This window comes from Abramis brama (assembly GCF_963993115.1).
Source record: "Abramis brama genome assembly, chromosome: 8".
NCBI classification, from domain to species: Eukaryota; Metazoa; Chordata; class Actinopteri; order Cypriniformes; family Leuciscidae; genus Abramis; species Abramis brama.
This window is the reverse complement of record NC_139970.1, coordinates 9,065,029-9,137,117: the sequence shown is the minus strand read 5'-3', so window position 1 is coordinate 9,137,117 and position 72,089 is coordinate 9,065,029. Positions and strand designations below refer to the sequence as shown.

General features: G+C 40.5%; 3 protein-coding genes and 1 long non-coding RNA gene across 4 annotated transcripts in view; 1 reads left to right on the top strand and 3 right to left on the bottom strand.

Annotated features, from left to right (window-relative positions):
• Positions 1 to 17,259: 17,259 nt before the first annotated feature.
• Positions 17,260 to 18,525, bottom strand: LOC311088295. Its single transcript, XR_014607480.1, has 4 exons — positions 18,458 to 18,525; positions 18,191 to 18,373; positions 17,875 to 17,936; positions 17,260 to 17,793 (listed from the first exon to the last, which is right to left on the bottom strand). It is a non-coding gene; the product is annotated as an uncharacterized lncRNA (long non-coding RNA).
• An 11,862-nt stretch (positions 18,526 to 30,387) lies between these two features.
• On the top strand, positions 30,388 to 40,600 carry ino80da (INO80 complex subunit Da). The gene is made up of 10 exons (XM_084121838.1): positions 30,388 to 30,664; positions 31,933 to 32,179; positions 32,726 to 33,429; positions 34,590 to 34,689; positions 34,860 to 35,084; positions 35,956 to 36,065; positions 36,198 to 36,331; positions 37,246 to 37,457; positions 39,295 to 39,452; positions 39,674 to 40,600. Exons 2-10 carry the CDS (start codon positions 31,962 to 31,964, stop codon positions 40,579 to 40,581), a joined length of 2,769 nt encoding a protein of 922 aa, XP_083977964.1. The 5' UTR covers positions 30,388 to 30,664; positions 31,933 to 31,961; the 3' UTR covers positions 40,582 to 40,600.
• Positions 40,601 to 48,487: 7,887 nt separating this feature from the next.
• On the bottom strand, positions 48,488 to 60,620 carry stk24a (serine/threonine kinase 24a). The gene is made up of 10 exons (XM_084121839.1): positions 60,396 to 60,620; positions 58,870 to 58,926; positions 54,580 to 54,688; positions 54,281 to 54,438; positions 53,512 to 53,697; positions 51,456 to 51,598; positions 51,234 to 51,357; positions 50,315 to 50,392; positions 50,014 to 50,144; positions 48,488 to 49,935 (listed from the first exon to the last, which is right to left on the bottom strand). The coding sequence occupies exons 2-10, from the start codon at positions 58,903 to 58,905 to the stop codon at positions 49,917 to 49,919; spliced, it is 984 nt and encodes a 327-aa protein (XP_083977965.1). The 5' UTR covers positions 58,906 to 58,926; positions 60,396 to 60,620; the 3' UTR covers positions 48,488 to 49,916.
• Positions 60,621 to 66,868: 6,248 nt separating this feature from the next.
• Positions 66,869 to 72,089, bottom strand: part of slc15a1a (solute carrier family 15 member 1a) — a 16,864-nt gene continuing 11,643 nt past the window's right edge. Inside the window, exons 16-21 of the mRNA XM_084123024.1 lie at positions 71,312 to 71,358; positions 70,691 to 70,789; positions 69,724 to 69,832; positions 69,463 to 69,597; positions 67,523 to 67,630; positions 66,869 to 67,379 (exon numbers count right to left, since the gene is read on the bottom strand). Coding sequence (XP_083979150.1) covers positions 67,158 to 67,379; positions 67,523 to 67,630; positions 69,463 to 69,597; positions 69,724 to 69,832; positions 70,691 to 70,789; positions 71,312 to 71,358 — 720 coding nt within the window. The 3' untranslated portion in view covers positions 66,869 to 67,157. The remainder of the gene's footprint in view (positions 67,380 to 67,522; positions 67,631 to 69,462; positions 69,598 to 69,723; positions 69,833 to 70,690; positions 70,790 to 71,311; positions 71,359 to 72,089) is intronic.

Sequence of the window (72,089 nt, the reverse complement as noted above, 5' to 3'; positions counted from 1 at the left end):
ATTGCATTTAATAAAAAAATACTTTGCCTTGAGAAAAGGACAGTAACACGTAAAGACCTTCCGCGCTGGTCGGATGCCGGCTTTGGGCCGATCGAGCGTGAGCTTACAGTTACAAGGTAGTTTGTGACGTCAGAAACACCAGCGATTTTAAACCGTGTTTTTGAGACTGTCTTTGGTTCACTGCAGTTTTAAGGAGAAAATACTCAGCAATGGTGTCGACTTATGAATTTGCACACGCTTTGTCTAAAGCATATTAAAATCACCACATAGACATATAAACAACATTAAAAGCTGGATTTTCACATGTAAAGACATTGGGCCCTATTTTAAAATCTAAGCGCATGGTCTAAAGCGCAAGTGCACTTGTAACAATCGGCCTAATCAGTTAGATACATGAGCATAACATGGGGTCAGATTAAACTGTGAGAGTTTTTGAAGTGTTTTAAAAGATGAGATGACAACAGAAATAAAGTGAATAAATTAAGTGTATTTACAATTTCTACAAGGAACTTAAAACAACACAATACAACATAGAAGCCTTAGGCTGTTAAAAGCATAGTCCATTGGTCCCATACCATTTATTCATATTTATTATATTTTGCCTTTTTGAATTGCAAATATGCTATAATTTCCTTGATTCATGGAGAGAGAATGTATGCATACTTACAAATAAAATATCATTTGCAAATATTTTATTTAATTATTTCACTAATACAATAAGCCTTTCTTTTTCTTTATTCCCATAAATAACTTTTATAATTAATTAATTAATTAATTAATTAATTAATCCTTTAAATAAAAATACCTAATTTTAGTTTGGGCTAAATCCCCGAATATCCACTGACCTTAGAACCGCCCCTGCAACCTAGTAGTAGTAGTAGTAGTTTATTTCTTCGGTCATTATGAACATTTAAATCTTAGGTCACATGTAATTCAAAGATCCTGTACATAATACAATAAATTAAAAAAAACAAAGAAAGAAAAAACAAAATGTGTACATTAGAAAGATAAATACAAAATGTGTACGTTAGGAATTTAAATGCTAAATAATGCCTGACCGAAGGGGTTTAGGCTGAAGTCAAGACTTATTTTGCCTAACCCCTTTTACAACTAAGACACTATATCCAAAGATGACACAATTATACAGTTTCTCTTATACCAACGATGGTAACATGTAAGCACAGAACTTAAACTTCAACAATCAAAATTATATTATGCATCCACTTTCAACTACTTTTCTAATGTTCTTCATTCAAGTGTTCTATACTTTTCCATAATGTTAAACTTATACATTTTCTTAAATGCATTAATAGTTTTAGAGCCCTTAAGTTGAATAAGAAGACCGTTCCATAGATCAACTCCTTTAACTAATAAATACCTCCTCTTAGTATTACTCTTCGCCATGGGTTTTTGTAACAGATCAGTTCCTCTGAGGCTGTATCTAGATTCTCTGGTTTGAAACATCTCTTGTAAACAGTGAGGAAGCATGAAATTGTGAGCCTTGTACATCACAACTGCTGTGTAAACATCAACAAGATCATGAAATTTTAATATATTTAATTAATAAAAAGTGGATTTGTTGGGGCAAGGTATTCTGCATAGCTAATCACTCTAATTGCTTTCTTCTGCAATAAGAAAATGGGTTGTATATTAGTTTTATAGGTATTCCCCCATATTTCCACACAATAGCTAAGGTATGGAAGGATGAGGGAATTGTACAGTATATATAATGCGCTTTGATTCACAGAGGTTTTTATTTTACACAGTATAGCAATAAGTTTTGAAATTTTAGTCTTTAGTATATTGATATACTTAGTACACCTGATATACTTAGTACATAGTATGCTGATATCGTTGTTGTTGTTTTTTGATTCAGCCTTGTCAAGAACTTCTCTGAAGTAAACAAACTAGAAAATTCACATTCGTGTATGTCACATTCACCGTCTGTCTTCTCTGCACTACATTCCCCAGGATCCTCTTTGGCGCACCTGCACTCACTCTCCCCTGAGTAATTATCATCATCATCTGCACCTCGTCATCATCTCACCCCTTTATATTCAGCACTCACCCTTCAGTCATCATCTGGTCTTGTCTCTACTAAGACTCACAGACTCATCTCGCTACTCACCTTGATACTTACCTGTGTTATCCTCATCGTCAGCTTCAGCCCGTCTTCACCTGCCTTCTTCAGTCCTCCGTCTATCTCCCGTCATCAGCCATCATCTACCTGCATCAGAGAGACTGTATTATCCTTCAGTTAAGTTCCAGTATCCTTCTGCAAGTTATCAACTCACCTGCTTAACACCTGGTTCCGTGCTTCTGTTTATAATAAAGATTATTGTCACTCACATCTCGTCTGAACCTGTTCATTCTGTGACAGAAGACCAGACCACAAATGCAGAACCCCACGGAAGCCACTATGCTCTTCCAGGACGATCGGACTCTGGAGGAGTATGTTGAGTTGTACCTAGTTCTCTTTCAGGACGTAAGTTGGGGTGAAGAGGATCTAAAGCTGGAGTTTTTGAGTGGTTTGGAAGATCCTCTCGCCCAGATACTGATGTTGGACTATATTCACCTGACATTCGTGGAGTTCACTGACCGCACGTTGTGGGTGTGTGGTTCCTCACTCACTGTGGGAATCGTCCAGCCAGATCTTCGCGTCCAGCCAGATCTTCGCGTCCAGCCCGATCTTCACCTCCAGCCCGATCTTCTTATCCAGTTTGATCTCCCGATCACACCTCCCGTCGCCATTCAAGGTTCTAAGGAAAATAATCTAATCGACTTCTTCACTGAGCCTGCACTTCACGCCAGTCCAGCCGAGCCTGAGACTGAGAGCGTCATGCCCGCTGAGACTGAGAGCGTCATGCCCGCTGAGACTGAGAGCGTCATGCCCGCTGAGACTGAGAGCGTCATGCCCGCCGAGCCAGAGCAAAAGCCCTCTTCGCCGTTGGTCCCGCCCAGCTCAAAGCCCTCTTCGCCGCTGGTCCTGCCCAGCTCAAAGCCCTCTTCGCCGCTGGTCCTGCCCAGCTCAAAGCTTCCTTCTCCGCTGGTCTCGTCCAGTCCTGAATCGCCAACGCCGCTGGTCTCGTCCAGCCCTGAATCGCCTTCTCCGCTGACCTCCTTCAACCTAGAGCCAAGACCCCTTAACTATCCCAAGAAATTTTTTTTGGGGGGCAGTACGTACTCTAAGGGGACCATGGAGGTCGTGACGACAGGGTCCCCTGTACCGCCTGGTCCATCTGGGACGTCTGAACAGCCATGGACAGCCATGGCCAAGAGGACAAGAAAGGTTCAGTAGATTATTTGCTCTAAATGAATGGTTAATGTCATGGTGTAATGAACAGAGACTGCTCTTTGTAAATAATTGGAATCTGTTCTGGGAGCGACCTAGGCTCTTCCGTGCTGATGGTCTTCACCCCAGCAGAATCGGAGCGGCTCTTCTGTCGGACAACATCTCCAAGACATTACACACCATATGACTAGTAAGTCAAAGTCCAAATCACACTCTTTGCTGTCCAAACTTAATTGATATAAGTACCAATGTAGAACATTATATTGAAACTGTGTCTATCCCTCGTTTAGTGAGGTCTAACATTAAATCTACTGTAGGATCCAGGAAAAATCTAATTGTGATTAAACCAGGAAATCTCAATATTAGTGAACAAAAACAATTTCTAAAGCTAGGTCTTCTTAACATTAGATTGCTCACACCTAAGGCGGTTATTGTAAATGAAATGGTCACAGATAATAGTTTCGATGTACTTTGCCTTACTGAAACCTGGCTTAAACCTAATGATTATTTTGGTTTAAATGAGTCTACTCCTCCAGGATACTGTTATAAGCATGAGCCCCGTCTGATTGGTCGTGGCGGCGGTGTTGCAACAATCTATAGAGATATTCTTAATGTTACTCAGAAAACAGGTCACAGGTTTAATTCGTTTGAAGTAATTGTGCTAAATGTTACTCTCTTAGATGTAAGAAAGAAATCCCTATTATCTCTAGCCTTGGCTACCGTATATAGACCGCCTGGGCCTTACGCTGATTTCCTAAAAGAGTTTGCAGACTTTCTCTCAGATCTATTGGTCAATGTCGATAAAGCATTAATTGTTGGAGATTTTAACATACACGTCGATAACACAAATGATGCGTTAGGGGCTGCGTTTACAGATTTATTAAACTCCTTTGGGGTCAAGCAAAACGTCACTGGTCCCACTCATCGTCTAAATCATACGCTAGATTTAATTATATCACATGGAACCGATCTAACCGATATAGATATTATACCGCAAAGTGATGAAGTCACTGATCATTACATGGTCACTTGCATACTACGTACTGCTGAAATTTGTTACGTTGCACCACATTATCGACCAGGCAGAACAATCCTTCAAACCACTATAGATAGATTCTCAAATAACTTACCTGATCTAACTCAGCTGATTAGTGAACCCAAACAAACAGATGAACTAGAGGAAATGACTAGTACTATGAGCACCATTTTCTCTAGTACATTAAACATTTTTGCACCAATTAGATTAAAAAAGGTTAGAGAGAAAACTAAAGCACCATGGTATAACAATACTACGCATGTTATCAAGAGAGAAACTCGTAATTTAGAGCGTAAATGGAAACAAACTAATTTAGAGGTCTTTAGAATCGCGTGGAAAGACAGTATGTCACGTTATAAAAAGGCCCTAAAAGCAGCCAGGGCTGAGCACCTCCGCAAACTAATAGAAAATAACCAAAATAATCCAAGGTTTTTATTTAACTCCGTGGCTAGACTAACAAATAAACAGACGTCACCTGAGCAAAATATTCCGTTACAGTTTAGCAGTAATGATTTTATGAATTTCTTCACTGAGAAAATAGAAAGCATCAGAAACACAATTGTAAATGTACAATCTTTAATGGTGTCTTATGATTCAGCCTCAATTATCGCCCCTCAAGAAAAACTACAGCGCTTTACAACTATAGGACAGGAAGAGCTAAATAAACTTATCATTGCATCTAAACCAACAACATGTTTATTAGATCCAATACCAACTAAACTACTAAAAGAAGTGTTACCTGTAGTGGAAGAGCCTCTTCTCAATATTATTGACTCGTCTTTATCTTTAGGTCATGTTCCAAGAATATTCAAGTTGGCAGTTATAAAACCTCTTATTAAGAAACCACAATTAGATCATAATAATCTAGCAAATTACAGACCCATTTCAAATCTACCATTTATGTCTAAAATACTAGAAAAAGTTGTGACTGCTCAATTGTGCTCTTTCTTGCAAGAAAATGATATCTATGAAAAATTTCAGTCAGGATTCAGACCGCATCATAGCACAGAAACTGCGCTCGTTAAAATTCCAAATGATTTACTTCTAGCTTCTGACCAAGGCTGTATCTCAATACTAGTTTTACTCGATCTTAGTGCTGCGTTCGACACTATAGATCACACAATACTCTTAGATAGACTACAAAACTACACTGGTGTTCATGGACAGGCATTAAGCTGGTTTAGATCGTACTTATCAGACCGCTACCATTTTGTCTGTTTAAATGGGGAAAAATAAGATAACGTCAGTAAACTATGGAGTGCCGCAAGGATCTGTGTTAGGCCCTCTGCTATTCTCAATATATATGCTGCCACTTGGTAATATTATAAGAAAACATGGAATTAATTTCCACTGTTATGCTGATGACACTCAATTATATATTTCATCACGACCAGATGAAAACAATAAATTATCTAAATTGACAGAGTGTGTTAAAGATATAAAATACTGGATGACGTGTAATTTTCTGCTATTAAATTCAGATAAAACGGAAGTATTACTTATTGGTAAAAAAACTGCCCACAAAACCTCTTACAATACAAATTTAGTTTAGAAGGATTTCCTGTTACTTTATCCACTACAGTAAAAGACCTGGGTGTTATATTAGACCGCAACTTGTCTTTCGAAAATCATATTTCATATGTTATAAGAACAGCCTTTTTCCACCTTAGAAACATTGCTAAGCTACGTAACATGCTATCTGTTTCTGATGCAGAAAAGGTTCATGCATTCATGACCTCGAGACTAGATTACTGTAATGCTTTATTAGCTGGTTGTCCTGCATCCTCAATAAACAAGCTACAGTTGGTCCAAAATGCAGCTGCTAGAGTTCTTACTAGGTCAAGGAAATATGATCATATAACACCAATTCTATCATCTCTACATTGGTTACCTATAAAGTTCCGTATCAATTACAAAGTATTACTAATGACCTATAAAGCCCTAAATGGTTTAGCTCCTGGGTATTTAACGGAACTTCTATCGCCCTACAATCCATCGCGCTCTTTAAGATCACTAAATTCAAGGCTTCTGGTCATTCCAAAGATATCTAAGTTCACTAAAGGAGGGAGGGCATTTTCACATTTAGCTCCTAAACTGTGGAATGGCCTTCCTGATATTGTTCGAGGCTCAGACTCGCTGTCCCAGTTTAAAACTAGATTAAAGACGCATTTCTTTAGCCAAGCATTCACATAATACTTACCTTTCATACTACAGTTGAATCAGATTGAATGCATTATTTTTATGAACAGCAGCTACGCTAATTATTTCCCATCTGCTTTTCTGTTGTTATCTCGGGACGCTAGAGACGACTCGACGCCTGTGAAGAGACGACTCGACGCTGGCGATATGTTTATGCTCTAAATTAATGCATGATTAACTAACTGTATTTTTCTATGTACATTTCTGAAAAGCACTTTCTGTACAGCTGCTTTGAAACAATATGTATTGTGAAAATGTCACGATCCACACAAGAACAGAAGAGAGGTAGATCCAATTTGCAGTATGTGGTTTTTAATGTAGGGTAATCCAATCTCATAACAGTCCAGGCAGGGGTCAAAACCAAGGTAGCAATCCAACAAACACAAGAACAAACAAACAGGTCTAACGACAGTACTCAGAAGTGGTGTGAAATACAAGGACTCCGTGACACATACTAAAACAGACAGGGTTATATACACAGGGAAATGACAATGCTAATGGGGAACAGGCTGAGTGCAATGATCAGTGATAAGGGACAGCTGAGTGCAATGAAAAGACAAGGATCATGGGGGATGTAGTTCAAGAGTGTGATGGACACCGTGGGGAAGGAGGACATCTAGTGGTGACCCAAGGAACATAAACCAGACACTGTGACAGAAAAGCGCTATACAAATAAATTTGAATTGAATTGAATGGCCGCCCGAAGGGCCGTCTCCGCCATGCCTGCCGAAGGGTCGTCTTCGCCGTGGCCATCTCCTCAGCCTGCTTCACCATGGCCCCCTGACCAGCCTGGACCGCCCGAGGGGTGGTCTCCTGCTCCGCCATGGCCCCCTGACCAGCCTGCTCAGCCTGGACCGCCCGAGGGGTGGTCTCCTGCTCCGCCATGGCCCCCTGACCAGCCTGCTCCACCTGGACCGCCCGAGGGGTGGTCTCCTGCTCCGCCATGGCCCCCTGACCAGCCTGCTCAGCCTGGACCGCCCGAGGGGTGGTCTCCTGCTCCGCCATGGCCCCCTGACCAGCCTGCTCCACCTGGAACGCCCGAGGGGTGGTCTCCTGCTCCGCCATGGCCCCCTGACCAGCCTGCTCAGCCTGGACCGCCCGAGGGGTGGTCTCCTGCTCCGCCATGGCCCCCTGACCAGCCTGCTCCACCTGGACCGCCCGAGGGGTGGTCTCCTGCTCCGCCATGGCCCCCTGACCAGCCTGCTCCACCTGGACCACCCGAGGGGTGGTCTCCTGCTCCGCCATGGCCCCCTGACCAGCCTGCTCCGCCTGGACTGCCCGAGGGGTGGTCTCCTGCTCAGCCTTCTCTTCCTCGACCACCCGTAGGGAGGTCGCCGCCTGGACCATCCTGGAATCCGTCCATCTGCACCCGGTCCGCCTTCCCGTCACGGACTCCAGGATGCCCACCCCATCCTGTTGGTTATGTCACATTCACCGTCTGTCTTCTCTGCACTACATTCCCCAGGATCCTCTTTGGCGCACCTGCACTCACTCTCCCCTGAGTAATTATCATCATCACCTGCACCTCGTCATCATCTCACCCCTTTATATTCAGCACTCACCCTTCAGTCATCGTCTGGTTTCGTCTCTACTAAGACTCACAGACTCATCTCGCTACTCACCTTGATACTTACCTGTGTTATCCTCATCGTCAGCTTCAGCCCGTCTTCACCTGCCTTCTTCAGTCCTTCGTCTATCTCCAGTCATCAGCCATCATCTACCTGCATCAGAGAGACTGTATTATCCTTCAGTTAAGTTCCAGTATCCTTCTGCAAGTTATCAACTCACCTGCTTAACACCTGGTTCCGTGCTTCTGTTTATAATAAAGATTATTGTCACTCACATCTCGTCTGAACCTATTCATTCCGTGACAGTGTAAGCCTCAGATATAAGCTGCGTGAGTTGCTTTGTTTTATCGACGAAAGAGGAAAGTTTAGTGGATCTTGACAGAGGCATCGGAAACAAAATTCCCACGGGCGATCTGGAGAGATATGGCAAGCCAAGTGGTTCAGAATTACGCTATAGATTAATCGCGTTTACAGCCAAATGCCATCAAATACGGCGTTTTAAATCGTATTTGACGGCGCAAAATACGCCGTTGTAATTACAAACGCCTTAAACTGTGCGAAATGCGTCAATGACGTCGTATTCAATGGCGTTTTAGTGTGCATGGAAAGCGCCTCTTTTTATGCCGTTCATCTCGCCATATGACGCCGTAAAAAACGCTGTTTTGTTTGCACAGAGCGTGTGTTATTTTATCCTGTTTTTTCTGTTCACAGAAGCGCTACAGGTGAATACGATGATGAATCCCCTTATTATTGCTGCTATTTGTACATGCAGGCTAAAACTAAACCCCTGGAAAAAATGTTTGGGTATTTTTAATGGGTCACAGTCACAGACACTTGTTCAATCTTGTCGGTTAATGAATGGAGAATGATCGCGTCGGTTGAAGGTCGCAGGAAAAAAAAAACCCCGAAATGAATCCAGTAATCATGTAAATTATGCTTGCAACAATAGCTGTAGGTTAATTGGCCTGGATGAGTGTGATTGGCTTAATATTATGTCCCAGACCAGCATTAAATAATTCGTGAATATTTGTAAATATTCGTGGCTTGAAAGAGTTGACAGTTCTGTTGATGTTTTGCCCAGGCAGGGTTAGTTAAGTAAAACTAAAACTATTAAAAACATTTATGCTAATCGAAATAAACCTGAAATAAAGGAAAATATAACTAGGCTAGTTGAAAAACTTAAACTAAACGAAAATTAGAAATGCCGAGAAAGAGCTCTGCAACTTACTAGACCAGAAAGCTCAAAAAGGGAAAAACAGTTGAGTAATAGATTTTTCACTAAATCTGAGATGACTCAGGAACCAAGGCTCAAAAAATGGACAATGTCTTGTGCAGCCGCCCTGCACACTGCTAGTTATGCTTCCAAGTCTTGTGTATATTGTGAGAATCGCAATCATACGCCTGAAAATTGCTCTGAATATTCAGTGTCTGCTCGAAAAGACAAGCTGAAAAAATTGGGAAGATACTTTGCTTGTTTAGGGCCAAAACACATAGCAAAGTTTTGCAGAGTTAAGGGAATTACCTGTGCTAAGTGTGGACGCAAGCATCATCAGTCGATCTGTGAGAAAAAAGACAAGCAGCCTGATGTTAGCAGTGACAGTGTGGAAGATTGTAACACTGGCTCTGAAGCTGTAGTGTCATCAGTGTCAAGCACTGTGAAACCAAAGGCTGAAGGACAAACAACTGTGCTACTTCAAACAGTTAAGGCATGGATAGAGGGTCCGTCCGGTGGGAAATTACTCTCTGTCCACACTAACGTTTTCAGCCGTTTTCGGACGTTTCAGTGTGGATGAGAAACTTTTGAAAAACGCCTGAAAACGAGCTGAAAAAGCTAAATTCACCTTACTGCACATGCGTAAAACCCCACAAAAGATCACTGATAGTTATCGCGCATTTCTTCTGACAGGATAATTTTATTTAGTAAAATATCTCACCATTCACTGATGCGGTCCAGGTCGCACACAGTCACCATATGTTTGGTCTAAAATGCGACTGCTCTCATGTATTGCCACAGGACAGCAAATATGAGTAAATTCTGTCATCTTTGCAGGACTGTGATATGAAGAGTATGCAATGTAGAATATTTTTAGCAATAGTGTGAAAGTGAATAGCACATAACAGGCACAATACTACTGGTATAAACATGAATATCTATTGGTACAATATGCGTCACATGACTAAATTTACATCATCGTTTTTAAACACCACCGGTTTCACAGTCCACACAACGTGAAAATGGCGTTTTCAAATGTATCCACTTTGGAGTGCGTTTTCAAAAAGCTTCGTTTTCATTAATAAAAAAGCTGTCTCAGTGTGGAAGGAAGGCCAAAACTTAGAGAAAAATATACGTTTTCAAATGAAAATGTATTAGTGTGGACATGGCCTTAGTATGTTGCTTATTGGACGGAGGCAGCCAAAGAAGCTGTCTAAAGAAGAGACTCCAAAGAAGAGTCTAGTGAAAACACTAGAATTACCAGTGCTGAATAAAGAGACGCTGAATCTTCACACTTTCGGAGCTGATTGTCCTGTAATTACAGAACGCAACATCGTGAAATTGACACTTGAAAGTGTATGGACTGATAATCAAAGAATAGAAATCGCAGCAATAGAGACTCCTCAAGTCTGTACTGCTGTTATGAAAGTTCCTGGAGAGCAAAAGAAGCTTGAAGCTAAGTGTCTGCAGATTTGCAGATTTTTTCTCTGAGGACACTAATGATTCTGAGCTTTCAGTGTTAATAGGAGCAGACTACTACTGGCAAGTGGTAACAGGTAGAGTTGAGAGATTAACCGAATCTCTTGTGGCCCTGGAAAGTATGTTTGGATGGACTGTACAAGGACCGATTCCCATGTTGAGTGTAACCGACACAACCTGCATGCAAATTTGTTTAGAAGAAGATAAACAGATTTCAAAACAGTTGCGGTGCTTAGAGAAGACAAAACAACAACTAAACTAAGGGTAGTGTTTGATGCATCCTCACATGAGGAGGTGTTGTCCATCACTAAACGACTGCTTGTTTGCGGGACCAAACTTGAATCCTGACTTGCTGAACGTGTTTATTAGGTTCTGATTGCACAAAATTGCATTTACGGCTGACATCACTAAGACATTTTGACATCTTACTAGAAGCAGGTACGAAACTGTGTAAATGGGTGACAAATTCACCAGAACTGAGAGCAAGTCTAAAATCTAGTATCGGATAGCAGTGGAAATGTTCTAAAAGTATTAGGTTTAGCATGGAGACCTTCTTCATGAAATGTGGGAAAGGGGACTTAGTTGGGATGAACAGTTGCCTCCAGATTTGACGAGAATGTGGAATCAGTGGCGTAGTGAAGTGCCACAGCTTCACTTGATCGCCATACCAAGATGGTAAAAAATTTAGACTAAACCTAACGTTCAAGCACACATATTGCACGTGTTTTGTGACGCAAGTGAAAAGGTGTACAGCGCAGTTGCGTTCCTTCAAGGAGAAAATGAAAGTGGAGAAACTGTAACCAGTTTTGTAGCATCAAAGGCAAGAGTTGCTCCTTTGAAGAAGCTTACATTACCAGTAAATGGTAGCTCTAATCGGAGCTAGAATAGGACATAATCTGCTTCGTCCCTTGAAGATGGAGACAAATCTAATTCACATGTGGACAGATTCAGTAATTGTCTTACGCTGGGTACAGAGTTCTGCACATAAATGGAAACCATTTGTAGCTGATAGAGTGGCTGAGATACAGAATCTTTCAAACCCAGCTGATTTAGCCACTCAAGGAAAGAGTGCAGATGATCTCATACAGAGTAAACACTGGTGGTATGGCCTGGCATCTTTAGTTCCAGCTCACTCGGAAGAACCTGAGAAAAATTGTGTTGCTGAAATGAACACTGAACTGAGGGCTAAGTTTCAGGTCACCGTGCAGTTTAGTGGTGTTACGAATACCTGCATGGATAAAGAGGTTCATAACCAATGCTCGGTCCAGATGTAAAATCCAAGGCAAACTCACAGCAGAAGAACTACTTGCAGCTGTAATGTATTGGGTAAAGATAACTCAGGAACAGAGTTTCAGAGTAAGGAAATAAATTTGCTCAAGTTAGGTCAAATGGTTGACAAAGACTCCAAAATCAAGGATCTAAAGCCGTTCTTAGTGTAGGTGGACGATTACAACAGTCCGAGTTCAGTTTCCAAGAATGGCAGCCATGGGAGAGATCCACTGGTTGACGACGTTGATCTGATTGGTTACAAGGTAGTTTGTGACGTCAGAAACACCAGCGATTTTAAACCGTGTTTTTGAGACTGTCTTTGGTTCACGGCAGTTTTAAGGAGAAAATACTCAGCAATGGTGTCGACTTATGAATTTGCACACGGTTTGTCTTAAAGCATATTAAAATCACCACATAGACACATAAACAACATTAAAAGCTGTATTTTCACCTTTAAAGACATTGGGCCCTATTTTAAAATCGAAGCGCATGGTCTAAAGTGCAGGGCGCAAGTGCACTTGTAACAATCAGCCTAATCGGTTAGATACATGAGCAAAACATGGGTTCAGATTAAACTGTGAGAGTTTTAAAAGATGAGATGACAACAGAAATAAAGTGAATAAATGAAGTGTATTTACAATTTCTACAAGGAACTTAAAACAACACAATACAACATAGAAGCCTTAGGCTGTTAAAAGCATAGAGTCCATTGGTCCCATTCCATAAAACAGTCCTTAAGAGTCCTTGCGTGCTGTAAGTCCCAATGTGTAAGTGTCCACCGGTGTATATACAATCCAACTGTAGTGATAATCCAATGAAAGTGATGAGGTTTGCTGGAATGGAAAGTCCTTAAAAGAAACTCCTCAATTCAGCGTTGGTCGTCTTGACAGAGACGTTCTTCTTCTTCTTCTCTTATTTAATGGTGGATTGCAAACAACTTTAAGTTGCATACCGCCACCTACTGTACTGGAGTGTGTATCATCATGTCATTTAACAATTATTTAAATTCTACTCCACAACCATGTGTCTTTTAAAAATTAAATAGTGCCTTCCTGGTGATTCTTATCTCCTCTCCCTCTCCTTCTGATCCCAGTATCCCTACCAGATTCCACTCCCGCCCTGCCTCCTGAACCTTATCTTTAAACACCTGTCTTTCCACCTCATTCAATGTGCAGTACAATATTACATGTTCAACATTTTCTTTAACCCCACAGTTTTCACAGTTCTCACTATTCCTTTTCCCAATTAAAAATGGTGTGCCATTCAGCCCTGTTTGATCCACCCTGAGTCTTGTCATTACAATTTCCTCTATCCTGGTCCTTTCCATGTAACTCTTTATACTGACAAATTTTTGTATTTTATAATATCTCCTTCCTTTCCTGTCTTCCTCCCACCATTTCTGCCATATTTCAAGTCCTTTCTTCTTAACCACCGCTTTTCCTTCACCTTTTCCTAGTGGAATTGTAACTGTTATTACCTTTAGCAATGCCTCTTTAGCCAGTTTGTCTGCAGTCTCATTCCCTTTAACCCCCTCATGTGCTGGCACCCAACAAAACTGAACATCTATGCCACCCCAGTGTAATCTTAGCAAACTGTGGTAAAGTTATATTAGTAGGTCTTCTCTGACCGATGTCATTGACTGTATGCTTTTTATGATAGCGAAAGAGTCTGTGCATAGTACCACCCAATCAGGCCTGACCTCTTCAATCCACTGTAATGCAATAATGACTGCCACTATTTCTGCTGTATATACAGATAACCGGTCATTTGGAGAGATTTATTTTAAATTCTGGGATATGAACTCCAACTCCCACACATTCCTGTTTGTTCTTGGATCCGTCTGTTTAAATCTTTAAATAATTATAATAACTGTTTCTCATGTAAATGCCTGTTTTAACTCCCACTTCCTCCATTCTCCATTCTCTTTTCTTTTCCAGGGGCCCGTTCTTCGTACGTCGCTAATTCAGTTAGCTGGATTTGATTGTTGGCGATTTGGCATGATCTTGGATTGTTTGGTTCTTCGACGCTCATCCTGGACTTGCTGTCATAGCAACAGGTGCGCAAGCTTAAACCTGCTCGGGAGCAGCTTATTTCATGTTAACAGGATTAGATCCCGGCTTCATAAGCGGAGCTGATACGGGAAGTCCTTCGCAGCCATGTCTTGCCCGTTTTTACGACAAGAACCTGTTGCTGAAGGTGCCAGAATAATTCAAAGAGCTTTTCGAATTAATCGCGTTTTGCGAGATAGACAGGATCCTTTAGCGCAGCGCGATAATCTACTTATTGAGAGATATCGCTTTTCTCGTGAGGGTGTCATATACATTATTAATTTGTTGGAACCACACGTTAAATGTTCGACTCGTTGGAGTCGGGCTTTAACAACGGCACAAACTGTTTGTATTGCATTGAGATTCTTTGCGAGTGGCACTTTCCTTTACACTATTGGAGATGCGGAAAACTTGGGGAAAAGTGCTGTCTGTCGTGCCATTCGCAAAGTTTATCTGGCACTCAAACAGTTTTTAGGGGGGTTTGTGGTATTTCCAAGCCACTTAAGACCACAGGTTGTGAAGCAGAATTTTTTTGCCATTGCAGGTACATTATAATTGTTAATGAAGATCATGCAACCATGATCATGCCAAAAAGTAGGACTTACAGTATTTGTTCCCCAGGCTTCCCTAATGTGATTGGTGCCATAGACTGCACTCACGTCCCCATCAGGCCCCACCAGGCCCCAATGAAGGGGATTTTGTGAACCGAAAGGGATTTCACAGTATAAATGTGCAGATAAATTACTATTACGATACTTAATATTCCAGATTAGTAATATATCAAATAATACAAAAAGTAATGTAATCAAAAAGTATGCAGTTGACTGATTAAAAATATCTTAGATGGTGTGTGACTCCATGTTCCACATCACAAATGTGGAAGCAAAATGGCCTGGTTCTGTGCATGACTCCAGGATTTTCAGAGAGTCACATTTATGCACATTATTTGAACGTGGTAACGAAAATTTTTATATCAAGCTCACTGTATTACATACATTTATTCTGAGCCTAACAAAACTGTATTTTTCCAGGTGCTTACGACGGGATCCTGCTTGGTGACAGGGGCTATGCCTGCAGGCAGTATTTCATGACGCCATTCCCTGACCCAAACCCTGGACCACAAACCCGTTTCAATGCAGCTCTAGCCAGGACAAGGGCACGCATTGAAATTACCTTTGGGCAACTAAAGGAAATATTTCAGTGTCTGAAGGGCCCGAGGGTTGCACCTGACAGGCAGGGGCGTTTCTAGGTTTTAAAAACATCAGGGGCTGAGTCCGAAACATCAGGGGCTGGGGTGGGTAATAAGATAACATGATTCGATACAGAGAATAATGTATATTTTAGGCCTACAGTATATGCAGGGGGGCAGACTGGTTAAAAAATTCAGTCCTCCTGGCACTGTTGCCACACCAGCCGATATTAGCACACAGACACACATATTCAAATGTGAGGTAGTTAGGGGGGTTCGGGGGCATGCTCCCCCGTGAAAATTTTGATTTCTCAGACCTACATATGTGCATTTTAAGGTGTTTGAAGGCCAACATTTTTTGATAACAATAGCTTTAAAAGCATGTCAGTGGGCAGTATACATAAATTATTTGTCAAGCAGATAACAGATTCTTAAACATGAGAATGAGAATAAATGTTGAAATGAATGATCCACACTAGAAAATGGAAATGCAAAATGTTTCTGCTTATAGTTGACAATACACAATCACATATTCCAAACAGGAATGGCCTTAAATGAGAAATCTTTCAATGATTATTATGCATAGATGTAAACTTTTTAGCATTAAAGTTTGGTTTCAGCAACTTGTTTCTTTCTTGAGTTAATCAATGTTTTTGGCACTATTAAATCAGTTAAATTAAATTTCAATTGTTCACTCATAAAGACAGTCACTTGTCACCACCTACTGGCTTAATGATGCAAGTTGCGCAACACAGACAAGCGGAGTGATACAAACTGTGAAAAGGCTGATGCTGGTGAAATATTCGAACACATTCGAGGACCTTATATATATAGGCTACATATCAGAGTTAAATAGGAATACATTGTAATAATGTTAATCAAGCAGACTAAATCACACGACTGCGCAGCATATTTAAGCTCATTATACAAAGGAAATAATACAGATCTAGACAAATTGGGTTGCTTATAGTTAAAAGAATGTCATGAACGATCATTTAGGCTAGATGTAGGCCTATTTTTCAAATTTTTGGTCACAAAATATTTAGTCAGTTTTGATGACTTTGCAATATTGATAAAATGTTAGAATATTAATAATGAAAAATGAGTAGGGCTACGCCAAAATGTGTAACATTTATGTAGCCTACAAAGGAATACAAAAGCCCTGACATAGAGTTTTGACGCAGCTTTAATCTCCCTTTTGGTTATTTCAATAGCCTACTTAATTGACGACAGAACACGACGTTACATGCTAGTAGTTTATTTTGCGTGATACATGGTGCGCCGCATTTGCGCGTGATTGAAGAGTGCGCGCCGCGAGCAAACGGCTGACAGGACAGTAAGTTAGTTTTTCTGAGTTTTACTGACATATAGCCTGACAACATCTGGTCTGACTGACAGAAGACTGTGCGGCGGTGCTGACTGCGTTATTTTTTTAAATTGCTGTGAGATTGTTTGCTGTTGTGCGCAAATCCTGGAGATGAACTTGGATAGCTAAATCGCTCACGTGGTGCGTCTCTGTGAGAGACAGATTTCAACAATCACCAGTCAGAGACAGCAGCAAAGCCATTGCACAATGAAATTAGGCAACATATGATTTCGGGGGTTTACTATTGTCCGGTTTCATATTTGTCAGTCAACTTTTCAAAATACATTAGGGGCTACACTCAAAACATTCGGGGCTGAAGCCCCGGCAAAATCGGCTGACGCCGCCTCTGCTGACAGGGCCTGTGACATTATTGTTGCATGTGCCATACTCCACAATATTGCCACCATCAGAAACGAGAGGACCCCTGTGGTGGGGGTGCAGCCTGATGATGACCTTGGACCAACCTAATGGCAGAGCTGCATGGGACAGAATTGTGGAGCACCGTTTTTGATTTTTTTTTTTTTTACAAACAAAAACCTTCATTAAATGAATAGAAGACAAGACAACATGCTTAGTTCCTTGAGTTTTATTTCAATTATTCTTTGTCAAGAAAAGCCAGTAATGGTCATCTTTTGCCTGCAATAAGATATATTGTTATCCAAGGTCAGCAATAGTACTCTGTGTGAAATAGTGTTTTAGCACTTACTCTGAAGTTCCTTTTGAAGCAACTCAATCTCTAGTGCCAGTTTTTTCTTCTTTAAGGTGTCAAGTTCTATTTCTCCCCTTAATTTTTTTTTTTTTTCAGGTCAAAATACTCCATTTTCTGTTGTAGATTCCGTTTGTATAGGGTACGGATATCACCCTGTGCCATGTTTGGATAAAAAGAATAAAAAATAAAAAAAAAGACCTGTCAACACAAGCCTCATGCAACAAAAATAAAAAGTAAAAGTAGCCTACTACACTGCCCACCTCTGTATCACTTTGTGCAGTAGGCCTTTCTGTAGGCCTTTCTTCCTGCAACTCATATTGCAGTCAGAAATAATATGTACACAACTATAAATTAAGTAAAGTTATTTATGCACTTACAAGTACTTCCTCCAAAGGACAGTCATCTGAGAGGGTTTCTTCACTGTCCTGTGCAATGGAAACAAATGGGCATTACAACGTGTTGCACTTTCTTCCCTTTTGATGTAAAGTTAGAAAAAGTCCACTTACTACACATATTTCAGCCACCACTTCCTTGGGAACAGGTAAAAGTGTTGGTGTATTGTGTAAAACTGCACAAAAGAGGAAACACAATGGCATTACAATGAACTACACTATATGAACAAATGTGATCAATAACTCATGGCAAAATATTCTTACATTAAGTTCAGCAGTTTTCACCTTCACAAGTCAAAGCAATTGATCACTACTCAATATTTAACAGTTGAAATTACTGTACCAGCCATTTGGATTATAGGCCTACTTAATTTAATGCATGCAAAAAAAATATTTTACAGTGTAGCAAGATAATTTAAAGCTCATTTACCAGTAATGAAGGAGTTGCTGCTACTGGTCCCTGGCTGTAGGTCTGAGGAAGAGCTGAACCCAGGGATGTCCTCCACAGTGGGTCGGTTCACATTTAACCCCAGGGCCAGCTCTTCTGCCGGGGTGTAATGTGGGGGTGCAGGACCACCACCTGTTTCTTTCAGCTCAGCCTTTTTCTTGGTTGCTGTTATAAACAGACAAACACATCATTTAACGGTGTTTTTCTTTTGTAAAAGAGACAAAGAACAGTAGAAGTAGAAAAGATTACCATTTTGAAGAATATTCTTGTACTTCACTTTTACTTGTTCCCATGTTCTAGTGGGTCCTGAGGTGGCTCTGACATTAAGCAATTATGGAATTATTAAAATACAAGAATATATACTGTAATAAGTGATAGACCATAACATGGTGAGCACTTACACATTTAATTTGTCTGCTACTTTTTGCCAGCCCTCTCTCCTGGCTTTTGCACACTTTGAGGTGTTCCCTGGTGTTTTAATTAAGGTTTCATATTCTGCATAACCTTCAAGCAATAACTCTTGCTCTGCTGTAGAGAAAAACTGAGCCCGCTCTTTGGCCATGGTGAGCAGCCAATAGCAGCGTTGCTGATCAATGTTTCTACTATCGATACATATCCCCTTTTAAACCAGCGCATGAACGCGCAATTATCTCAGATAACTCAATCCAGCTATACTAATCATATCCGGCAAGTGTGTTCGAAGAACCCAATTAGCCAGATCATGATTAGCACGATGATATCATCTTGGATGTGTCATTTGATCTCGGATGTTTTAAGCAACGCAAGAAGAACGGGCCCCTGGATATTAATATCGGCCTTTACAGACCCTGTTTGTTTGCCGTGCTGCTTACTTTATGCTGGCTATTTCCTGTTTCCTGTCATGTGATCAGTCACATGACAGGCAGACCCAGTATGGATTAAAGACATACACACATTAAAACAGATAAGAGGAATAAAATGGTCTAAAATGACTAAGACAACATGTAAACCTATTAAAACTCATAAAATCATCATAATATATAGAGTGGTTAAAACATGTGTCATGGTGTGTCCAAATCCACTTTTGTTTAACAGCGGAAAAAATGGTCAGTGCTCCCGGCGCATGGTCTTAAAGGGTCGTTCCTATTCTCTTAATGAGTAATGGGTGTGTTTTGGCTTTACGTGAAATAAACCAATCAGAGTCTCATCTCCCATTCCCTTTAAAAGCCAGTTGTGCTCGCGCCATGGCGGATTGCTATTTACATGGAGGAATTTGCAAGCGGAAAAACTGAACGCTTCTCTAGCGAGGTAACGGATCTGCTCATGCGTCAAAGCAGTGTATGTGCATGTGTGTGTGTGTTTGTGGGTGTGTGTGTGAGGTTAAAGGGACACTTCACCCATTTGCACTAAGCTTTGCATTGTTAGAAACCCAGTCATACTATTGAATGGTCGTGCAACACTCTCTCACTTTCCCCTGAGACGGGAGAAATCCGTTATTTACCTCTTACACTTCCTCCCACAATGACGCAAAAATCGTCATTTTGCGTCATTGTCGGAGGAAGAGTAAGAGGGGGGGATTTCTGTTGAGACTACAGACACTCGTTCCTCATCTTTCCCAGGGGGCGGGACCCGCTCACGCTACAGACCTATTACAGATCAGTGGGTGGGACTTTACTCTCTGAAACTGAAAGCAATATCCTCCATCTTGTTTGAAGCTAAGCTAACAGGCGCTGTGGAGACAGATGTAAAGTTATGACAATAGCGGAGGAGAGTACTCAATATGATATAGAAGAAGAGGATTTCGGAAGTCTGATGCTTGAATCAGGTGTTTGTGGCTACCTTTACAAGCCGCATTATAGCGAAGAGCAGCCGAGGCAGAAGACCTGCCTGCCGCGGACGAGGAGCCCAGACTGGCTCGAGTTAGGGCGGACTGGTGGCGCCGGTGATCTCACTATGCAACTACGAACACAGAGATAGAGTCCGTCTGCGGCAAAGAATTTCAACGATGACAATTTCTCCTGGACGAAATCTCTGAATCAGATGAGGACACGGACGTTTGTGTTGTGAACTATCCTAGTTTCGCACCGCATGTTCTGACTGAACATCCAGGTACCATGCAATAATTCACCTTTTCGAAAGAAATACAAACGAGGAGTAATGCACTAATGAGTTCGCCAACTAACTAGACATTTTGTGTGAAATGAATTTCAAGCTCTGGTGGTAGCTAGCCTTGTAGACGGAAGAGTGATTTCTCTTATAGGCAGATATGCTCTGTTCTGGATTAGTGGGAGTGGCTTGCGGAGCTGTGCAATGTGGTGCATTGTGGGAGTTGTTGTCTTTCATACAAATGCATCCTGAAGTTATTTTTTGTCTTTCCTCGGTCACGAAGGCACCAAATTCAAAATTTATTTTACATTTCGACTACATATATGACCCACTTTCAATAAAAAACAATGTTCCTATGGGTGGAATGCCCCTTTAAAGTGCGCAAGCAGACCATCTACAGGACAAGCCGAATTCCACCATATCGTTATGAACACAATAATAATCTTTTACACTTTAATCCTTTTATTTGTAATATTTGGCATGTTTGTGTGCTGCTGCGTCCCTGTGTGTGTAATAAGCAGAGTGTGTATGTAATAAGCAGAGTTGTGGACCCGCCTATAGGCGCACATTACTAATGCACTCTTTAAATAAAACAAATACTGCGCCATTGACTTTAGACCAGGTTTGGATTGGTCAATGGCTCAGTCTATTTCAGTGAAACTGATGAAGATGTTTCTTCAGTTGCAGCACGTTGAGCTCTCTCGGCCACCGTACATGAGCGCGCAAATGGGCGCAAATGCATTTGCTCTTTAAAAAACATGGCGCAGGGTGTGAAAATGATAACGGTGTCAGGTTGAAACTAGCATCAAACACTTGTGCGTTGCATTGCAACAGCCTACGACGTAGCTACGGCATGAGTTCGACACAGAAGTATAAATTGGCCTTAAGTGTCACAGTTGAGTCATATAATTTCCGGAAGGACTCTTCCTCTCATCTGGGACGCTGTTGAACTCTCCGGGAGACTTCCTTTGTTTTCGTTTCCTTTGTTTCCTATAAAAATAATAAACAACCCCTGCAAACAGAATTAGATAAAACATATATCTTTTTACTTCAGTGCTGTGTTTTTGTCAGGACTTCACTGAAACAACATGAACTACATCCACACAGATCACTGATACAAACCTCCTCACATGATTCACAGTCAGTTTATTCACATTATAGACTAATTGTGCTATTAATCCTAAAGAGAATTACACATACTGAGTGTGCATTTGTGTGTTAGTGGATACATGTAATGCGTTGTTGACGACCTTAGACACATTTGTCTTACATGTCTCATACAGCAATCATGAGAAGAGCAGAGTAAAATGAATAAGAATAAAGTTCAAACTGACAATCCTCTTTCTAAAAAATATAAGTCTTATTTCCAATTCATTACTAGGCCTATATAATACAAGAAGAGGGATTATAAATCCACCCCTTCCAAACTAAAAATAAAATATATTGATTTTATACATCAATTCAATAAAGAATGAGTTTTTCTTATGTAGTAAATGCATCTTGATTAAGAATGTTTTGATATTTTGACTGGAAACAACAGTGCAGTGCAGTTCATTCATTCACTGCACATTTTTCTATTTTACATCGGAGATGCAGAGCACATTAGTAAGGCCACTGTATCAGAGCGGGAAGGAAAGTGTGCCTCGCTCTCACGCTCCTTCTGGGAGTTTTTGTGTTGTTTCCTGGACACAAACCCGTGAGATCCATCAAAGAAGAGATTCACAGGATGGTCAGTGGTGGACAAATCGGTTTAAATGACGTTCACTTGATAACATCTTGCTAAAAGTAACTGAATAATTAGAATTTTCTTTAGGATTTCCAGTGTGGTTGGATGCATTGATGACACACATATTCCCATCATTGCACCTTCCGAAAATGAAGCAGATTACTGTATGGAATGGGAGGATGCCAGATGGAAGGGTAGATATATGCCGTAACCACCACAGCTGTTAAATAAACACTAATTATTCACAATTTATTTGGTCATTTTTATTTCCTACAAATATAAAAGCAATAGAAATTATTTTTCCTGTTGGATTTTACTATTCTTCCAATATTGTGTATATCCGCTTCATCTATCAGTGGTGGTGCAGGTCCTCTGCCTTCTTGCTGTTGGCGGAGGAGAACTCGCATGTTAATTTCATTAGCCTTATTAAAAAATGTAACAGGTTGGATTAGAGAACATTTAATAATGTGAAAAGAGCATTATACAACATGGAAACATGTGTGGCACATTGAAATAGACACTGAATTATATTAATATGTCAAATGTTTGTAAAGTCATGTAGCCTACAGCCATGAACGTTTTATGTTTAACGATTTAACTGATTGAATTATGGTTTTATTGTTAATTTTAGTTGCTGCCACATTCTTTTTTTTTCTTTTTTTTTGCCTGTGGGATACCATGAAAATGAGTATTAGTTCAATAACTTGCCGTTCTGCCAGCTTTCACCTCTGATATTATAACTTATATATGTATAAGCTTATTACATGGCTTGGTTGAATTCCAATGTAGAATGCGGTCTGTTATGTAAGGGTTAATGCCCTTCGAGGTGTCCATTGTCAGGTATTAATCAAGCGGCAACCTCCACGTCTCTCTTTTGAAACCAGCACGGAAGTGAGTTAAACTGCAATTCATCGACTGGCCGCTTGAGGCTGGCTGCACAAGTGAGTCAAATCTGAATCTCCCCCATGTTAAAATTACCAACTTTACAGCAGAAAAAAACATGTTTACAGCCTGGTTCTTTGTGTGGCTTTGGTCTATACAGCTAATTTTGCCCTTCATAACAACTGTGAGGGGGGTGAATTTTTTTATAACTCATCCGTTTAGTTGATTAATATTTAAAGTTCTGCATAATTAAGGGTGTGGCCACTTGAGTGACAGGTGGATTGCCGCTGATGTCAATGCTAGCCGTTTGTCTGCTGTTAGCCGCGTCACTTCACCTCAGCAAATGTTGCTGCTGAACTTGCCATCTCTGCAGTGTTTTGTGCTTTTATTCGGGATTATTTCATACAATTTAATACACCCATTACTTCGCCCACGGCTTAGGATTCCGTCGTTGTCGTCGAGTATCGTTCGAGAGAACAACCAGCGCTGCATTTCAGTTGTTTTCCTCTGTGAACATGCACTAATGGATGTCTGACAATTTCGTTGCTTTTTGGAGTTTTCAGATTTAAAAACGTCAATAAAGGCTCGTTCGTTCTGCTCTCACGGAACAGATAGATTATAATATGCTTATGTAAGTTACCGTCAGGTGAAATCCTGCAGGTGTCGGCGCTTTCTCCGTCCATGCTATAAATGCACATCCTTGAATGAGTGCAGATTTTCTAGCGCATTTACTTGAACTTCATAGGCAATATATCTATGGTTTAACCCATCTGAGAGGCGGCCAAAATTAGAATTTAAAATGGACTGAATAAGCTCTCTACAAACTTGACGAGCGATGCCGCGCTGACGGACCATAGACTATAAAAAAAGAGTGACTGACATGTAACTTTATGCACATAAATCACTGTCACACACACTCTCTCAGAGTAATATTAAGTTACTGCATAATACATTTTCAACTAGCAGAATAGTACAGAATCACGATACACAGTCTAACTTGTAGCCATGTTTTTTAACTATTATAATATTTCGAAGGGCAAAAACAGGAACTTTTAATTGGCTTTACATCATCAACTGTCACTTTAGCGCGAGGCCCTGTGCAGTCGCAGACTTGTCAGTAGCATAACGTTATAGCATTACCTCCCCAGCCTGAGCTAACTCGATCACAGCTCCACTCACACCCCGCCTCTTTGGCCATTTTCTGTAATCCGGGAGTGACGCAAGGCCAAGATGGCGACGGCCGGCTCCGCCCACTTTAGGCTTCAAAAATGCTCTTCAGAAACCTACAGGTGACGTCACGGACACTACGTCCATATGTCAATAGGACCAAAGCTGGATCGAGGAGTTGCTTTTAAGGACTTACCATTCCAGCAAACCCCATCACTTTCATTGGATTATCACTACAGTTGGATTGTATATACACCGGTGGACACTTACACATTGGGACTTACAGCACGCAAGGACTCTTAAGGACTGTTTTATGGTATGGAACCAATGGACTCTATGCTTTTAACAGCCTAGGGCTTCTTTGTTGTATTGTGTTGTTTTAAGTTCCTTGTAGAAATTGTAAATACACTTCATTTATTCACTTTATTTCTGTTGTCGTCTCATCTTTTAAAACACTTAAAAAATACTCACACAGTTTAATCTGACCCCAATTTTATTCTTGTAACGCTACCAATTGGCCGATTGTTACACATGGTGGCCCGTACGGGGACGTTTAAAGATTTTTAATGCTGTGTTGAGAAGAGTGTTTTAAGATGACGACTAGTCAAGATAGTGCTGCTTCTTTTAATACATCAGCTGGTTTTAATGATGAACAGTTTTTACATCATTGTGAGTGTGTACAGCTTCGTGCTGAGGTGATTGCTCTTAAAAACATTGTTTTAAAATTGGAGAAGAATTTTAAAGACTCTGTTGAAAGTAATCTTAATCACGAAGTATATTATAGAGAGGCTGTGGATTTAAAATTGGATAAAATGGAGGAATCTATAAAGGATGCCGTGGGAACACTGGAGAGAGAGGTCATCGAGTGTTTCAAGAGGAGAGACAAGAAATGGGCAAAACAACTGGAGCAAAGGAAGGATCCAGAAGCCACTATCTGCTCTCCCACTGCGACGACCAGCCCGGTTTCTCCCACGTCAACCCCTGGCTTTCCTCCGGCCAACAATCCCCCCGCCTCAACCACTTCACGACCCATCAACAGAGCAACTGATGGAGAATTCTGTGCCACAATATTAGCTGGGCCAAACTTGGACCTCATAATCTCCATCCTTCCCTTCTCCAGAGAGCAACTCGCCAGTGCACAGGGTGATGACGACACTCTCCAGGGACTTACCATCTCTCCCACCACTCAACCAACCAACCAACCGTGTCGAACTGCGGGAACACCAGGGCTTGATGTATCGGCGGATCCAGAAGGGGGACGACAACATGAAAATCCAGCTCGTCGTTCCCAAGGCCCTGATCCAGCAGACACTACAGCACTTCCATCAGAGGACAGTAGAGAGACATCATGGGCGGCTGAAGACCCTCCTGCTGATCCTGGAAGTTGCCTGGTGGCCCGCAATCCGCAGTGACACATGGAGGTTCATCAAGTACTGCAAGTCATGTGGTGTGGAAACAAAGGAGTGTGCTGTCTTCAACCCTGGCAAGAAACCACCTCACCATCAACCTCATCACCGTTCATCATCACCGAAAGAAACCCTCAAGCTGGACAGGAGGAAATGCCAGGGGGTGTGGCATGCCAGGAAGACTGGGTGCTTCAGGACGCTGGGAGGAATGGCGTCACCGACCCAAGGACACCCAGGCTGGTATCGTATTCCACCTCTCTCTGAGAGTCTTAGAGTCAACCTACTCAGAGTTGACTGAACTAACTCAATTCACCTGTTCTGAAACCGAAAACTCCGAGTTTTCCATCTCAGGGTAAATCAACTCAGAGTTCAAGTTTTAACTCAGAGTTGGTTGAACCTCCTTATTGAAACAGGCCCCTGGTGCATAACACATACAGCGTGACCACATTCAATTACTGACAAAGGATGACCAGAACGGGAGTATAAATACACAGAGTGAAGAGGGAGCTAAACAGGCACAGGTGGAGGAAGGTAAACTAATCGGGGAATAACGAGAACAGGTGCAGACAAAACATGACATCATGGTGACACTAGGCTTGTGAGATTTAACTTTGTTATAGAAGTTACCAGTATGATCACTGAAATGTTCTTTTCATGTATTCTCTAATGTCTGTATTAAATATCTGAGAGGTGACTGAAGCTGATGTCAGGAATGCAGTAACAGTGCTTTGCTCATTTAGCCCGGCTTCCCGAAATGAAGAAAGGTTGTCAATATAGACATCTGTTTTTCTAGGGTACCCTGACGACTATAGTTTAAGGGAACCTTTCTCAGTTAAAACCTTACCTTCAGTTAGATTAAAGTGTAGCTCTCCATGAGAGAAAGAACGCATTATCTTGATGTTTTGAGAGGACTCTCCTGTTTATAGTTAGAGCCTGGCCAAATCCAACCTTGGAAAAGATGCGTGTCGGTGTGTGTGTTAGTCTTCTTGGTTGCAGGTTAAGGAACCACTGGCATTATGGGAGACTGACTGAGTTGTTGTTCTGGACATGTTGGCGCCCAGCAACCCAAATCTGCGACCTGGAAGGTCACGACGTGCCTAACTTCAGGGTCCTAGTGTCAGCCGTATAATCGATGGAGATATGCTTCCGTCTATCTGTATATGTGTGGAAAATTACTATGTTTATCAATTTCTTAGCCAATCAGAAACTGCGACCTGAAGCCAGGCCATAGCTTATAGACCTTGGTGAAGGGTATAACTGCTGTGTGTGTGTGTGTGTGTGTGTGTGTGTGTGTAGGGCATAACTGCTGTGATCTTTGTAACTGTAAGCGGGACGGCCCACGAACTCCTGTGTGAGTCTTGAAGCTGAACTTCTGCTGATGAAACTGCAAACTATCTTCAGTAAAACTTTTCTTCAATTTATTATAATTCTGACTTCGAGTCTTCATTCAAACATCTGGTCCTTGGGGCCTAAACTGTTACCCCCCTAACAGTACTATCCATCCTAAATAGTAGGCTATAGAATTAGTGCGTCCCAAATCGTAGTATGTTACTCCAAAGATACACGGATGATGGTCTACTTTTTCCGGTTAGAATCCCAAGTGCAGATGAGTCCGCAACCTAACGGATAATATTGCCCACAACCCAACCCGCGTTGAACGAGGATTCAATTAGAACTACAAACATTAATAAAAAGTTATAAAACTACAAACATGGTGGACATGCAAGTCCGACAGTTAAGTAGAGATGTTTAGATAAAGGGTTTAAATGATTAATAATCAGTATCTAACCTGACGAAAATATAATTCATTGTTATCCACATTATATTTAATCTGTAAAAGCATTGTGAGCCTTTATAAAGATACGTTTGGTCATTACGTTTAAATGGATCATTATATTCGAATTGCAAACACATGAGGAGAGTCTTCGCATGAAAGGCCACGACTGACAGATCAACGTGCTGCTATATTTCTCTCCGAAACGGTAGGAAATTCAATTAAATAGAATGTGGAGGATTTTAACTGTGACAAGATGATTGACAGGACAGTTTAAGTGGTGACAGGACCCGTAACTAAGGCCCCATTTACACTGCATGGTTCAAGTGACCCAATTCCGATTTTTTTCCTCTCATGTGGCACAGATCGGATATGACCGGTGTAAGCAGGAAAAAACCGCATGGATTCTGATTTTCTCAGATCGGATTCAGGCCTCACTCATATGTGGTAATAAATCGGATATGAATCGGATACGTGCATTTGCGTCTGCCATGTAAGCAGACAAATCGGATATTCCCCAGTAAATGCGAGTCATACGTCATTAAAAAAGGGACGTCAACTCAGGTGGACACTGCGATCACATGACTTATTAATGGTGCGATGGAGGACGAAGGCTCAACACAGTGGAGTATTTTTTTCTCCGCCTTACGAGAGCAATGTTTTGCTGACCTTTGAAAATAGTGCGGAAACCAAAACACTGGATAATTAGAGATGCGCGGATGAGCTCCAACGTCACCCGAATCCGCAGCCAAAAACAAATCATCCACCCGCCACTCACCCGCAGCAATATTTTTGTCTGATTTAAGTATCCGTAGCCTGACTACGTCAGACTTCGTACTTCCGCTCAATTTCATTTCGCTTCTGTACTCAGTCTGAGACAGCGTAATAGCTTTCCGTTTTCCTCCAGCCTGAAAACAGCCGGCCAATCAACGAACAGAGGGCGGGCTGAGAGCCGTGACGACGTAGACGCTGATTGTACCGTGGATGTGTAGATTTACTTCACATAATCTGCAAAAGTCGTTCACAGCCATGTTCACTCCGGTATTTCGCTCGATGGTTTTGTTTTCGCATCATACATGTGTTTACAGTGGAAGTTAGATGCGGCTGAGCATGCGCATAACACATGCAATAACCAAACGTTATGTGATTGGCTTACGGGTAACCAATGATGTTAAACTTCAGACAAGCGCCCCCCCATCCCACGAGAAAGAAAACACTTTTCAATTATGCCATGCCAGACTCTGTCTACAAAGCAAAGCGAAGTAGCAGAGTTTGGTATTACCAGGCTAAAGTATCCGTACCCGATGGTCAAATTATGTAGGCTATTCGTATGTGTTGTTACGCATGATTATAAATGGATGATCGTCACCTTCAACAGCGGACTCGAGGCGACGGTTGATGCGCGCATCTTTAATGATAACATAATACACTGATGAATGAGCGCTGCTTTTAAATGAACATTTCTTTAAAACAAAATTTATTTGACAGAATTTCATTTTCTTAATGGCATAAACAGGCTTTACTCCCTTGAAACTGGAACTGGAATGGAACATAGGCCTACTCATATTTTAGAGAATGTAGTTAATATTTTCGTTAATAATGATTTATCATATCCACCCGCGACCCACCCGAAATTAATCAGAATGTTATTTTTATTAGCCTACTTGACCCGCCCGATCCGCAGATTATCCACAGAGCCCTCGCGGATATAACCGCATCACTATAATAATTTTGTCTGCTTCTGCATCCATTGCATATCGAGCTGTTTTACTTCATTTTCCGGGTCGTAACGTCTACATTTGGTTGTTTTGGCAGTGTATAGTGTAAATGCAAATATCGGATAGGCCTACGGGTCACTTTTAAAAGATGATGTAAGCGGGTCGCCAAAAAAAAAACGGATATAGTCAGCAAATTGGAATTGGGCATCAAGACCTGCAGTGTAAATGCAGCCTAAGCTGTCCGTTGAAGACGCAATTATGACGAATTCTGCTACACACTCAAAAGTATATGCTCTTTTAGGGCATAGTAGGCAAATTGGGACACAGCATCAGTCACTTCTACTTTGTCCCTGAATGAATCAACCGTTTTTGAACTAATCGTTTGACTAAATGATTCACTTACTAACACAATGATTTTCCGCCGCCTACTGGCCATTACTATCATTTCATTTTAGCTGAGGGACTGAAGGATGAAGACTGAACTCTGTTTTTGTTTTCGGTTGTGATTGTGACAATAGTTCTGCGTAAAGAGATAGAATGCGTTGATAAATAGAATATTAAGAGCGAAATATGTGATAACATTGTAAATAGAGATAAAGTAATTGCATTCGCATTACATACAATGTTTTTGTCTTTTGTTCTCATCCGACTTTTTCTTTGAAACGGGCCTCCGAATTGCAAAGACTACATTACGGTTTATTAACGTTTTAAACCTGTGATAAAATAATTTTATGATGAATTTTAATGTTTTACAATTTAATGACTGGGTCTGGGATGAGGGTAAAGCAATATAATCTTTATATAAATGCAGTATTGGGGTAACTCATTACAAGTAACTTGAGTTACGTAATCAGATTACTTTTTCAAGTAACTATAAAGTAACGCATTACTTAAATTTTACTTAAATTACTGAAATTTACATCAAAATATCTTTTACTTTTTCAAATAAGTAACGCAAGTTACTTTGTTTTCCCATTTATTGACTGACAGCTCTCCTGTCAGCTGACAGTTCGAAGTGCAGAGGTGTGTGTGTGTGTGTGTGTGAACATGATGGTTATTGTAGTTCTAGACTAAATGTGAGCGTGCATTTACTCATCTCACTTGCAAAAAAAAAAAAAAAATCAATATTGCTGTACACGCGTGAATGTACATTTCCTTCAGCCTTTAGGCTTATTATTTTACTTTTTGGTGTGAAAGAGTCTTTACATTTCCCCAAAAATAGAACTTTTTTGCTATAAAAAAAAAATAAGCCCAGCCCAGGTGGAAAAAAGTAACGCAAAAGTAACGTAACATTACTTTTCTAAAGAAGTAACGCAATAAGTTACAATATTGCAATGCATTGCTTTTCAAAGTAATTTTCCCCAACACTGTATAAATGGCATTTGACATGTATATAGTGTCTTGTAGTAGTTGATCGTGGTAGTGGAGCAGTTGCCGTGTCCCCGCAGAGCCGCTAGAGGTGCTGTGAGTCTGCCGAGCACTGAACTCTAAACCCCCGCAGATCTGTTCAATGAGAGCACAAGATAATATCATAATATCGAAAGTGCATTTGTGGTCGCTTTTACGGTTCACCACCTCAGCAGGGAATAATATTCCGTAGCATAAGGAATTTCGATGAATATTCGGTGCAGTTGATGATCCGTGGCGTTTATACAGTCTGTCCGGAGTGAGACCCTGTAGAGGCTGAACCCACTGCAGGTAAGCGGACTCGATTACAGATCTACCCGACGCATGAGCGCTCTGACCCCGTCACCGCGTTACTCGAACACCGAGGCTTAGTAGCTACTGTAGGCCAATGTTTACATTGACTTAGAATGTATATTCAGCAAGCCGTATTGTGTGGCGATTGCTTTTTCACAATTAAAAGACGCTGAAATAATTGTATAAGTTTTTAATAGATTAGCTGGCAAATTAGTTTAGATTAAACGACTATTTATGCCTAATCGGCTGTAGCGCCCCGCTCTTTCGGCCTGATTTAACGGGCCTCATCCGCCATTGTTTTATAGCCACCTTTACAGCGAGTAATAGACACAAACTTCACGTATTTAATAAAATCAGATAACAAAATGTGCGGTTGCATGGGGTTATATTTGTATTTTTAGCATTTTAAAGCTAAAATTAGCGCAGTATCACATCAATGTTTCTGTTTCCTGGGTTTGTTTTTAGCATTGGAGCTAACGAGGGAAATATCAAAATAATGTGTGATTCTGACAGCCAGAGGCTCAAACTACATTTTAAACTGGTAAAAAAATACGGATTTGCTTTAACAGTAGCACAGATGTCCAAACACTGGCTGAATGTGATGTTTTATGAGTTATTTAGCATAACGATTTGATGACAGCAATGTTTATTTAACAAAATCGATCATTTGTTAAGGACAAACTTAAAGGAAAGATGATATTATATCCGCGTTTTAATTCGTTAATTCAGTGTCACAATAAAATCAACATCTACCATAGTATTTCCGTGGTTTTCTTTGACAATTACCTTGATTTATCATGTATATCACATGATATATTAATTATGCTAAGTGTCATTATATATAAATATGTTTACATATCAAAGTATTTTGTGCCACCACATTCATCATCATCTTATTTTGACAGCATAATACATCATTTCTAACCGTGTCTGTCAAGCTGAACTGTCCTGTCAATCATACGGTTTTGTCAAACCAAGCTGAGGATTTAATATTCATCACTGTTATGACTTTGTCACATGCCTGTTTGTGTTGGTCCCTCTGATCTCTGTCCTTGTGTTGAGATATTCTTAGTTAACCTCTGACCACATCAACTAGCTGCGAGTTGACAGTTAGTTCAAATATTAAACCAAGACACAAGGGCTGTCAGTAGATATTGCATAACATGTATGCGCTTCATGTATGTATACGGCCTGCATTTGTGCATTGTGAATGAGTCCGTGTCATTCACGTGTTGTAATGTAGACTGTTTTCTGTCTCTGATCAGCTGATGTTCTCAGGGACCAGAGTCACGTGATGTACGAAGGTAAACACATCCATTTCTCAGAGGTGGATAATAAGCCGCTGTGCTCCTACAGCCCCAAACTCTGCAAGCAGCGCAGACTGAACGGATACGCCTTCTGCATTCGTCATGTTCTGGAGGACAAGACCGCTCCGTTCAAGCAGTGCGAGTATGTGGCGAAGTACAACAGTCAGCGATGCACCAACCCCATCCCCAAAGCAGAGGAGCGCCGGTAAGAGGAGAGGAACCGGTTTGGTTGAGTGTGGACTGAGTCACCAATCATCAACTGGTGCTCATTCACATGTTTAATCTAATGATTTATACCGTTTTCATTTCCCTCAGTGGTTATAGAATACCAGGTAAAGTGTGGCTTGGCCCTATGAAATCAGTTTTACTTTTTCCCAAAATCATTTTTTTTCCATTTTAATTTTTCTGGACTCTGGTTTAATTGTTGAATTAAAGGTTATTAAATTTAAAGTTGAACAACATTTTTTTTTTTTTTTTTAAGGCTCTGTGAAATACGTTTTATTTATTTTTCCTCAAATTTCGTTTTGTTTTTTAATTTTTTTTTAATTAAAAAGTATATCAGTGAAAATAAACTAATACTTGGGGAAAAGTTCCTGGTTTAATAGCGCTTTTACCAAAGCCTAGGCATTGCAGCAAAACTACTTGAGAATCAGTGAAATAAAATCAGTAGCATGTCAGAACTTTTCTCACTTCATGATCTGATGAATAGTGGTGTGTGATTGAGTCGAGCGCTGTCCCTTTGCTCCGGCAGGTACTGTAACAGCCACCTGCAGGTGCTGGGCTTCATCCCCAAGAAGGAGCGCAAGAAGAAGCACGACGCCCTGGACGAGGTCCGCTCGCGCGCTCACGTGGAGTCGGTGGCTCTCAACATCACCGTTCCCTCTCTAGCCCTGAGAGACTCCAACGGGCTCGCCCCGTCCCTGACCCCGATGCACCTCTCGGACACCGACCTCCTCGACCCCTTCGCCTTCTACGAGGAGGACACGGACGGGGAGGAGAGCGTGGCGCAGAAGGGCTTCGGGAGGTCCGTGATTGGCCTGAGAGTGACCACCCGTGACCCGGAGCACGTCATCACTGAAACATGCGCGCTTCCAACCTCCCCACACTTACCACAGCCCCCCCCTCCTCCTCCGCCGGCTCCGCCTCCACCCCCGCCCTCGGCGAGGCTCGTCCCGCCCCCTCCGCACACAGACCGGCCCGGGGCAGGGCAGACTCTGCTGTGCAAGCCGGCTCCTCCTCAGACCGGGCCTTCGGTGTCGTCTGGGGTTCAGCAGAGACCTGCCCCTGCGGTGTCCCCTCGCCCCCCCGCCGCCCCCGCCGGCCCGCCGCCCCGCTCCGTGGCCATGCGCCCCTCTGCCTTCACAGCGCCCCCTGTCTGCCTGCTGCGGCTACAGCACCTCGTGCAGCTCTACGCTCACAGGCAGCGAGAGCACGGAGACCTGTTCCCACATCTCGGTACGCCTCCTGTCTTCACCAACACAGTTCTGTCCTACACACTGCAGAATACAGTCAGGAACTACATGTTTTGCCACTGTTGAGTTACTTCAGGTCGGTGTCTTTGGGCGTTTTTACTAGAGGTCGACTGATAGTGGATTTTACCGATAACCAGTGTTGGGGAAAGTTACTTTGAAAAGTAATGCATTACGCTATTGCGTTACTCCCTTAAAAAGTAACTTACTTTTTTTTTAGAAAACTGTCCTATACACTGCAGAATACAGTCAGTAACTACATGTTTTGCCTCTGTTTTGCTAAAATCTGAAGTCTTTGATCGTTAGTTTGACATGTTCACCGACAGCCGATTAATGACCGTTCCAATCAAATTTTACCTCCGACAAAATTCTGCCAGTGTCAGAAGATTTGACTCACAGTCCTGCAGTGACTTCTCCTACGACCGCCAAATTGTCTTCGTTTTTCAAGACAAGCCATGATCAAAGTTAACGTCAGAGATTTCTTTGTAGGGAATAGTCGCACTCGGACTCGGACCGCAGCAAACGTGCCCAGAGTAAAAACGCCCTTACACTATGATCTGTCCTGTGACACTTGGGTTTGGCTCAGCTATACTGAGATTAACAGAAAACTGAGTGTGGAAATGTATATGAAAGTAATCTGATAACTTTCTCCAGTTCCATTGTTGCTGTAGTTCCTGTGTTCTTCCTTGAATTAGTTTTATTGGGCAGACTAATATTTGATAATTGTGAACCAAATAATATTTGTGTATATATATATATATATAGTAGACCACATCAACAGTAAACAGAATCTTGTTTCCGCCGCGGAATAAAAAAAGGAAATTGCAACTTTTAATCTCAGATATAAACTTAGTCAGAATTGTTAGATAAAAAGTCGCAGTAACTTTTTTTTATTTATTTATTCTGTGGTGGAAACAAGCTTCCATACTAGATTGGCACACAGTCAAACCAGACAGTAAAAATATTTATAATGTTACAAAAGATTTCTATTTAAATAAATGCTGTTCTTTTGAACGTTCTATTCATTAAAGAGTCCTGAGTAAAAACAGCAGATCAGCATGTTAGAATGATTTTTGAAAGATCATGTGACACTGAAGACTATAATGACCTTGATATCTGATTATACACGCATGTGTGTTCTCTTAGGGCTGGACTGGTCTGAGGACAGTTCAGATGAAGATACAGAGGAGCTTGTTCCTTTATTGCCTCAGGCCTGTAGACTTCAGGAAAGAAGCCCCCATCAAAGGTAAGAAATTCACTCCTCACTTGCTTCCCACAACTTCTGAGGCAGGAAATATAACAATTTACAGTTCAGTTACTTCATGAGTGCAAAGAAGCATTTAATAGAACCATTTTTTTCAATCATTTTATTGTATTTTATAACCTTTTTGGTTTGTTTGTGTGTGTGTGTGTCAGGTCCTCCAATGAAAAGCCTCTTTCCCGGCGGGCACGTCTGGCACAGCTCTGCTCGTACCTGCAGGAGAGGTATAAACACCTGTGCCGACAGGACAGGGCAGCCACCCGGCACAGCAGATACCGATACGCCTTCCGGAAAGCTCTGCTTCATGCTGCGAGCAAAGACCCCGACTGCACTGCACAACTCATCCAGAAGCTCAGCAAGAGCTCACAGACCTCAGCCTGGTGCGTCCAACAGGCACTGCCTTCAGTCAACGTGTACAGCTATTTCAGGACTGTGCATTTTAATTTTAATTAGGGCTGCACGACATTGGAAAAAAACTTACATTGAGAAATTTTTATATATATTAATAATATATGTTGCGATATAAAACAGTTTCACCAGATGATTTGAGAAAGAATTAATCATTCTAGAATAATTGGGATGATTTTGTAGGGGAGTGAATTTGCTTAGACAATTATAAACAAATTACAAGCATAGATAAATACAATAAAAGAAAGATGCAATTGAAATAAGCAGTGCTTTATGTTTTTCTGGAAAATCTAACTAATCAGGTACAGAAATTTAATAATTAAATTTAAAATAAGTCTTCACTGTCTAAATCAAATATATCTAATATAATACAATTTATCTTTTTTTTAAACTACAAAAGTAATTTTCTCTTTCTTTTTTGTTGTTTGATCACCATTGGTGACACAAACAGCTGTGGGTGTATTAGGCTGCTGTCACTGTAAGACGAATGCACGGACATAAGATAAATGACACTCATCCGTTTTCTTTCTCAATTGTTTACAACATATAACCGACTGTGTTTACGAAGGTACTGACCGAGACGGCATTTTGACTTAATTTTGCGTGCACGTCTGTTTAACCTCAAAAGAAAGAAATAACTGAATTCAGCGTTCACGTGCTGTCTGCGCGACTCTGTGTGTGCGCACATAAAACAGGACGCGAGTCCTCTTGCCTGACTCGACTTAAAAACATGCAAATGATAAACTTTCACTCTATGATGGTTATGTGCACATCGCGATATCGATGCTAAAACAATACATCGTGCAGCCCTATTTTTAATGTTTGTATATATGTATTTTTCAGTTCAAGGTCTGCAGTTCCACAAAAGTATGAAAGGACGATATGTACGGGAACCACAAAGGGTCAAAACTGCAGCGACGTAGCTTTGCCATTTTCACGCCACTGTTTTCAACGTATCCTTTAACATATGCATACTTCAAGTAAAATGAGCATGTGTTAGTGATGAAACAATGTCAGTTTGAACAAGTAACACCCATGTGCAGTTGTCAGGTGTGTGTTATGCTCTTGACAGCATGTCGCTGCAGATATCCTACTGAATCGCTCTCAGCAGCTGTTCTCCAGCTGCACGGCACGGTTCGCTGATGGACAGCAGTGCTCCGTTCCTGTGTTTGACATCACTCACCAGACACCTCTCTGTGACGAACATGCAAAGAAAATGGTGAGAAACCACATCTCATATGGATAACCTTAAAGGGATAGTTCACGCAAAAATGAAATTAGCCCATGATTTACTCACCCTCAAGTCATCCTAGGTGTATATGACTTTCTTCTTTCAGATGAATACAATCAGTGTTATATTAATAAATGTCCTGGCTCTTCCAAGCTTTATAATGGCAGTGAATGGCTGTTTATTTTTTGAAGTCCATAAAAGTGCATCTATCCATGATAAAAGTGAATCTATCCATGATAAAAGTGCATCTGTACATGATAAAAGTGCTCCACACGGCTCCGGGGGTTAATAAAGGCCTTCTGAAGCGAAGCGATGCATAACTAGCTTCCAGCCAAACAAACATAAGGATTCCACTTAAGTCTAAAGCACAACTTATGCGAGTAATGCGACGCACTGCTGATATTTACGCTACGCTATGACGCACTAAAGCTACTTCTGACGTCATGAGTTGTGTAAGTTGTGCTTTAGGCGTAAGCAGAGACTGCGTTTGGCCAGAAGCTGGAATTTTACTTTGTAATGTTAAATATGGATATTTTTCTTACACACGCATCGCTTCGCTTCAGAAGGCCTTTATTAACCCCCAGAGCCGTGTGGAGTGCGTTTATCATGGATAGATGCACTTTTATCATGGATAGATGCACTTTTATGGACTTCAAAATAGAAACATCCATTCACTGCCATTATAAAGCTTGGAAGAGTCAGGATTTTTTTAATATATATATATATATATATATATAACTCTGATTGTATTCGTCTGAAAGAAGAATGTCATATACACCTAGGATGACTTGAGGCCGAGTAAATCATGGGCTAATTTTAATTCTTGGGTGGACTATCTCTTTAAAGGGATGTATTAACAGCACAGAATTGGTTGTAAGTAAATGTGTGTGTGTGTGTGGCAGGATAATTTCCTGCGTGGAGATGGCAACAGACGCAGTCTGCAGCAACAGCGGCGTCCACGTAAGAAGACCAAACCACCTGCACTGACTAAGAAACACAAGAAGAAGAGACGACGAGGTCCTCGCAGACCGCAGAAGCCCATTCCCCCAGCTGTGCCACAGGGCAACTTACTAATGCCCTCCCTCTCACTGCCCGCCCACCACGCCCATGTCAGGTGCCCAGCTTACTTTCAATCCAGCGTCACAGTCTGGCTTCACCAGTGTGTTGTTGTTGCAGTCCTAAATGTCATCACAAATACCAGTGTTGTATTCAAGAATGGCTCATTCGAGTCCTGTGTAGGTTGAGTTCAAGTCAAGATCCAGACCAGAAGAGGGTCTGAAAGTTCAGACAATGTAAATATGTGTTCCACTGGGGCCAATGAAGCTTGGTATTGCATCAGTTTTGCACAGACTTCGATGTATGCCGTCGAAGTAGCATTAGCTGAACTATGTTGAACTTTATTATTTTACATACAGCCGCTGTATCAAGCAAAACACAAATTATTGAATGAAAAGTTTGTGTTGCTACATAATAGTGTTGTCGTGATACTGGAGTTTCTATCTTTGAAAAATATACCTTGAAAAATATTGATTTTCGATACAACGGGAATTTGCCCTATATACTACCGTACAGACATTTTTATTATTGTCTCATAATTTTTTGATAAGTTGGTCTTTTTTTAATGCCGTGGGAGCATTAAAAATTCTTAAGTCTGAAATTAGGATCTCTTGATTTTAAGGCCATTAAAAATGTAATAAGTATTTTTCTCTTAGGCATTAAATTTTAATAAGAGGTCTTCAATCTGAAGCCTCCTTGAAAGCCTAAGAACTGCCATTTCCAGGTCCCAGTTCAACAAACAAGTCCACAAGAGCTAAGCGATAAAAGTAGATTCTTTTTATTTTAGTTACCATAAATGAAATGTTTGTTTTTCAAAATCTTAAGTGGGGATAGCATAAAGCTTTGTTATTTGGGACAAGGCCAAAATATCAAAAAAGATCAATCTTCCTAGAAGGGGTTTAGAAATAACTTACCTTGAAAGGATAAAAAAAAAAAATTAAATACAATATACTTTTCTTACTCCCCTACTGTCCAATAAACTGGAGAAAATGGGTATAATCATCGGGTATGTATCAGTATAACAACCTATAGACTAGGACCACTAGTGTCATGAAAGAGCAACAGTTTAAATTCTGTCTCTACTTTATTTGCTTTATCTAGCTACCCAAATAATAACTCATCGGGTTTAAGGACAAACACGAAGAGAACTTTTATGAACCCCTTGAGAACTGAGGTTTATTACCGACATCGGCAACAACGATCTGTTCTTGTGATGTGTTGGCCAACCGTTCATGCTCATGTATTTCATAGAGTATGTTTCTGACCTGATTCATCTAATATCAGGGTTCGCACACAGTGCTTGAAGTACTTGAATTTAACTCTTTGAAATTTAAGTCCTGAAAAACCTTTGAAAACAGCCATTGTTCTGAAGAAGTACTTTGAAAGTTCTTGAATTATTGAAAGACAATATATGGAAAATGTATTTTTAATTGTATTGATAAAACAATCTTTTCACACAAAATTAAAGCTGCAGTCCGTCTGATATAGATATAGAGCCATTTTGCATGGCTGTGAGCGTGATACTGCTCGTATAAATATCCAAGTATATTATACAACTTTTATTCAATCATATATTCATGGGAGAAAAAAAGGAAAGCGATATCTTTGTCATGGTATCCTTTCAATGGTTAAAGTTACCGCAGGCATTGCATGTGCTGCACTTTATTTTACCATTTTGTTTTATTCGTTGATTTTTATTTATCTATTTACCTTTTTTAGAATTTAAATGATAATAAAGATATTGCTTGATAAATGAGATCTCTGATTATAGTCCTTGCAAAAAAAAAAATTAGTGCTTAAAGTCCTTGAAAGTCCTAGAATTTGATTTGACAGTATCTGTACGAACCCTGTGAAATGTTACTAACCCTATTTTCCGCTTGCGTTCGCACTTACAGGAGTCCGTCGACCCCCGAACTCAGTGCAGATGAGCTTCCTGATGACATCACAAACGAAATGCCTGACATTCCCAATGACCTTGAGCTGAATCAGGAAGATTTCTCCGACGTGCTGCCCAGACTACCTGATGATCTTCAGGATTTCGACCTGTTTGAGGGTACGGTCACATGTGATTATATGACAGCAGAATATCGTAGAGACTTGAGGGTGGGCTCTTTTGGCTTGGGGCCAGCAAGCCCTCACACAGACTACCCTAGCATTGTGGCAGTTCTTGCACCAGTTTGTCAATCACCACATGTTTTTTTTTCCAGGAAATGTAAAAATCTTCTTGTTAGTTGGCATGTTTGCACTTTGTCTGAGTTGTCTTTGTGGATCCAGGTAAGAATGGAGAGTTGTTGCCCACCACAGAGGAGGCAGAGGAGCTAGTCCGAGCCCTGCAGGCGATGGGCTCGTATCCCGACTCCCTGGTGTGTTTGTCCTCAATGGGTGAACTGACCCCAGCGGACGGGGTGGACCACCGCACCATGGCTGTGTTCTCCGGATCAGGGGTCGCGACGACTGGCATTGGAGATCTTCTAAACAGCCGAATGACTTCAGAGACCTTTCATAATCTAGAACTGGAGGGCAACCTCCTCCATGCCCCAACAGACCATCATTTCCCAACATCCCCTTCTCCGCAGCCGACCCAGAGCAGCACCGCAAGTTCAAATGGGGGATTAACACAACGAACGTTTTCCCGAGCGCCCAAACCGGATACCTCCCCCCTAGGTACTCATTACAGCAGCGAGCCCTACAGGGATCACATCTCACCCCGACACGGTGCCTCTTATCAAACCGACCCGCCTCTCTTATTGGAGGTGCCTTTGAGTGGAGCACCGGTTCCTCCGCGCACCTCCTGGAATAACCTCCCTCTCTCGCTCACCGACCCGGCACAGTTCGGGAACCTCCTCACTGCTGAAACTCACCTTCTCTCCACCTCTCTGTCCACCCCTCCGTCCACGTCCCACTCCACAATCCTGCAACCCAGCGCCGCTCTCTCCGCTCTTCCCCAAACCGGCCTCACCTCACCGTCGTCCTCGCCCTCCTCACGCGACCTCCTCACACACACCCACACCCAACCTAAACTACAGCTCCCACAGTTCAGTGCAGCCTTCGGCCACCAACTGGCTTCCCACAGCGGGATCCCCAAAGACCTGCAGCCCAGCCATAGCTCGACAGCGCCACCTACTGGCTTCAGCATCACTAGTGCCACTGCTGCCACCCCCCCATTCCCTCAGAGCAACTGAGACCACCCCATCTCACATTTTTAAGAAATGGTTATCATTGACAAATGTCATCATTTACTCACCCTCATGACTTTTTCATTTGTGAAACAAGAAAGAAATTTTGATCAATGTTCACTCTCTGCTCTTTTCCATAAAACGAAAATTAAACCGTGACCAAGGTCTGTCAAGCTCCAAAAAAGCAATTTCTGCACATTCAAACTTGTGTATAACGACTAGTTGTGACGTGACAACCGAAACATGCTTTTACTCCCAACTCGTTACATATTGACACTCGGTATCACATTTTAATGCACAGGATGCCTTTTCAGCGTAATTTTACGACGAGTGGGTAATCAGATCAAGACGCATTTAATTCTTTGCGTTTGCAGGGAACTACACTAACCTTTTCCACTGGTGGCACTTGCGCTACTAACTTTTTCAGTTACTGGCGCAAAACATGATTTGGTCGCACAAATTATTTATAGTAAGCCGCTCTGGATAATAATGAACAATAATGAAACTATATTGCATACAGATGTGCTTTTTATTTTACTTGCCATCTTTTAAACCACATGCCTTGTTGTTTTTGTTTTCTTTAACATTGGTTGGGATAGATTTACTGCGATAGAAAATACAGTAGGCCTACACAATAAAGTGCAAAATGGATTTCAACATGCTATGGTTGGCACAGATGGGCAGACTCCTGAACTCTTAAGTAGTGATGCACCGATGTGAAAATTGTGGCCGATACCGATAATAAACGATATTAATATTGCTGTTATGGCCGATACCGATATGATATCTCTGTATAGAAAACAAATTTACTGATAATCAATTAAAGAGATAATTTCCAAAACACTTTTTTTTTTTTTTTTTTACTTTAGAAATGACTGATATTGGGCACCTTTACCTGTGTGCAAAATATGTCACACATAGGACACACATGCATTATATTGCATTGCATTGCATTTAATGTGTGCTGGTCAACTTGTCTAAAATTAAGAAACCCCTAGAAAACAGTAAAAAACAAAACAAAAAACAGGAACATTGTGTACAATTAAGATAGGCTACTTAATTTATTATTCCAATATCCAAATATGATACCGGGAAAAGGGCTTCTATTTGTGACGTGCTGTCTTTGCGTTTGAACATTGCACATTTTAAACAGGACACGCATTAGCTGAATAAATGTCATGCATAAATGTTAGCCAATACAAACATATTTATAGAAAACAGTTGACAATGAATAGACAGGAGTCCAATAATAGCATAACGAATCACTTATTCTAAAAATAATATCAAGTATAAGTTAGACGAATCCGACATATAACGAGGGCTGTGTTAACAGTAAAACGTCCGTCATTTAACGAATTTTAAAAACGATGGATGGATAATACAAAATGCTTTCTGACATTTTGACAGAAAAAAAACAAGCAAGAACAACATTTAAACTATAGCCCGTCAATTTTCATTTTACAATTATCTTCTCTCTCTGTGTGCGCGCGTCCGTGTTTTGAGAGAGAGAGAGAGAGCTTGGTACGTTTTAATCTAAGTAACGGTCGCGGGGCTGAAGCCAACTTGATGTGTTGAAACGTATTCTTAAAATACACATTTCTGTTTTAATGAATACTCATAGTAAATAATAGCATATTGCCTAAAACATAGGTACAAAAATAATCAGTGATACATTTGCGACCCATTAAAAATTAGGGTCGCAATGGCATTTCAAAAGGTCGCATATGCGACCATTTTGGTCGCAGTGTAGTTCCCTGGTTTGTGAAAGTAGAAATGATTTTATCACCCCTACCCTAAACCTACTCAATTCTCAACAATATAAAACACACAACAGGCAAATAAAAGTACATTTATTATATTATATTAAAGGTATTTATTGCAAAAACTGACATTATAAAAAAAAGTAAAAAAGTATTAAAAACAACTGTTGTATTCCAAGTCTTCTGAAGCCATACAATATCTTTATATGAAGAACAGAGTGGAAATTAAGGTTTTAATCCCTGAAGATGACCCTGCTCTGTGATCGCACGCAGTCATATCTCCTTCAGAAGATACTCGCAAACTTTAGCTTGACCCAATCTGTCACGAGACACACAAGAGCCAATGCCATTTCTAAACCAAAGCTGATATAATGCTTATTCTAGCGGTCATTTTTGAATGTGCTCAGGATCTGATCTTGATGGTGACAGTGATCGCTTTTGTGTCTGTTCTCCACAAAAATCAATCGTTTGGCCTCTGAACACTTGGAGTTTACAAATGGGTAGGTTTAGGGGTTAGCGTTGGGTTACATGGTCAAACATGACTAATAGTGTGAATAAATGTAAATAAAATTATGCTGGCTGATTAAATTGAAAACAACATCCCAACATATGTCTCAATAGAAAAATTATACCCCAATATATAATTTCATCATGATAAAATCCACATGCTCATTGCGTCTGTGTATTGATGCCGAAGGTTTCTCATTGAAAGCAATGGATCACCCTGCTCGTTGAAAAATGACGCTGAAGGGTTACCCTGTGCGTTAAAAAGTGATACCAAGGGGCGCTGACCAAGTTGGGAGTAAGAATGTGTTGGTTTGGCATCATTGATGTCAAATCTAGTGTGACACGTCATCACATGCAATATTATTATATACATATTTGCCTATTTGCACACAACTTTTGATTGCTGCCAGATTTTGAGTTAAGGCCTGTTAACACCAAGTTTTCAGTGCGGTGAACTTTTAATTAACATATCTGAACAGCTATTAATGCGTCTGTTTAGACGGACACAAACATTTGTACGCTGTCATTTTGTACGGCAAAGAAAACGGGCTGACCAACAAGTGGATCACTTTTATGATACTTTTATGGTGCTTTTTTGCCTTTTTTTGGAGCTTGAATGGCCCAGCTTCAGTTTACTTTAATTGCATGGAGAAGAGCAGCGTGAACGTGCTTGAAAACATCTCTTGTGTTCTACAAAAGAAAGTCAGTCATGTGTTTAGGGGTTTGTCTTTTGGGTGAACTAACTCTTATGCCCTGTCACCAACAGCTGTGTGACTGACACCGTAGACCATCAGCAGATCTGAGTCTTTCTGGACACGTATTGCTGCTTGGTCAGTCAAGTGTCCATCCCATGTTTATTGTTGTACTGAACCAAGAATTGTGTTCGGCCCTCACATATACCCCTTTTTCACCAAATGGTGCTAGTGCTGGAGCCTGTGCTCAGTTGGGTGATCCGCGGAGACCCGACCCATATTTCTACTGACTTAAGAGCAAAACGATGATCTAACTGACTACATTACTACATTGCCTGCTCATGTGCATTGCAATCTTAGTTTACTCCTGGTTTTGAGAACTTATTTTCACATCAAGAGTAATTATCATCAGAAAAAATCTACGTAGAAATGTCAACTGAAGTAATATTTTTACATTTTTCATGGGAGTCTCTTGCCATCCAGTGGTACTCCACCGGCTCCTAATGTCACTATTTCTTCGATTGAGACCAACGGGTTTAGGAGCTAAGGATCAAAACCACCTTTTTTTTCTGTGAAAACGTGCAAAATGGTGCCGTGCACCAGCACTGTGTCAGTGGAAAAGGGGTGATGGTCTGCTGTACTAACGCTAGTGAATCGTATTCTATCATATTACTGATTCCATTAGTTATTTCTCAGATGAAATGAGATTAGCAGGTGTCCTGTTGAGTCCTTGTGTTAAGGCCCAGGTATACTTCATTTTCCGTGTTCTGCTCAAGAGCCCAAGCCTTTCAAAGTATACTCCTTTAGTCGTGCGCACTATCTAGTGGGCTTTGTTATCAAGTGATCAAGTCATTCACACATGCGCTGTTGCCACAAAAATGAGGCTTTCTGAATGCGGATGGGCGAAGTATACTTTGGGCTTTAGGAAGCTTGTGTGTGTGTGTGTGTTGGCTGGAGAAAAAGGAGGACAAGACTCTGGTTTATACTTGGTATTAGCATCTGTCTCGGGTGATCTGATCACGAGTGTTCAGCTGAGGACTTCTCCTTTACACCAGGTGTTAACATGCATCTCCTGTGACCTGATGAAGGGTTTTGTCGAGGGTAGGTTAGTGTGTTCACACTAGCAGCGACACAATCCCTCTCATTTCAATGGACAGCTGGTGATTTCCAGTGAAACGAGGATGTAGGCGTGTCCAGCGACGCAACAAAGCTGAGATATGTTTAACTTTATGCAAATCAAGAGCGACTTTTGGGAGCGACAACCAATAGGAGTGAAGTGAGTGGAGCAAGCTGACATTCAGTACAATCTATATCTTTTATTTAGAGTACGTACAAATGTCATTTACGTATTTTAGTTTGTCAAGAGATTTAAAGTGCAGTTATCGAAGACTGCGCATGTGAGAACGTGCTCTAGTGCATAAGAACGAATCTATGATTGAATCTGGAAATGAAGCAAAATAATGAGAATTAGTCCTCAGATGCCATGTCCTTATAGCAAAACATCTAGATTCTCAAAACATTCGATCTCTAACAGATTAATTAAAATAAGTTATTACTCCACCACCTGCATGACATCAACCACCAACGTGGTTGAACGACCAATTTGTCGTGACTAGCTAGTTGATTTCTTCAATGATGCATCGTACTATGGTAGTAAAGCACGAGTTACGTGAGCCCAGGTTGACCGGCGTTTGCCCTTTTGCTGCAGATAAATGGTAGCGATGGCAAAGAGCACTTGCTGTTTCTCGTTCATCTTTATTTTTAGGCATTTTATGTACTATAAAATACTTTATATTTAGACTTTTCTGCATGATGAATGTCATTCACGAAGGTTACCAGGCAAACCGTAGTGGGAAATCTCTTCTCTGATTATGTGTGCAATGGTGAAAAGGAGGAACAATCATTTTCTCCAGCAATCTGTCACTCATGTAAGATCGCAGCAATTAGCAAACCACAACAGTCAATTCCCAACGGACAAAATCAAGTCCTACCCTTCAAAAAGCCGTTTCACTCTGATATACGTCGCAATACAGAAGGTCACAATTTCGGTTAATGCCACCTTTATAGTTGTACCTTGCTCACAAGATTAAGCATTGCATGAGAAGGTGGTCCTTCCCTGTTGTCCAGGATGGATGTGTAATGTGGCATCTCTGAAAGTGTGTTTGGGTCACCCAAGATGAATACCAGGTATAAAAAAACCCAAGCTTGTACAACTTTCAGCCAGTAGCCCAGAATGAACAGCCAACAAACCTCCTGTCTCTCAGATATCAGGGCTGGTCTAAGCTTGATGTGGTCTCAAGAGAATCTACCATACGACTTGTAATCAGGACACAAATCTGTATGACTGAACAGTATGACTCGTTGATGGGTTGTTGCACACGCGCTCAGTGGACCAGGCCTGGACTGCTCACATCATCACACGGTTAATTAAAGCAATAATCTCCTCAGCAGAGCCGGTCTTCAGGCGGGGCTCGTTCCCAGCAGTGACAAACAGCCGGATCTCGTTCTCCTTCACGACTAACAGCAGAGATCTCAACCTAGAGCTTGCTAATCTTGTAGAAACACTGACATGGAACTCATTCAGCGAAGAGAAAACAGAATAATGACACTTTGAGGTAATTCTTTTGCCAAATATATGGGTTAAACCGTTAGTTCTTCTTTATGGTGCTTAATCAGTTTAGAGCCTCGTTTGGTCTTTCTAATACAAGAGCCCCTGGTGGCCATGTTTCAGAGTACAGTAGAGGTGGCGGGCGGGGGGGTGGACGTCAACTCAAATGACCCTGCCTTTGCTGTGCGGACATTTGGTGCAATTTCTTTGGAGAATGGTTTGTGCAACCTGATGGTTCTCCTCCAGACTTCCACTGAGGTGTCAGGGTCAAACTCAGCCATTGTCAGCCACCGTAAGTCAGCCTTACGCCACGTGGGACCAGCGTTCCCTGCAGATTTCTGTTTCTGTTTCCACCGTAAAACCAAGGTTTCGGGTAGATTTCAAACACTGAACGATGATCTTATATTGTTAAGTATTTAAATATATTTATAGAATAGAAACCTCTAGATTGGGTTTTATTGGTTGAATTGAGTGGCGCAAGATTTAAAAAAGAGAAAACTAGTAATTTGCAAAATACTTGATGGAACTGAAGCATTTAATGGGATAATGTTTGGTAGTTTTAATGGCTATCAAAACTCATTTTTATTGATTGATGTTGTGTATCTGTGTCTTTTTATCCTGACGAAGAGACTGTGATCATGTGCAACAGTATTTTTGATAGCTATTAAAAAGTAACAGTGGTCGCTCAAAAACATAAAACCACAACCATGGCCCTTATTCACACTTACTTTGATCCAATCTTCACAAGTCCGAAAGATAATGGGTCTCATTCATGAAAAACCAGCAGAATGAAAAGTGTGCAAATCGCCATTATTTATTACACAGAATAAAATGTGACTGTTCACATGAAAACGGTTCAGTTCATTCTCACGTCAACGGTCTCATTGAAGAACGGTTCCTAAAACTGCTGTTACGTACATCAGATTCATTTGTAAAACCAGTATAATATAAACTTGCATTGAATTGTTTTAAAACCACTCTAAAATGAGTTGTCCGGTTCAGTTGAATCATTCTTATTTAAGTGATGATATTGCAAGAGTTTATGTAAGAATGGTTTTATGAAGATTTGGCGTTTCATGAATGAGATCTGTTGAGTGCCAGAATGATCACAGGCCATTACTTAATGTTGAGGTGTCCTTGATTAGGTGAACCTCAAGGTCATTGCTCATCACCCTTCAACTCCATGTGTTCGGATGCACTTTCACCTGCACTATGTTCCACGGTTACTTGTGAACCAGAGTCGGCTTTGGTTATCCTCCCCACCTCTCCGTTTCTCTAAGGAGCTGAGATGTTGCGTGCAGTCCACGTTCTCCCTGTGTTACTACTGTGTGTGTGTGTGTGTGTGTGTGTGTGTGTGTGTGTGTGCGGGTCCGCTGCACAGAGAGACGCCTGACAGAAAGCGCTTGCACTCTGCGTTAGGATGGCTGACTGATTCCTGTACTCACTGAATGTACTGTAGAACCGTTTCTAAAAAACTCATAGGATAGTCTAGTCACCTTTTGTTATTGGTCTTTAATTTGTCTAAGGTATTTTTTTGTATACAAAAGTTTACATTTTTATGTATATTTTTCTTGTGTAAAAAAATTATGTAATAAGTGTATAAACATTGTATGTAATATCTGTATATAGAGTGACAAATTTTGATCTTGTTTTTTGATGTAAGAATTAAAAATTGTGTGAATTTGCTCAGTTTTCACTGCGGTTTGGATTGGTTGTGCTGTTCTCCACACACTCGTCTACAATAGACAGGTTTAAAGACACCGGTGCTTCCTCAAATCAGGCCAATAAGGGTCATCACAGCAGCGATTGCTCGGAAATGTGTTAGCCTGATTTGAACTTTAGCACAGCTTTAGGCTATAGTCCTGTAATCCCATAGGAATTCGTTTCATAACAGCGTTATAAAGATGTTATCATCAGGTGCGATGAGGAGTGCTGTAACGCAGATCCACTGGAGATACGGGGAGGACAACAACAAGTTTACTCTAAATGAAGCATCCAATGGGTTTCCTTTTAAAACAAGTGTGTACTTATTTATTTATTTTTTTTTTTTTTTTTTTTGCGATTCTGATTGCTTGTGGTTTAGACATGACACAATTTAGCTTTAAAGTACCATTTGTTTGCTGTACAATAATTAACTATTACAAAACCCTTAAACTGACTTTAAAAATGAAGATTATGGTTTCTAACCTTAACGATGCATCTACAGTCACAAGCATGTTATTGATACAATAATAAGCAAGATCTTTTGGGATATTTAAAACAACAAACTAAGTCAAGAACAGCTACAACAGAAATCAGTTTAGTACAGGGACTTCTGATAACACAAAGGAAATTACAAATCTGTTAATATGTTGTTTTTAATATTATAGTATTTACCAGCAATGCTAGCAAAAGGACAATCAACGGTCATTTAATTATTGCACCATTAGCCTACAGCTCTGTAAAAAACAGCAGATATACACACAAAACCCTTTTTAGTTCATGTCTCTGAGCTTTGATCCATCAGTAGGCTAGGTTGAAATTTTTATTTTTAACAGATAAATAAAAATATATTTACACTCTCTTCCAGGAAATATTGAGAGATGTTCATTGTGCACTGGATATGGCCACTCAATTCAGGTGTATCCAGTTTAGTCCAATCAAATGCTCTTTAGAATGAGAAGCCCCTCCCCCTGATATCGCCTGCCTAGCAACAGCTATAGCATGAGTTGCAGCTTTGATGTAAGAGGCTACTGGCTTTTTAAATAAAAAAAGGACAGTTTTACATATCCGGACCCACAGCAACATCCTGTCCAATAGAGAACTGGTGAGAATGACGTATTCTTGTAGGCCAATACCTGCAGTCGAGTTTAGCCCTTCTGTTTCCATCGGTCTGAAGTCATTGTTTTTGTTGAGTTTTTGGTTGTTAAATGTCCTAAAGGTCTGTGGATAACACAAGCTAAAGATATCTTCATGTTTTATTCTAAAACATAAACGCATCAGTAAACCCCCCTTGTGATTTTTTAAAAAAAGCTTTTACTTGTCTGGAATAAGGCGTTTGCTAACGTGTCTAAATGGGACTACAGAGTTTGTCGGGGACATTAAACATCATCAGCCAAACTGGTAAACTAATCTACTTTCTCACAGCATCATTGTGTACTGTGTATTCTAACTCAAACTTTCAGGGAAAATGTTTTTAAACAAAGACTGAAAGAGTTGTGGGACACTTAATGGTAGTGATGTTGAAATCATGTGACCACGGTGTCGCTTGTTTATAGTTGTATAGCTTTCTACTTCTGGCGATTTTATTTTGACTTCAAAATTCATAATAGTTGTGTTAATTTGTTAAGATTATCACAAAATGTGTAAGAATCACTTTTGTTTTTCACAGAGCTTATTTTATTTAATAATTTAACAGCCAATGGAAAAATCCTACTGGGTTTGTGTCAAGGGAACCAGAGTGAGGATAACTTACAGGTTGACCAACAAAAATACGTCATCTCTGCAGCCCTCTATAGGAAATATCAACACAGAAAGGAAAACCGTTATGATTGTACTAAATGATTATGTAGGCTTGTTAAACAAATCCAGTCCTCATTCTTCACTTATGTACACACCTGATTTTGTAAATGGCTTAATCAGAATCCCACCATAATAACAAGACAACACGTTATACACACACTAAGCTACAACATCATCCTAAAGGAACACACAACATTCAGTGTGTGTGTGTGTGTGTTGAAGTGCACTGCGAGTCAGATGTCACACCCACAGAGAAAGAGTCTTCATGCAGTGTCAGTGAGGAGAGGAAAACCTGTCAGGCAGAAAACACACATCAGAATCACAACTCATCCCCAAGCCACACATGTGACGGTCCGGGTGCTGTGGATACCTCTTTAACCTCTGAACCACCCCCGTCACCATAGAGTCCGTGATCCCGGGACACGTCTCTTCCGCCAGGAGCATGGCCTGCTTCAGCTCCTCTAACACCGCCGGCTTGTACACACCTCGCTTCTGCTTCAGCTGGCAGAACAAACACATTCATCTGTGACTGATACACTGAAATGATACAGCAATGCTAGTTCAGTATGCACTGATTTTCATTTGTCTGATCATTTGAATAACCCTAACCCCCACACAACTACGTTTTCTATATAAGCCAGCAAATGAAGAAAACTAAATCAAAGTCTTACCTCTGCAAACAAAGGGGACATGATAGAGGACATACACTGGGACGGAGACTTTTTTGGACTTTCCACTTTTTCTGGAACCTAAACAGTGAGAGAGAGACAGATGTGTGTGTACTTTGGCTGCAGGAGCTTTTCTTCTCACTTCACTTATGTTCATCATTTTTGCTCAATGTGTTTAAATCTGGAGTTTTTTTTGTGATTTTTAGTGCATGCATTCACACTTGTAGTTCGATTGGCTTGGTTCGTTTGGTCCGGACCCAACAAAAAAGGTTTAGTCCTGGTCCGCTAACGTTCAGATTGGGATTTTTATCGCCGAACCTAAAAGAATAGGGATATGTTCACAACCTGATTGGTTGGCTTTTATGACGTATTGCCTATTTTGAGACAGAACAGAACTTACCGAACATCCAAAGCAATGCTATGTGCTGGGATAAATGCATTCGTTGTATTTGCGTAGCAACATATCATGGTGTTTTGACCAGCTGAGAACTCATGAAGGGCTTTTCCAGACAGCAACATAGTGTCGGCCCGGATCCGGGCCACATCTGGTACATGTGGATTCAACACGTATCAGATGTGGGCCGGATCATAGCGTTCACACTTGAACCGCACTAACAGAGCAAACGCACCACAGTTCGTTTTAATCCAACCAAACACGCTAAGTGTGAACACACCCTATGAAGTCGCTTGTCAAGTTCCCACAGGTGCCCTAGCAGATCAACCACTGGTGTAGAGAATCACATGAACTATCGACATGATCTACTAACATCTGACAACCACAAACACTGTATCTTTTATCGTTTCAAAATGCCTCAAACATCTTTTGCTTGATAACTGTACCTAATGCTGTCTTTAAAATAAACAACTCCTGCTTTGATATTTTGTGTCTAATGCAAAGACACTGGCACATCTGATTCCTCACCTCTTTGTGAATGATTTCTTCATTCTTTTTGACTCCATTCTGTTTCCGTTTGGGCTCTTTGTCTGTGATAGTGTTGAAGATCCAGTCGTCATTCACAGACTCTCCAGATGCTTCACCATCATCTCTGAGAACATGTACACACAATATTTCAATATTTTCTCAGTGAATAAATAATTATAATATTTATATAACTAAATGTGCCCATGTTTGTTGCATGCTTACGAGTCTGAATCTGAGCTGGACTCATCACGGGCCTGATTTACTTTCCATCTCTTGTACTTGTCTATGAGATCTGTCAGGTATGATGGCTTCTTGGAATATCGAAGGATAAATTTGTGTTTCAAAAGCTCTTTAGCTGTTGGCCTCTGGCAGAGACAACACGAACATTGTCTTTTGGTTATTCATGGCTATACGTTAAGGGTGGGCTGCTCTGGCCCTCGAGGGTTACTGTCCTGCAGAGTTTAGCTCCAATCCTAATCAAACACACCTATACAAATCTGACCCAGATCTTCTTCAGGATTACTTGAAAATTATAGGCAGGTGTGTTTGATTTGTGCTGGAGCCCAACTCTGCAGGACAGTGGCCCTCGAGGGAGACAGTTGCCCACCCCTGCTATAGATGCAGAACTCTACAGACTATATAGAGGATATGCGCGTGACGTCACCGTCAGCCGGAGTGACTGCGGTTACACTCACTGAGTGGCAAAAAGACTGAGCAGCAGCATTTGTTTTCAGCGTGAATGCCGTGAAAAACACACAAAACACATCTAAAATGGGAAAGAGCTTTGAGATTGACTGTAAAACTAGATTTGACAAGAAATCTGAGGTACAGTTTTACAGACTGCCGAAAGATACAGAACAGAGAAGCAAATGAATCGCTGCAACTCACAGAAACAACTGGATCCAGGCAGAGAAAGGTGGAATTGCAGTTTATAATTTTGTGTCAATATGCTGAGTTTAGGGGTAAAATCATACCCTATATATTGTATTTTTATATATTGTATTGACAACTCATCAATTAAAAATGTACCATTGTATATTCTGCATAATTGGACGTTTTTAAATAAATACTGACAAAAAACTATACAAGTTTTAAGGCTCGAAGATATGATGGATATATAACATTGATATAAGTGACCACATGGATTAAGACCTACCTATATTGTATTTATATAAAGCGTTCACAGGCAAATTTGCTTTATGTATTTCCCCGGCGTCAAAATCAGGCTGTCAGGAAGTATGATTCCCGGCTGCATGTCAATATCCATGGATCACTGGATCTTTGGTAAATTGTAAGGAAAACTATGCAGAGTCCAACCTTTAGTTTAAACTGACAATCGTTTGTTTTACTGACGTTTTCGTAGTTTGCCCTTTTAAATCCAGTCATGCAGCAGCTCTTTTGCCACTCAGTAACCCCTAATTTACACCAACTGTGGAACAGCTGTGGATCCACTTCGGAACGGCGGCGGAGTCAATAGATTTCCGTTAAAGTCAATGTGTGTATTTTCACTGACTGCGGAACGGCTGCGTTCCGACTCTGGCGATCCGCAGCCCTCCGGAGCAGATTCGCAGAGCTTCTATTTTTGCCGGATGAGCTCAGAGAGCTTACAGAGAGCTCTACAGCAATTCAGCACGAATATTGCACGATCATATGTGAATTTGCGAGATCTTGTGGGTCCTCGTGACTTCAGCTGTCAGTCATGGCCACAGCCATTCCGCAACAAATATGGACCTGGTGGGTATTGAAGGACGGCGGAGCATGGAGCCGACATGCAGTGGAGCCGATCTGCAGCCGTTCCGCAGTTGGTGGAAATCCGGGGTTAGGCTGAGGGGGGCCTGTTCCGGCGGGAAAGTGACGTCAGTGCATACCCTCTGTAGCAGGATTACTCAAATCTGGCTCTGGAGGGCCACTGCTCTACCGAGTTTAGCTTAAACCCTAATCAAAGACACCTGAGCATGCTAATCAAGGTCTTCAGAGTTACTAAAACATTACAGGTAGGTGAGATTGGTCATGGTTTGAGCTAAACTCTGCAGAGCAGTGGCCCTCCAGAGCCAGATTTGAACAACCCTGATATATCAAGGGGTGTCCAATCTTGCTCCTGGAGGCCCTCCTTCCAGCTCCAACCCCAATTAAATACACATGAATCAGCTAATCCCTGGAAAATCCCAGACATGTCTGTTGGAGCTGGTCAGAGCTGAACTCTGCAGAGAAGACCAACCCACCCCACCCCAGAAACAAGATTGAATACCCTTGTGATAAATAGTTTGGCACCACTTACAAAGTTGGGGTCTTTATTGAGACAGACATCTACGAACTCTTTGAGAGCTTTGTTGTAGTTTCCGTCTAGTGTGGGTGAATTTTCCTTAGGGATGAGAAATAACACCTTCATGGGGTGAAGATCAGAGTGGGGTGGCTCTCCTTTTGCCAGCTCAATTGCAGTTATGCCCAATGACCAGATATCTGCCTGCAAAACACACAAACCTGAATGACCGATATTACATGTGGCTGACTATACTATGTTACACATCATTCTCTTTTGATCTAATACCTGCTACAGGCTGTTCAATCCTATAAGATCATTACAAATCACACTGTACGACATGGATCTAATAAACTTGGGTACGACATATATGTAAGACTGTATGATGATGACACCTATTGAATCATAGGCTTCAAGTTAGTTTAGAAGAATAAAAATGTCATCAGCATGCGCTAGTGGTAAACAAATAGCGCAAGGTTAATCGCACTTTTGTGGATTTTATGTGCTTTAAAAAAGAGGAGGAAGAGAAAGAGGAGAATATGGCAGTCATGGCTAGGGAAAAGAGGCCACCTTGGCATACCAATTTTGCAAATGGAGCTTGAGGTAAGTAGTTTTAAGATTTAGTGCCATGTCACGTTGATCAATAAACTACAATGAAGCTTATTACAAAAAAAAAAGAAGGTATTCCCTCCATGACTAGGTTTGGTTACCCCTGGTCTAAATGCTAACCCAAGCCTGGCAAGGACTAATACTTTGGGACATGCATTACATGGTGAGTGAATCTGACCTTTGAGTCGTACTCTGACTGTTTAATGACCTCTGGTGCCATCCAGAATGGAGTGCCCACAAACGTGTTCCTCTTGATCTGTGTGTCTGTCAGCTGCCCAGCCACACCAAAATCAGCTAGCTTCACATCACCCTGCTCTGACAACAGGACGTTGGCAGCTGGAGAAAAACACACAAACACACATCAGCCATCTTCATTTGAGGTTTCAGAACAGAAGTTCCATCTTGAAATGCTGGAGATCATTTATAGACTTCAATAGTAGAAAACTGTGCAGGCACCACGTCATCATTCACAGGTACCTTTAATATCTCTGTGAATTTTCTTCTCTGAATGTAGGTAATCCAGACCCTTAAGGATCTCTCGGAGGATGGTGGAAATATGAGACTCATCAAGAGCTCCTGGTCCCAGCTGTAGATCAAAGAACCTGTTAAGGTGATGATACATGGGGGAACTTTTTGAGCAATATTGCTGGGCAATGCTGCCATCAACTGGCAACCAGGAGAGACCAACCGATTTATAGTATCCAGATAGAAATGTGTTGCCCATTCTCAATGGGAAAGTGCCCAAGCAACGCTGGTCGCAAAGTTTTGAAAATGGGTTTCAAAGTGCACGTTTTTGAAAACAGTCTGCGTGTAAACAACAAAGACCCGAATCTCTGAAGACGATTACGTCATGCACATGCATATTACCTGTTCAGTCCATAGTGTTTCATCACCATCTAATAGCGGCCTTTGTATAATGAGCTTAAATATTGCTGCGCAGTCGTGTGATTTAGTCTGCTTTATTAACATTATTACAATGTATTCCTATTTAACTCTGATATGTAGCCTATATATATAAGGTCCTCGAATGTGTTCGAATATTTCACCAGCATCAGCCTTTTCACAGTTTGTATCACTCCGCTTGTGTTGCGCAACTTGCATCATTAAGCCAGTAGGTGGTGACAAGTGACTGTCTTTATGAGTGAACAATTGAAATTTAATTGAACTGATTTAATAGTGCCAAAAACATTGATTAACTCAAGAAAGAAACAAGTTGCTGAAACCAATCTTTAATGCTAAAAAGTTTACATCTATGCAAAATAATCCTTGAAAGATTTCTCATTTAAGACCATTCCTGTTTGGAATATGTGATTGTCTATTGTCAACAATAAGCAGAAACATTTAGCATTTCCATTTTCTAGTGTGGATCATTCATTTCAACATTTATCCTCATTCTCATGTTTAAGAATCTGTTATCTGCTTGACAAATAATTTATGCTACTGCCCACTGACATGCTTTTAAAGCTATTGTTATCAAAAAATGTTGGCCTTCAAACACCTTAAAATGCACATATGTAGGTCCGAGAAATCAAAATTTTCTCGGGGGAGCATGCCCCCGAACCCCCCTAACTACCTCACATTTGAATGTGTGTGTCTGTGTGGTAATATGGGCCGGTGTGGCAACAGTGCCAGGACTGAATTTTTTAACCAGTCTGCCCCCTGCATATAGGCCTAAATATACATTATTCTCGGTATCGAATCATGTTATCTTATAACCCACCCCAGCCCCTGATGTTTCGGGCTCAGCCCCTGATGTAGAGGTCTGCGCGGGACTGTTTTTTAAGTCCCGCTCCCGCTGGGGTTATATCCCGCACCCACCCGTTCCCGCTATATATACACTATTTGTTCACCCGCTGTCTGCTTAGAATAATTTTCTTCCCGACCCGACCATCCCGCTTAATATAGATCTCCCAGAATTTCACATGTAGGCCTACATTTTCACAGAGAAAATAAAAATGTAGTCTGCACAAATTATTATTTTTTTTTTTATTCGCCTTGTCAATATACAAAATTTAACATTTTGCTGCAGACAGTAGGGGAAAAAATGTCGCAGCGAAAAAAAAAATGAAGTGTAGGCTATTATTTTTATTCGTAGCCTATTATCAAAATTCGTAACATTTTGCTGTCAACACAGGAAAAGTGTCAGAGAAAGAAAGAAAATATGACATGTCATTAAGCAAAATATGTAGGCCTTAACCGAACAATATGTAGGGCAGGTCGATAAGATTAAGATTAGGTAAAGCGAAGATATGCTGTTCTTAAAGAACGTCGGCGTCGGGAACGTGATATTGAATGACCGACCGCTCCCGTTCAAATTACACCAGAGTAACCGACCGCTACCGTTTTTTAGTCGGAAATTTAATCCCGCGGCGCAACATATCTGGTCGGGTCCCGCGGGTCCCGCGGGACAGCCGCGGGAATGCAGACCTCTACCCTGATGTTTTTAAAACCTAGAAACGCCCCTGTAATAGCCTGGCAGCAGAAAACAGTGTTTTTAGCCATTTTCGCGGATCCGTGTGAATGGGGATCATTTTGACAATGGTGTCGTCTGTACGCGAAAAACCAAAAGGAAAAACTCAAAGGCAATTGCAGTTATTCGCAGAATTATCAACTTTACGTGGGTTGTGCCTCGGCACGGCACAGTGCGGATTAATCCAGTGTTTTGAGGAGAACGTGCGGCTGTCAGTCACCGCGCCGTTGCGGATACTGGCATTCGCAATCACAGATTCTACTTTTTGGAAGTATGACCAACATAAGAATTTTCACTGGAAAATGTCGTCTGAACAAGTAACATCCACTTTTGTTCTGAACAACTAAGGGGAAAAAAGCATTGCAGTAAATCACGCCGATTAAATCTAATGATCGCTTATCATATCACGTTAAACCGTGCAAATTATACTTTGTTCTCAAATTGTTAATGTTAATAACATCAGCATTGTGTGACTACATTTAATGCCCTTCCGATATTTATCCTTGTTTTCGCATGGGCCGGTTGCAGTCTCTTTTTTTCTCCAAAGTCCGAAGTCTTTCGCGTTTTACAGCGGGTGAATCTCCTGGTGATTGTCATTTGAACCTTTCTGGATCCGCCATTGAATTGATAAGTTTAATCATATCAAGTGCTGTGAGAAAAGGCTATAAATCTCCAGCATCCAACATCCTCACACCCAATATACAGCCTACTAGTCGGGACTCCTTCTTTATGTGGACAGATGTGACGTAATGACGCAAAGACATGCTCTACTTCCCGCGGAAATCCACCAGTACCACTGGAGTTAAAAACATTATTACAAGCTTACCATTTTGAATCGAGCTAAGGCAAGCAGAGAGTGTTGAACACTGGCTGGTTATGTACCTTCTCAAAAATTTATTTTGGATAATTTTTAACCCAAAAAAGCTACGGACTGCAGCTTTAAGCATATCGTTGTTGTGTAAACGTACCCTAAAGCAAAACACCTCAAGCAGTTCATTAAGATGCTCAGGATTAATAATTAATAACAGACAGGTGTGTTGGAGCAGGGTTGAACTGAAGTCTGCAGGAAGGTAGTCCTCCAGGACTAGGGTTGGCTACACCAGTCCTAGTGATTTTTTTTAAATTATTATTATAACAAAGTCACCACACCAACTTGTCATCTGTACTAGATGGTTTGTAGAATTGGCTCAAATGAAAACCCATGTCCTAAAACTCAAAATATGTTCTTTAGGCCAGTGCTTTCAAACTTTCCTGGAGAGCCCTCAAAACTGCACATGTTGGACACAACCATTTCAGGTCTTGCAGTCTCTATAATAAGCTGATGAGTTGAATCAGGTATGTTAGATGAGTGAGACATCCAAAATGTGCAGTGGTGGAGGGTCTATGGGACAGGTTTAAAAAAGCAATCATTTGGACCAGGGGTCTTTGTCAGTTTAACCAGACAAGCTTAACCAGCCGTTCATTTACACGACAACAGCGTTTTGGGGCCTGAACAAACTTTTGAAAACAGGTTTTGAAGTGCACATTTTTGAAAACAATACCATTATCGTCTCCATGCAAACAACAAGGCAAATAGGCAATAGTGTTCAGTCAATAGGCACGTAGTGTTTCTTTGCAAAATTACATCTACTGGCCTGGAATGCATAATACAGCGTTTTTTTAGTAGTTTTCATAGATCAGTGTGAAAGGGGATCGTTTTGACAACCTTGTCATCTGTGTGAAAAATGCAAAGGAAAATCCTTTTCATTTTTAGTGCATCATTGTCATGACATGTTCCTGGATCAGCATATTTTGTTGATCCTGGAACAACACTCCTGTCCCAAAAAATGAAGTCCTAACCCTAAACCTACCCCTAAACCTAACCCTACCTATAACTCATAATGATAGGTGAATAACACTGATGTAGAAGCACCTAACCCTGGTTGTGAACCTAAACTTGACAAACTCTAAACTTTGTCCCTCAAATCTGATTGGTTAATTGGAATGTTGTTCCAGGATCAACAAAGATTTTGATGTTGTACTTGCTGAAATCATGTTCACCATTTTCCAAACTTGTCCTGGTCTTGATTTGGGAATCATTACATATTTTGCATGTCTGCCTGTTCCAATAGACCTGTTTCAACTCATCAGCTCATTAGTAGAGACTGCAAGACCTGAATTAGGTGTGTCCGACAGGTGTGTTAGCAGAAAAATATACACTTTTTTTTTATATTTATTGTTTTAAATGATACATTTTTGTAAATACCAAGGTGACTATATGACTATATTAGTAAAGTTAAGGGAATTAAAATTCTTACCAAATCCAGAGCTGAGCCCCCTCCTAAATATTCCATGATGATCCATAGTTTTGTGTCCTGGAAGAGACATCAAATATTTCCAATTTGAACTGACTTATTACTGGTGAGTCTTGTGTTTTTGTCTGATGAGTGCATTGATTTTTAAAACCTCTAAAACTGTACCAAACCTGTAATTTAAAATTTTATAAAATGTCACTCATCCGTCCAGATGTTCCCATTAGCCGTAAAGGGTATCAGACCACAAAAAGTGATTCAGGAACAATGGGATCCCTGGCATATGGAAGAGCCTCAAAAATGCCAGCGAACCCTGTGTGGGGGTTCTTGTACTCTGTTATGAGCCATTTATTTTATGGGGAAACTTTCATGTTTATAGCAATTTTAGTGCAAAGTGCAAAAGTCCTACAAAACGATCTCTCAAGAAATAAAACACCTCTTGAGTGAATCAACCAAAGTGAAAGTTCTTCTGGAGTTCAAGCCACAAAATTAAACTTTACTTCTCAGAAACAACATCAGCATACAATAGTTTTAAACAATTAAATTCAAACACTAACTGCCATATGTGGTGTAAACAGTGTTAAAATGAAAATTACAATTAGTTCCACAAAACTTAACAATAAATGTTAGCTATAAACCTGATTTAAAACCAATGGGAAAGTTGTGTCTGATGCAAAAAGTGATTTCTGTCACAAGTATCACTGTAATCAATTTATTAAAGGGATTTACCCAAAAGTGAAAATTCTGTCATAATTTTCCCTCGTGCTGTTCAAAACCTGTATTACTTTCTATCTTCAGCTTCAAGCTCTAAATATGTGCAAACAAATACGTCATAAATTTGTTAATCACTGACAATCGTTTGCCCTTTGTGAAGCTTGGTGAATTGTGGGGTATATTGATTACATAGTTATTAGAAGGATAAACATCAATGGGGAAACTTGGGCCACAATGCCAAGGTTACATTACACTGCCACTCTTTAGGGATTTTCACACTTGAAATGTTCAAAACTGGGTCATTGTAAACTCAGGCTTCACAGAATCCTGGGTTATCTTGTACAATCACAGTTTTTCTTGATTGCTTAAACACTATAACCAGGCTTTTGAACTAAAATTTCTAAACCATAACGCCGTTTATCAAAAAGCACACCCATTTCCCTAAACTATAAACACTATTCCCTGTTTTGACACATGAGTCAGATTTGTTGAACTGTCACTGCAAAACTGTTCAAGCCACAAAATTAAACTTTACTTCTCAGAAATCAGCATACAATAGTTTTAAACAATTAAATTCAAACACTAACTGACATATGCGGTGTTAACAGTGTTAAAATGAAAATATGATTGCCCAAAGTTAAAATCACTGCTTATCCTTTCTGTAAAGACACAATTATGTTGGAGAGCAGTTCAAATCACCAACATGCATGCAGTGATCATCTGCTTGGTCACGTAACAACATTACATAATACAGCCTGTCATCACGAGCTGCCTGACACACATTAAACTGCTCCACACTAGCAGTGCACGGGACTCACCTTCAGATAAGAGCCATAGTATTTGGTGATGAAGGGGCTGTCACACTGGCTGAGAACTGTAATCTCCTGCTGGATGTCCTCCACTTCATCTTCAGCCTCCTCCAGGTCAATGATCTTGATAGCAACTACCTGTTGCGTGCCATTGTCAATGCCTTTGAAGACTTCTCCAAAGGACCCCTTCCCGATCCGCTCAAGCTTGGTGAACAGCTTCTCCGGGTCAACATTCAAATTCTACAATAGAAAGGAAAACAAGTGAGAAGTTTTGTAGTTTAAAACTATTTATGGAATCAGAAATGCTGCATTTTTCCACGAGCTGAAAAATAGTAAATCCCAAATTGTGTAATATGCTATTCGTCTTTTTTACAGTAGAGAAATCCAACATACAAAAAGCTGAAACTCAAATAGTGTGAAACAAAAACAAGTGTCTACACATATCCATACAACATATCTGTGAACATACAGTTGGCGTAGAGATGGAAACAGCAATGCTAGTCAACTCATCTTCATCACACCCTCACACAGTTCTCATGTCCATCTCTGGCAATACAACTGAAGAAGAATCTCTTGGTATGCCTGATTTTTGCCCTGGTTTTACTGACCGTACACTGAAAGCATCTTTGCACACGGCCAATGAAACAAAGGTTCAGCATGAGAGAGGCATTCAAACACTGATACAGTGACCAGATGTTGATTTTAACAGTCAGAATGAATCATAATGTCATCCAAGTAAGCCTCGCGATTCACATGAAGTGCTGGAACATGGCAGGTGCATTATGCACTCCCAAAGGCATTACTGCATATTGGAAAAAAAGTTAAATGGAGTTTCAAACACAAACATTTTAGTGGCTCAAGTGGTCAAACTCTTCACCAGTTTGGCAGCATCTACCCTGATGTAGTTTCCCATAAGGGGCAATGGGATCCCTCTCTAAAGTAGGCAGTAGGCGCTAAATTAATGTTTTGACAGTTAGGAACTCTTTGCACAGGCCAATGACAAGCACATTATGACTCTATAAATGTTAATGCAGCTTGTGCTGAATCAGGACACATACACAACTAATCTAATCTCACACACGTCATTTACAATAACCGCAGTCACGGCCTTTCCACTGACAGTGGCACTTTGACCGTCAGACATTATGTGACTCTGGGAAGAAAACGGCACACATTTGGATGGGACTGAATTATAGATGAACAAACCCTTACAGTGGTAAAACTCAAATTAATTTACTTATAGAACATTTCTGCTGGTAAAACAATGTTCTATATATAGAAAAAATAAATTAAAAAAAGCCAACTTTCACAAATATAACTTTCAAAAATTCCCCGTTCGTCTGACATTAGGATCAAGCTGTCAACAAATAACAACAACCAGAAAACTGTATTTCACACACAAACACACAGTACCTTTAGTCCTTTAGCCTCCATGACTGTGTCTGTGCTTCCTGAATGTGCCGTTCACACTCATGTGTTAGTCAGTCATCAGGACTCTTTATCATATGGGTGTAACGGGGCGGTGACACAGCCGCCCTCTGCTGCCGTAACGGGATCAAAGAGCAGGTTACCTCTAATAATGTTTAGGAATACAGTCTATGTACAATTAGTTCCACAAAACTTAACAATAAATGTCTGATTTAAAACCAATGGGAAAGTTGTGTCTGATGCAAAAAGTGATTTCTGTCACAAGTATCACTGTAATCAATTTATTAAAGGGATTTACCCAAAAGTGAAAATTCTGTCATCATTTTCCCTCGTGCTGTTCAAAACCTGTATTACTTTCTATCTTCAGCTTCAAGCTCTAAATAGGTGCAAAAAAAACTACGTCATAAATTTGTTAATCACTGACAATCGTTTGCCCTTTGTGAAGCTTGGTGAATTGTGGGGTATATTGGTTACATAGTTATTAGAAGGATAAACATCAATGGGGAAACTTGGGCCACAATGCCAAGGTTACATTACACTGCCACTCTTTAGGGATTTTCACACTTGAAATGTTCAAAACTGGGTCATTGTAAACTCAGGCTTCACAGAATCCTGGGTTATCTTGTTTCACGTTTCACAATGCTACTACTTGACCTGGGGTTTACAATCACAGTTTTTCTTGATTGCTTAAACACTATAACCAGGCTTTTGAACTAAAATTTCAAAACCATAACGCCATTTATCAAAAAGCACACCCATTTCACTAAACTATGAACACTATTCCCTGTTTTGACACATGAGTCAGATTTGTTGAACTGTCACTGCAAAACTCTACACACAAATCCCTTCATTTCTCATTGCTTAGACCATGTTGTCATTTAGAAAGCACTAGCATTCAAAATTGTTCACTCAAGTCAGTCAGCACAGGAGGAGGACACTGGAGTGGAGGAGGAGGAGGAGGAGGAGGAAGGTGAAGGGCAAGGAGACAAGTCTCGGATGAAATTCGTGCCACTCTAGTTGCCCATGTCTTTATCAATGGTGTGACTATGAGGGAGGCTGGGCTATGAGGAAGGCCAAACTTGAGTCGCTTCACCGTCGCCTTGATCATAGAGCCTTCATGGAGAAGAACAGGTACAGTAGATGTACTTCAGACTGCTCTCTACTGTAACTTCTGAGTGCGGTACACTGCTGTTACAACACATGTACTGTAGCTGTTGCCCTATACTACTGGAATAACAAGAAATGCATCAGATTGCCTCTCATACAGAGTTTTCTGAATGCTTCCATTTTGTAAAAAGGATGTGTTACAGTTACAGTAATTAGTACTTCTATTTTTCTAGGACACAGAGACGATGAAATGGAAGAAGCCTGCCAGATATTTCAGTTGATGCGTGCCAGCGGGGAACATACTAGAGGATTCCCCCCCGCTGCCTGGCTAACCTGTGATGTGGACGAGATCCTCTGGCCTGTCCCAGACCAAAGACGGGATGCTGAGGCGGAGTACTTTTTTTGTTTGTTTGTTTGTTTGGTGTACTGTACTGTACTGTACATTAAGGAATAAAAAAATGTGCTAATGTATCCACTGGTTGTGTCTTTTGTGTTCATCATGTGAAAAGGTTTGTGAGGGGGGGAACCACAAGCAACATAACTTACCAGTTTTGGAAATGTTGTTTTGAATTTATTGCACCAGTGTCTTAGACTATGTTGTAGTGTGTGTGATTTTGAGGGCTTGTGTGTCCTGTCTGAGGGCAAAGTTTGGTTTTTCAGCAAGAGTGAATGGTTTTGAGTGTAGAGCTTCATTTTGACCTGAAAATAGGATGTTTGGGGAATTGGGTGAGACATTATGGATTTGTGTTTACAGTTTTGAGAATACGAGGCATAGTTTCAAGAAATGTGTTTAAGCAATCGAGAAAAACTGTAATCCTGGACATTCATAAACTGATGCTTCACACAAGGGCTTTTCACACTGTGCTTAACCCCAGGTTATCGTCTTTCTAAACGCTGCTTTTAACCACAGGTAAACGAACGTTTCACACTTATAATTTAGAAGCGGGGATAAAATCATATTTTACCCCCGGGTAAATTATGAACAATGTGTAATGTGAAGCAAGATAACACAGGATTCCATTAACAGTGACCCAGGGTTAACTACTTCTAGTGTGAAAAGCCCTACTGTGTGTTCCTACACCCTGGGTTAATGTTCTTATTTGACTTGTCACTTTTTCAACAGCTGTGGTTTCAGAAGTTTTTTTCCCCCATTTATTTTCTCCTTAGGGCTTTCAATAAATTGTTCAATAAAGGTTTTAGGCCATGAACCAAACCAACCAGTTCTAAGATGAATCACAAACTCAATTACACCTTTAAAACATTTAATAAATATTACAAACTTGTAAATGTGTGAATCAATGTATATGAAAAACTGGAAAAAGGTAAAAAAGTTGTAAAAAACAATCTTTTGTCATAAACAATTTAACACAATATATATATATATATATAAGTAGATAAAAAGTGAAGGTTCACCAACTTGAACTCTTCATTCACAGGTGTGGGAGGTTTCTGCCGAACTGTTTCACCACAACATCCATTTCCATTCGCTGAATCAAGCAGCTCAGCAGACGCACATGTGGATTTCTCTTCAGAATTATGGGTGTTGTAGTTGTATATTGGGAATTTGGCCCCAGGTTGAAATCACACTGACTTGTAAGTAAGAAAGAAAGTAAAGCTTTATTTACATAGCATCTTTTTAAAAAACTGTTTACAAAGTGATTTACAGAAGAGAAATCCATGTGTGCATTCATAGAAAGGAAAAGAAAAACAACAACAAAAAAACATGTACACACATAAAGATCGTAAAATAATAAAATTAAATACAACTAAATAAATAAATAAATAAAAAGACCAAAAAAATTAAATCAAGGAAAGGCATTCAGTAGGGCAACACATTGTGGCTTCTACAGAAGCATAGTACATATAATCACTTAATCTCTGATCTCATGGCAGGTCTGTATTGAAATGTCTTTGTTAAAATCAATTTATTTATTCAATGTCAAGTCAAGTCAAGTCACCTTTATTCATATAGCACTTTATACAATAGAGATGGTTTCAAAGCAGCTTTACAGTGATAAACAGGAAAATAATGATTCAGTGATGCAAACAGAGCTCAGTTCTGTTGTACAGTCATTATTCAGTTGAAATCAGTTCAGTGTTGATTCAGTTCAGTTCAATGACGGTGTAAAGTTCCTCAAATATGAAATGTTAAATTCCGCTATAAAGCAGCTCTGAAGAATACAGTAATGTTATCATTCAGCTCAGTTAGTGTCAGTGCAGTCAAAAGCAATATTATTGCAGAAGATTGGACGCTAAATCGCTAATTACCCTTGCACTGCACTTTATTAAAATGTGTATATTGTTATTTATGTATATTGTTAATTGTACATATATTGTGTTGTTATAGTGCCATGTACTCCACTACTCACCTCGGGCCCTATCTTGCACCCAGCGCAAATGACTTTGTTCACCGACGCATGTTTCATTCCTATTTTGCACCCGCGCAAAGCGCGCTTTTCCCTCCACAGAAGCACGTTGCTAAACTAGGGAATGAACTTGCGCTCCCTGGGCGGTTCAGCGCAAAAAAGGAGGCGTGTTCCGGCGCAAACAATCCCTGGTGCTATTTTACTGTTCCATAAAACAATTGCGCCACTGGCCAGAAAAAACCTAGTCTAAAGTCAGTGGCGCGTTGCGCGTTGTTCATTATGCTATTTTAAGGGCGCATGCTTGACCATAATGTATAGCGTGCACAACGCGCATACACTTTGATTCTCCAATCTACACAGAAGCAGCAGTTTTCATTTTTGCGAATCATATTATTACAAACGATAGATAGATAGATAGATAGATAGATAGATAGATAGATAGATAGATAGATAGATCTAGCTTACACATTTACCCACATTATTATATACCTGTTTAACCGAAGCTAATTTGGGTGTGTTTCTCCATCCCCAATGTCACTTCTCTCTCTTTTACGGCCGTGGCGAGAACGTCGGTCTCCTCGGATGTGAAGCGCTCCTGGCGCGCGCCTGGCAAATCCGCCGTTATAATAGCAAATACGCCAAGGAAAAAGCGCGCCTGCTCTTAAAGGGAATGTGAGATGACGCTCTGATTGGTTTATTTCACGTTACGCCCAAACCACACCTATGAATAATGAAGCTACTTCAGACCAACCCATTTTAGATTTGAGTCATTTATCCCGCCGGTATAATAGCAACAGCGCCAAGACCCGCCCACAAAGTTACTTGCGCTTTGCGTTTTGACACTTGCGTTTCAGATCGTTAAAATAGGGCCCCTCATCTTTTGTTCATCAGTAAATCACTGTTCTCCATCTTCCTCTTCCGTGTATGTATTCTGTAACATCTAGGTTGTGATCTGTAATTATATCATTTATAAAAAGTGTTTCTGTAGAATGGGATCTAATATTCAGCAAACTGAGATTTATCTTTTATCTGTGTTATATCTGTTTTTTTTTTATTTGTTGGACATCAATTCAATTATTACCCTTAAATGGATTTTAACTCTCAACAACTCTTTTAATACTCGCTCTGTGTGGGACTAGTGCAAGTCAATCACTGAGGTTTATGCTGAATTATTCATATTTCTAATAACGTCATAACGCATCAGTACTAGTATGTGCCGACTCTGGGTGGTCTGCTGGAAATTCATTGTAAATGAGCTGTTTAGTCATGATGACAACTTTGTTGGTCAACCTATAAGTCTGATTCAGCCGGGGTATAGGTTTGGCAAACTGGACACCCACTTTAGGACTTGATATAGAAACTTGTTATCCATCTTTGACAAAAAAAATTAACTGATCAATGTGATGTATAATGTATAATATACCCATAATGCTTTAAAAGGCTATAGACAGCTAGGTTTTGTAAGAGAGGTTCAAACCCAGAACATTTGCACCTCATGATGAATTCTAACGTGTTTTGCGAAGACAACCTACATAAACTCAAAAGACTAAAGATAGACAGACCATTGTTTCATAGTTCCTTGTTTATTAACTTAAAAAATCTTCACAAAACGCAAATGATCACACACCCTAACCAGACCATTTGCATTTTAAACCATGTCTAAAAATATTATTAGGACAGAAGGTTTTTACACTACATTTTTCATGATACACCTGATTGTTCACTCAGTAGGGTCTCATCAATACAGCCAACGGTAACACTGAACTTGACAGCAATGTCTGCTCACAGTCATTTTATTTACATAAATATGGAACTAAAGGGTAGATCTTAGCATATATCAATCCAGTCTTCATAAACGTATCATCGTATCTTATAACTTGCTTTGTTTGGCCTCCTGCTCATTCTTCTGGTCTTTATCTTTGTCCTCCATTTCTAGTGTCTCTTTCTTCATGTCCTCTAGCTCCAGCCCCTGCTCCCTCCTGATCTGAGCCTCAATCTCCGCTGGGTCAATGTAGGTGTAGAAATAAGCCATGACGGAGAAGATGATACTCACGGCCACAAGCAGCGACGCGAACAACAGATACTCTGCCCACTGTGGAATAATTCAGCAAAAAATGAAAACACTGTCATTATTTTTTGTTGTTCGAAATACGCTGTTCTGTCTGTATTATATATTACAGTGTTCCCACAGCTTGGCTGAATGTGTGTATGAGGTCATGAGGTCATGTGCATCACCTGTTTCGGAAGCTTTCCCAGCTCTGCCACGATCAGCACAATGATGTTTCCCACGGCATTCGTGCACAGCCAGCCGGCCTGCAGCACTGACTTCATATTCTTTGGAGCCTGAAGACACAGAAGCACAGCTGTCGAGAGGGAACGCTCACAGAGACTGATGGGAGAATTATCTTGGCAGTCTGCAGGATATCATATGCCACTGACATATACTGGATATTCCAGTTAAAAACACACTTTTAAAGGGATAGTTCACTCAAAAATGAGTATATCTTATATCGTTTCAAAACTGGATGACTTTCTTTCTTTGGCTGAACACAAAATATATTTTGAAGGATGTTGATAACCAAACAGTTTTGGTTCCCATTGACTTCCATTGTATGTACAAAAACTGTTGAAACATTCTTCAAAGTATCTTCTGTTTTGTGCTGAAGAAAGATATGCATACAGGTTTGGACAGACATGAGGACGAGTAAATGATGATAGAATTATCCCTATAATACCACATTATTTTCTATTGAGACTAAGCTTTGTGATATTGTCAATTGTCTAAACAAACATGATGAAATAAAAGCAAATTTCTTTATAAAACAGTTTTTTAAAATGAATACAGATTTAATTAAATAAAAAAACTGTGTTGCATCTGTGATTTGAAGAATCACGGCTTTAAAGGCTGATATTTATACATTTCAAGTCGACATGAAAGGGAAATTGAATATCTATTTTCTAAATCCATGTTATTAATCTCATTGTGAACGTTTCATCCATGTTTCATTTTTTTTAAACTTCTCTCTTGTGATGTATGCTGGACTTCTCTAATCATTTAAACCGAGTCCCTTTCTTACCATCGACTGCAGACTTGCATTCAGATCTGCCTCCATATAAATGGATCAACAACCCCCAACTCAGACATCCCAATCACAGCAGTTACGGGTGCTCGTGAAGGCATATCTCAACGAGTAAAAGTGGGCTACTGTCAATAAAAGGTCCAGCATATTAGGAGTACTTTTACAGTGTCCCGTTCACTTTGTCATGTTCATGACCTGTTTAATCTTTGAAGGTCTAAATGCAGTGAATTTTATCTTGCACTCCTGTAACTGAACCTGAATGTCTTTTCCCATGTAATGCATCAGTCATGGTCCCTACGAGGCTAAACACCCTCTGGCTCCGCCCTCCTACAGTAGCCACGCCCCCAAACTCTCACTATTGGCTGAGCTGGAAATAGATTGACATCTGAGCAGAAACGCTCTCAGTGTTTAGATGATGCCCGTGAGGCTCAATGTTCACACTGTTGGGGGAGATAAACCCATGAATGGCATACTAACTGTTCTCAATGAACAAAAAAAAGAGGTTAAGAGAATCTATTTTTGCCATAAAAATCTTACATACTGCACCTTTAAAGAACTAACAGAATATGTGACCCTGGACCACAAAACCAGACACATGGGTCAATTTTATGAAATTGAGATTTAATCTTTCCATTGATGTGTGGTTTGTTAGGATATGACAATAGTTGGCCGAGATACAACTATTGAACATCTGGAATCTGAGGATACAAAAAAATCAAAACATTGAGAAAATCTCCTTTAAAGTTGTTCATTTATGTTCAAGATTGTGCTGCATTCACTCACAAAAATAAATGTTTTGTATATTTACGGTAGTCAATTTACAAAATATCTTCATGGAACATGATTTTTACTTAATATCCCAATGATTTTTGGCATAAAAGAAAGAAAAATATTTTTTGCCACAAATATACCTGTGCTGCTTGTGACTGGTTTTGTGATCCAGGGTCACATATTTGACATCTTTCTACTGTCCATCTGGTAACAGCTGATACTGCACTGGTTTTAGAATGAGTGATGACTGTTCAAACAGTGTAAAGGAAACGTTCATTTGTTTCTTTGGAGAGCTCACCGCGGTGAAGTGAACCGCTGCCCTACCTGTGAGTATGAGAACTGCAGGCCGGTGACGGAGAACATGACCTCTCCTGTAGTAATGAGGAAGTACTGAGGAATCTGCAGAGCCATGTGGACCGAGTTGGGCTGAATGTCCTCAACTGCCTTTATAGACTCACACTGCACACACACAAGAACACACATGCACATGTAAACCAAAAGACAAAATATAGGGGCTTTATAGAGGCTTCTGCTAAATGACACAGATAGGTGTGTATATGAGGCATGCTGAGGGAGGATACACACATCCGTCGAGAACAGCGTGCTGGGGATGAGGAAGGTGTATGAAGAACCAAATCCAAACTTCTGAGAAAACTCACACGACTGCACGCCATTGCTGAGAACGAACTTCCGTCTTAGAAGATAAACCAGAGGAACAGCAAGTCAACATAAAATAGCATTCAAAACCCATTTTAATCCTGAATGTTTTATAAAACTGGGTCAGGCTTTATTTTAAGGTGACGTAGTTATATGTTACATGTACTTACTATAGTAACTAACCCTAAATCAAACCCTAACCTTAACCCTTTAGTAAGTATAGTGTTTTATTCTTTTCTTTGTGTTGGCACTGTCCAGTTTCCTCTGTCCTCCCCAGGTCCCGTGTATCATCATTTTTCTGGTGTGTATTTTCTTTTTTGTAAATTATTTTGGTTTGATTGTAAATAATAATTCTTTGCTTATTTTTCTTTCTTTCTTTCTTATATATCTTGGCCGATCATTGCACATAATACATTTGTTCCCATGTTCTACTGCTTCTCGGTGAGCTTATTCACTCTCCCAGTATTTTAATGGTAGCAATCGCTTAAGGGTGGCCTAATGTTCCCCTTCTCACTTCCTGGACCTCTAAAAACCAGTGTAGGTCGTGACATTATCTGTTCTCTTAAGTGAGGATAGGAGCAGGCTTCACTCAATGCATATACTTATAAACTTTAAGAGTGCTGGCCTGGATAATTAGAATACGTAAAGTAGGAGAGAGGCCGCACTATGCATATATACTTTTATTTGCACAATTGTAAAATAAAAGTATACATGCATAGTGCGGCCTCTCTCCTACTTTACATTATCTGTTCTCTTGTAATTGTTTTGTTGAAAAATTCTAATAAAAAAGTACTAGTATAACTTTGATAAAAGCAATACACAAATTATGTTAAAGCATGTTAGCAATCATAATACTTCATTAAACATCAGTGATAAATCTGAAGAACTGACTTACGTCCCCTGAGCAACCAGTGAGTAGTTTGAAATAACTGTTGGCTCCAAGTTAGGGTCCAAGTTAGTGATGTTCAGAACTGCTGTCCAGCCGTTCACAAACCTGTGTGACATCAGACATCATTAAAGGAGAGTTCAGTTCCCTCTCGGGGAACTCTACGCTGCGTCTGAAGTGATGACGCTATGGGAACGCTCCTGCGTGATCGCGTCTGAAGCAAGTGTTTAACAAACTCAATAAGTGAGGCAACAGAGGCTGAAAACACTGCGAGCGTCACGCATGCTTCAGTGTGTGTGTGTGTGGTAAATTAAACTGCTCGTCTGCGCCATTCATTCACACATAGACACGATAGGATTCATATTTAAATAGTCTTACTCTCATGCCCAGATTCGTTCTCAGGAACTGAAATTTGGCACCGATTGATTTAATGTGAATCGGTGTTTGGTAGTACCGACGTAATCTGGTTGGTGCCCTTAAAAGTAGAGAGTTCGGTGCCCAACGCTGACGCCGTCACACGTTACGATTTTCACGCAGGAGTGTTCCCATAGCGTCATCACTCAGACACAGCATCTCGTTCCCGTCTCAGGGAACCAGAGTTACAATCTGAGACGTTATTTTTCCACTGACCTAACGGCATTCTTTCCTTCCCTTGGTTTGGCCTTTATGTCTTCTTGCTGGAGGAAAAAATCAAAAGACGGACAATTTCACTGTTATGTTTTCACTGTTGTAGTATCACAGCAGGTCTTGACATTAATATCCACCAAATTCAGGTGTATTTCAGCAGTGGCGTGTAACAAAGTCACTTCTAATAGACACTTTGGCGGGGTAAATTTTTATATAATATACATTTTTCAATTGTAGTCTTTTAAAAAAACATCTGAAATAATAAACTAAGTGCAATGTAGTGTTGTCAAAAATATTGATTTTTTCGATACATATTGATACTGAACTATCTGAAACGCTTCCGCAGGAAACACAACACCAGCTGCTCTTTCTCTCTCTCTAATCTCTCACACAGCGAGTGACACACAAACCTGCGTCCCTTTACTCACTCGTTTCATCTGCTCCAGATGAATATTGCTGGTGTTGCAGGGCTTGAATATCGGCGTGGGATTGCGCGTATTAAACCTAATTTTCCTCATTCTAGCAGATTTTGTGCTCACACCCAAAGTGCGTGTATATTGGCTATATATAACAGTATAATGGATCAGTGCATCAGGTCTTAAAGCGACAGCAGCCTAATATACTGATTATACATGAACTTGTTTGTTCATTAAAAATGTACTTGGACAAGTAAAGGTCCCAATATACTTCAGGTGAAATGGAAGAACGAACATGTGGGACATAATTTAGAACCAAATCTGGCCGAAACAAAAGTGTTGTGGAGTTTGTTTCATAGCTCAAA

Bases quoted from the DNA above. Each gene is read 5' to 3' on its own strand.
- stk24a (XM_084121839.1), bottom strand. From the start codon at position 58,905: ATGGAATATTTAGGAGGGGGCTCAGCTCTGGATTTG. The intron at 51,599-53,511 runs GTAAGTGGTGCC...TGTCTCTGCCAG, and splicing joins TCAATAAAGACCCCAACTTT to AGGCCAACAGCTAAAGAGCT. The intron at 51,358-51,455 runs GTAAGCATGCAA...ACATGTTCTCAG, and splicing joins TCCAGCTCAGATTCAGACTC to AGATGATGGTGAAGCATCTG.
- ino80da (XM_084121838.1), top strand. From the start codon at position 31,962: ATGTACGAAGGTAAACACATCCATTTCTCAGAGGTGGATAATAAGCCG. The intron at 34,690-34,859 runs GTAAGAAATTCA...TGTGTGTGTCAG, and splicing joins GAAAGAAGCCCCCATCAAAG to GTCCTCCAATGAAAAGCCTC. The intron at 35,085-35,955 runs GTGCGTCCAACA...TGTATTTTTCAG, and splicing joins AGCTCACAGACCTCAGCCTG to TTCAAGGTCTGCAGTTCCAC.